Consider the following 72,089-nt stretch of genomic DNA (forward strand, 5'->3'; position numbering starts at 1 on the left):
CCGTCACCCTCTCTCTCTCTTCATTCTCTCACTCGCTTTGTCTTCTCTCGATCACCCGTCTGTTGTGCCTCGTCCATTTCTGTCTCTTAAAAAAGCCTTCGCTTGAACAGACATTCGTGGAAAACTTTAATATTTACAGATGCACGAGAAAAGAGAAATTTCCAGCTTCGGGGGAAGAGAATAAAGATGCCCAGAACCTGACCTTGGTAAGACCCCATTGATTACAAAACAAGACGACTGGGAGAAGACTGGCAACCACGCGATTTAGCCTTCCCTGCATTATATAGGCCATACGTGTACGCTATAAATCAATTTTAAGTCACTCCCTAATAGTCAAGACATCCGTGTTATATTTTATTATACCCATTCCGGGAGTACATAAATTTTATTACTAAGAAAAGTTCACATAACACAAAACTAATCACCAGGTGCCACAAATGTTGACCAGTCAAAAGAAAAAAAAAGTAAAATAAGTGCTATTGTAAACGAACCTTTATCAGCCTAAGTAACTCATAAGTCATTTCCATCGAATGATGTTTTGCACACTAGTGCAAAGGGGAAAAGAAGAAGCTAGCATATAACAAATTCCATTTTGGTTCTGTAGAAAAGCTTGGTCATATATCGGATCTAGAAATAGAAAGCTGCAATAGAAAACCAGCTCAAGAAACATATTAAGGCCAACAAGTCAGACAATCGAGGTGAGCTCTACTGCCAACATGGTGGAGCCAATGAGCAATGTCCAGAACCTTTTATTGCTTGAATGTTATGGTCTACAACAGTAAATAGTGATTTCAAACTAAAAGGGATCACAAGATAACATGGAAAAAAAATAAATATTTTTTCGTCCCTAAAATTTTCACTTCTGATAATAAATATATTACAAGAAGAATTGCTATCGAGTTTCAACGAAATATTCCTTTAAGATTTTAGTGTCACTTGTAACACACTTGGATAATGAGTTACGCCACACATATTCCAAGATGTGTTTCTCAATGGGGATATTGATGAGACAAATGACATGGGCAAGCAAACGAGTTTTGTGATGGGATAGCCAACAAAAGCTCGCCCAAACATTTATCGCCCAAATAATTTCCAAAAATCATACACAATTACTACAACTTATCTGAAGATAAGTAATATTTATTTTATTTATTGAAATTATTTTTGACTAGTTTCTTCCATTTCAATGATTTTCCTCCTAAGAAAATGATCTGAAATGTACAAAATACAAAGTCACCAAAAATATTTATTTACAAATATATTTAAATTGGATTTTGCTCTCTGATTGCATGGTCCTTATGGTTGCAACCCTTGCCCTATTCGAAGGATGGAAACTTTATGGATATTGTTGCATAAATTGAGCGTCAAGACAACTTATGTAACCTAAATTCTAATTGGTCACACTATTAATAAACCATAATGAACAGCTATCAAATTATACCTACATATTAAACTAATTAAAAGCAAACATATAAACACATTCCAGCCAAATCAGATTCTGTAACACTACATAAACCAGCCAAAAAAAATAACATTAAAAAAGTAGACCTAGAATATAGAATATAGTTACCATCTTAGGCAGAGAGATAAATGTGAAATAACATAATCAGAAAATGACAACACAAGTGAAGAAAGACATCAAAAAATAAGCATTTAATATACACACCATTAGTAAATAGTAAGCCTAAAATATAATACAATATAATAGAGGGGTGAAAGAAACGTCAATTTTAAACTAGAAATAAAATAAAACACCATGTTACACCAAAATGGAAACAAGGTAAAACATAGCATAAAAATAATATCATTAATACATTTATATACATTTGAACCTTTCTAAAGAGAGAAGTGTTGAAATAATACAACATAAGCTGAATGAGAACCCATAAACAAATTTTAAGGAGGCGACAAGTACAAAGCATTATAATAAGTCATGATTGAAAAAAACATAACAAATTCTAGCTTTACATAACCAGAAGTATGCAGTAGAAACATGTGGGTTATAAATCCTAATAAATACCATCTTACGAAAAGCTATAAAAATGAAACATCCTAACTGAAAAAATAACACCCTAAGTGCACAAAGATTTTTAAAAAATGCTCACTCAGAATGGACACAGATAGGAAGCAAAATAATTAGAAACAACAAAATAAAACACTTAGCACCATAGCTCAATGATTGCAGAAAGGTCATTTAGAAAGGTAACTTTGAATCTAAAGGTAAATGAAACACCACAACATGGAATCATATAACAAGACAAAACATGAAACCTAAAGAAATGCCTCAATAACATATATAAATTCATTTTTCCAAAAAGCATAATGTTAAAAATAGCTATCATAAGCTGAATGAAAAAAACAAAAACAGAAAATTAACGAAAGGGTAAAAATTACAAAGCACTATTATAAGTCAAGATGGAAAAAACGTAACAAAGCATATATTATATAAAAAGATGCATGCGGTTAAAACTAGTGGAGGAATGTACAATATCACTTTGATTGCATCTTCACTAAACAGTCAATATCTTGTTAAGTAAACCTAGCCATATATGCAATCGACGTATCAGATTAGAGAGATTTTGTTCCACAACATAACAAATCCCATTAACAAAAAGATAAGTATAGGAGATAAAGTCTAAGTGGATACCATCTTGCACAAAGATAAAAATTGAAACAAAATAATAACAAATAACACCAAAAATCCTAAAATTTTTAAAATACCCACTCAAAATGTAGACGAAAAACGTTAACAAAATAGTTAGCAACAGTATAATAGGAACAACAAGGCAAAGGAACTTATGCATTGAAGAAAGTTGACTTTGATAAAAAAAACTAAAATGTAAGTGTTTGTAAAAAGCCAAATTATGTGTACAAAGAAATAAGCTGGTATAATGTTTAAAACAACCGATATAAGCTAAATCGAAAACAAAAAAATTAAAAATAAAAAGAATGCAAAAAATAGAAACAATTATTATTAATAAAAATTAAAGAAAAATGATCAAATTGTTCCGATATGTCAAAAGATATAGGTCATTAAAGCTAGTGCAAGAGGGACATCAAATGTTTATTTGCTTGGTCACTTTGTTTACGTTACCTTCATTGGGAAACCTCATCAAATAAACAAAAGGTATCAGATCACTCCAATTGTGTCACACAGAAAAAACAACCAAAATAAGATAAGTTTGTCAAAACTCGCTTCAGATATAATATCAAACTTGATAATATTGTACACTAAAAAATAAAGATCTACTCGAGGTACACATTAAGAAAGAATTAAAATAATTAGGAACTGTAACGGAAAGACACATGCACCACAATTCAACAGTGCAATACAGTTGATTTTGACAACAAGCCTAGATTGGATCGATATGCAAGAATTTCAACAATATGTTTGCAAGGGATAAGATATTATGTGGCTCTGTAAAATATATCATAAGATATTATGTGGCTCAAGAATATATTGACAATATAAAATATAAAATATAATATTCTGTAATATTTGCACCTTTGACAAGATGAAGCAAAAATATTCTGTAGGATTATGTTAGAGAAGAATCTACTAGAGGATTCCATTAGTGAAGAATTTTTTAGGGGTGCAAGAGAATAAAGTTTCACCGAAAAAATTGTGAGATGATTTTGTGGGTCTCGAAGTGTTTTTCTACATATCTTGTTAGTTTCTAGGAGGATCTTCCTCTTGAATCACCACTTGCTAATATCATTATGCCATCTTGATCACATCTAGAGTGAAGAGAAGCCAAGGGAGAAGGGAGAAAAATTGTGAGCATCTAATTGCATCTTGTCTATCTGGTTGCCCCTGACTTGATATTGTTTTGACCTCTTACCCATCTGTCAAGTTTCGTCAACTAGTAGAACTTAGGGTATTTATGTGTGACTGTTATGTTCATGTTCATACTAACCAAAGTAATAAGTTACCTCTAGATTCTACTATTTGGTTTTTTTCGGTTATTCCATCAACCAAAAGGCTATAAGTGTTGTCATCCTCCTACAAGGAGGATGATGATTTCCAAATATATCACATTCATGAAGCTAAGTTTTCTGAGACAAAGGTAGCTCTCCAAACCTCGTGCCACCTTTTCTTGGAGAAATTCAAGATATAGGACCAATGGTACTTTCTAATCTAATGGAGCCTCTTCTGATTTCTCTATCTGAAAAATTATAGTTCGGGTATCTTCTCAATTAATTCCACCTATGGTACCTTTTGCATCACCCATCTCTTGACCATGAGACTGATACTATTATCCAACAAGCTCCTCGGGTATGGAAAATTCCCTCATTACTGTAACATTGTACCAAGAGGAGCTGACAACTGTCTCAGGAAAAATCTCATGCTAATGAGTCCTCACCCCATAATGCACCTTTTCATACACCAGTATCTACTGATCCAATTCATGAGGAGAAACTCGATTTCCGCTCAGTCATATTTTAACGTAGCAGCATGTGTCAACTATTCATAAAGCATTTTTGATGATCTTCAGAAGGTCAACATTCATAATTAACTTCATAAAACCATGGCTCATCCTTAGAGACTGTGGAAAATGTATGTATAAATGACAGCACTACATGTGAACCAGACAAGGGACTCGACAGGAGTTCCTAAGAGAGAGAAAGCGGGTAGATTTATGTGTCTATGCTGTTAAATACTGTGTTGATGTACAACTCAAAGGATATAAATCTGGACTAGTTGTTCAGGGATATACTCATAATTTGGCATTTATTGTTTAGAGACATTTGCAGAAGTTTAAAGCATGAACATTGTTAGAATTCTGACATCCCTAGAAGCTAACAAATAATGGAACTTATTCCAATTTGATGTAAATGATGAAGCCTAGATGAATCCACCTCCATGATACCCCCTTCTAGTTTCGCTAGTTTTTCACCTCAAGAAAGCAGTATATGGACTCAAACAAACCCCTAGGGCATGGTTTGAACAAGTTACTCGAACTATGAAAGGGTTAAAGTACCAGTGAGTAACTGTGACCAAACTTTCTTGTTCTGGCATATATATCACCTAGGAATATTGTGATGTTAGTAGTGCACATTGATGACATTATCATAACTAGGAAGGAGTCTGGGGGTTACTCTCCTATGAAAAAAATATCTAGTAAAATTTTTCGGGATCTTAACATTCTTTCTTGGCATTGATGTGTGTCATTATCCTGAGATTATTATTCGCTCACATAAGAAATATATTTATAATATTCATAACGATATTGGTCTCCTTATACTGACCAATTAATTTGCCAACACCTTATTGGAAAACTGAATTATTTCTACCATATCTAACCTGGCATTTTTTGTAGTACTAATACCCTTAGTCAATTTACTTAGTGTTCCTAAGCTCTCTCATCAATTAGCTGCACACAGAATTCTCAATTCTCTTAATGAAACTACTGGCCTTAGCCTCATCTTCTGAACGACTAAGCTAACTTCCATGGGAATTTACACTACTGCTGTCTCACATGTTGATTGCAAAATCAAAAGTCATTTTCCCTCTCCAGTGACAAAATGAATTCTGAGCTCTTGTATTATAAATGATTGAGGCTATCTAGATCAAAGGGATCCTTCGCGAAGTAGGTCTTTCACCAGCACCACACATTATCTTTAAATGTATCAATAAACTGGCAACCAATTTGGCACGTGACTCAGTACAACATGATTGGACCTAGCACATTGACATAGATCCTATCTTCATCAAAGAAAAACTGGACTCCATGATCCTGTTTACTGTCTACCTCAATATCGAACTACAGATTACACATATCTTAACAAACTGACTAATAGGAATTAATACCTGACTCTTGTCTCAAGGCTGGGAATGGAAGATCTCCACTCCACTTAAGGGAGGTAGTAGTGCGTAGCCCAAGGCTAATATGCGTGTGAGACACAATTCTTGTGAGTCGTCTGATACATGACCATTGATTCATATGAGACTGTTTCCCTATGGGTCTGTATGTGTATACTTCATATTCCTGTGAATGAAATATGTATTTTTGTCTCAGCCTATTCCTGTCTCCTTTCATATCCAGCTAGGTTTTTTTTTTTCGAGGATTAGGTTTTTTTTTCATCTTTTAGTTAGGGTTTTTCCTTGTTTTTTTCTCATGGGGCCTATATAAAGGACCCCTAGGTTATAGAAAAAATAGATCCATCTTTTTTTAAGATACAAATTTTTGGAAAGAAAAAAAAGAGGTCGGAAGAGACCTTGAAGAGGCACCTCCGCCACCACCGGCCCCCTTCCGGCCGAGCGCACGCGCTCAGCCTGTAGCCGCGCCTGGGCTGCTGTCGCGCCGCACCGCCCGCTACGGCCAAGCCCTGCTGTGCCTGCTCTTGCCACGCCGCGCAGCCCCGTCACGTTGCACAGCCACGCTGCACCGCACAGCCGCACCACGCCGCACGGCCACCACCCCGCCTGCGAGGCCGCCACCGCCTGCGCATCCACCCCAGCCCCGTGCAGTCGCCACTGCTCCCGCGTGGCCGCCACTGCATCCGCATGGCCTGCTGATGCCACGCCCCATATCGTGGCGCCGCGCTCCGCGCTGCGCTCCCCGCCACCGCGCCCCACTCCGCCGCGCCCCGCGCCGCCGTGCCTCGCGCCGTCGCTCTATTTGTGGACACCGCCACCGCGCCCGACCCGAGCCCTTGAGAGCTCAGGCCATGCCGCCGCGCCCCCGGGCTCCGCCGACCAGCCTAGTGGGCCAATCGGTCTATTGGGCCGACTCCACCTGGCCAGGCCCAATGGAGCCAGCCCAAACCGGACACGCGCCCCGAGGCGCCAACTGCTTTAGCCGCGTCCCCAGGCACCGTTTCTCTTGGACGCGGGGCATGCTTCCCGGGGCAGCCACGTCAGCCCTAGCCCTTTAATGGGCCACTCTTATTGGGCCACCACCGGCCCAGTTGGCCTTATGCGGCCTAATACCACAGGCCATGGTCCATGGACTGCAGCCCAAGCCACGGTCGCCCGTGGCCCAAACCGCGGCCCAGCGACGGCCCAGTCCATGGCCCAATCCGTCTGCCACCGCCACAACCACCGCCACTCGCCGTCGCCACTGCCACCGCTCGCCGCCTCCGAACGCCGCCACCATTGCCGCTGCCCGCTGCTGCCTCCGGCCGTCACCCGCCACCGCCTCCGACCGCTGCCCGCCGCCGCCATTCAAGGTCGCCGCCCGCCTCAGTCGTCAAGACTACCTCGCAACCCTCGTCGCCGCCTCCATCAACGACGTCTAGCAAGTCACGGCCGCTTTGCCGCCGCCCACTGTCGCCCTCGGCCGCTACCCGTCGCCGCCTACGGTCGCTGCACGCCGCCACACTGGTCGTCGCCCGCCGCCACCCTCGGCCGCCGCCTGCCAACGCCCTCGGCCCGCTGCCTTTGGCTGCCGTTTGCAGCCCCTCGGACGTCGTCATCGCTGCCCCAAACGCTGCACGCCTCCGCCTTAGGCCGCCATCGCCGCCACCTCGGCCGTAGTGCGCCGCCGCCTCATCATCCAGCCAGTGGATCTGCTCGTCCACCAGTCGTCGGCCTACCAACGCCTTGACGACTATCTCGCGGGGTGCAGGCCCTGTGGAGATAGCGACACCTTCAGCTACATCAAAATTGAGGACCCGCGCAGGACTTATCTTTTTCGGGACACCCCACTTAGAGCAGGACGTGCAGTCCGAGATGATCGTCCGCGAGAAAGACGAATGGATCACGATGCCCCCTAGGACGTCGACGACGTCGTCCAACATCAAAATCTATCAAAGATTTTGACACAATTTACTGATATTAAACTTTGATCAGCATTGGAAGACAACCAAACTCTAATTTCCTCCTTGACACAACATACTGAGACAAAACTTTTTGATAGACATTTCTTAATGAGAATAGGCATGTAAGTCGGATTAGGACGCAATGAGTCGAAGAACCTTAAGTCACACTTTGGACATGGAGGGTTTTATAAATGATATGTAACGTAGATACAAAATGATTAAATCAACCAGCGCTAGTGAGATCATAAATGAATAACGGTAATGGTAAATCACCTGCGCATGCTGTAAACCTTAAGAATTTATATCATAAATGGCCTGTAATGGTATAATGAGTAATAGCCACTCCAAGGGTCGAATGAATTTTACACGAAAACAAACATCAATTAATAACACCAAGTTCAACTACTTTAGATTTACCATAGGACAAAATAAGAATGTCCAACATTGGTTCAGACACCAACAGTAGACTGTTCAAAGAAAGAAAAACCCAAAAAGTTGTATCATCAATGCTCAGCAAGCCAGCTACTTAATTGATCATCAGTTAAATGTGAATTTTGTTTTTGCGTTTTGCCTAAAAAATCTTAGTTACAGACGCGTTGTTCCTAGGGCCTACTCATCATCCATTGCTGCATTTCTCTTGCTCCTGGTCACCTTGTCGGCAGGAGAATGCAGCCTGGGCATAATAGGCATTGGCAGACGTGTCTTCCCATCAAACCCCCTTACACGAAAAAATCCTGGCAGAGATTAATTAAAATCTTCATTTCCAGATCTCTCCTGATGTAAAGATATAGAATAATCTCATATCTACAGCATAGTCAAAGAGACCCACCTCTCCAAAAAAAGTTCAGGATCCTTGAATTGCAAGACCTGGTGAAATATAAAGAAGAGCTACAGAAATAGAAATCTTCTGAGTTTTATTTCCTAGCTATTTCTCTTCCAGGTCTACATTTACCAAACATTACCTCTGAATATGGCCGAAATGGCAGTGCCAAAGTATACGGTTCTTCTTGGTAAGTTCCAGATAAGTTGTTTGCAGACCGCAAGAAGGACAAGACTGGTCCTGTGATCTACAAACACCTACAAGATGAAGTTTTTTTAATTTTATTCATTTTGTACCTCGTTCATTTCTCTGTCAAGGATAAACTTTATGAGTTCTCATATTGCATAGAAAGATTACCTCGTTGACTGGGAAGTAAGTTCCATTAAGCGGAAACCTCCCAACCATTGTCGTTCGACAAGGTATCTGAAAAGAGGGTATAGTAATAACCCACACTAGAAAAACCTCGCTGAATGGAACTCCCTTCACATCAACACTGTAATATTTCTCTATTGTATCTGAACCCAAAAAGTTTCTCCTTGACAGAGAAAAGAACGAGGAAAAAATGAAGGACCCCACTTCCAATGATCTGTAATCCTAAGCAGAAAAAAATTACCAGGAGATTCCTCTCACAGTTTGACTCTGAGATTTCCTCAAACAATTGCATGGAAAACAATATTTCTGGTCACAAAGCTTCTGTCTACTCTGTGGACTGACACAAGATTCTGGAGTCTTTATTAATGGGGAAGTTTCTCCTGCCATTATTCAATAATCTAAATTGAAAAGACCCATTGATACCATTTTACACAGTCAGATTCAAATAACAAGAAAAATAATCCACCTGGGGACCATATTGCAAGAAGATAAGGGCAGGGTTCCAGCGCCTCTCTTTCCTCCAACTGAAAATGTTGAAATCATTAGCTGGACTTAAATACATACCAATAAAGACAGAAACTTTATAACTGGGTCTGCTCTAACGCACGTCTCCCAGCAATGGGTGTGAATCAGGAAGCTCATATTTGCATAAAATTTTCAGAAACAGGTTAATAAGGCTAGTAGACCTTTTTTTTCCAATGTATTTCGGCTCATGTTGAAGTAGTAAAGGCGTACACATGGTGCCGAGGTTGCTGAGGCTCCTACTAACGACCTCGGTATGTCCATCAGTTTGGGGGTGAAAAGCCGTGGAAAATTTGAGCTTCGTCCCCAAAAGATACCAAAGGGTTTTCCAAAAGTAGCTAGTGAATCGGACATCTCTGTCCGACACTATGCTTTTTGGAATTCCACGGAGACGCACTACTTCATTGAAAAATAATTGAGCGACATGAGAAGCATCAGAGGTTTTAAAGGAAGGAATAAAATGAGCTATCTTCGAGAAACAATCCACAACCACCATGATGGAATCATGGCGTTTGTTCGTCCTCGGAAGCGCTAGCACAAAGTCGATGCTCACATCATCCCAAGGTTTTTCAGGGACCGGAAGAGGGGTGTAAAGACTGGTGTTTTGTTTAACCTGCTTGGCAAGGGAACATACACGACATTGGGAGACAATGTTAGCTAGGTCTCGCTTAAGGGATGGCCAAAAGAACCGGTGCTCGACCATAGCGATGGTTTTATCTCTCCCGAAATGACCACCAAGGACTCCGGCATGCGTTTCCCACACAAGAAAATCCCTAAGAGAGGACTGTGGAATGCATAGGCGACGATCATGAAATAAAAACCCATTTTTTAAGATATAATCTTGATTTTCAAGAGTCGGGTAGTTGCCTAAAGTCTGTAAAATGGGAGCGAAATCTGGGCATGCAGGGTATAGATCCTTCATCTGATCAAAGCCAAAACATTCAGCAAGTGGACTCGTCTACTCAAAGCATTGGTGACTCGATTCTCAACTCCCCTCTTATGTTTAAGGACAAAGGTGTAAGATTGAATGAATTCAACCCACTTAATGTGCCTAGAATTTAATTTCTGCTAGGAGTGGAGACTTCATGGTCAGAGTAGAGAACGAATTCCTTAGAGAGTAAATAATGACGCCAATGACGTAAGGATTGGATAATCGCATAAAACTCTTTGTCGTAGGTAGAATACTTAAGTTTAGCGTCGTTCAACTTTTCACTAAAGAAAGCAATGGGGTGATTTTCTTGACTCAGGACTCCTCCAATCCCTAACCCTGAAGCATCACAGGCAACCTCGAATACTTTATCAAAATCAGGTAAACAGAGAATAGGGGCCTTAGTCATTCTAAGTTTGATCTCCTCAAAGGACTTTTGCGCTTCTACCGTCTATTCAAAATGATTTCCCTTGAGGCATTCAATCAAGGGTGCCATGATGGTGCTAAAGTTGGATATGAATCGTCGATAGAAAGTTGCTAGACTGTGAAAACTACGAACATCATGGGTATTTTTAGGCGTTGACCACTGAGTTATGGCATCAATTTTGGCTGGATCAACGGATACGCCTTGGCCAGATAGGATAAAACCTAAGAACGAAACATGACTGACAAGGAAGGAACATTTTTTTGGGTGAGCATACAACTGCTCGGTTTTCAATACTTCACAAACTAAACGCAAGTGACGGAGGTTGTATGGTGTGGTCTTGCTATAAATATGAACGGTCTAAGTATGTGGTTCATCAATCGCTGAAAGGTGCTAGGTGCATTCGATAAACCAAAGGGCATGACTTTCCACTCATATAGTCCGTCTTTGATCTTAAAGGCGGTTTTCCATTCGTCTCCTAGACGGATACGAACTTGGTGATAACCACTCTTAAGACCAATTTTGGAGAAGATTTTAGAACCTGCCATCATATCAAACATGTCGTCGATGTGGGGAATAGGAAACCAATACTTGACCGTAATCTTATTTATAGCTCTACTGTCTATGCACATGTGCCAACTCCCATCCTTTTGGGGGCCCAACAGTGCGGGTACGGCACACAAGCTGAGGCTCTCTTGAATGAGTCCCTTGTCCAAGAGTTCTTGGACTTGACTTTGTAATTCCTTGTACTGTGTGGGGTCTATTTGATAATGAGGGAGGTTGGGTAACGACGACCCTGGAATGAGATCGATAGCGTGCTGAATGTCACGCATCGGAGATAGGTCATCGGGTATATCGTCGGGGAATACGCTTGCAAGTTCCTCGAGTAGCTGAGAAATCTCAAGGGGTGGGGCGGTGGAATCCTCGGAGGAGTGATCAGGGATCAAAGCTAAACACATTGTCATTTCACTATCTAACTCCTTTCAAAATTGTTGACCGCTAAGAATACACAAGCCTAAGGATGGAGATTTCGGTGAGGCTCTCTACTGACTATGAGTGTAAGGATGCCATGTGATCTTCTTGCCCTGATGGATGAAAGAACAGGTATTGCTCTGACCATAGAGGTGTACGTCATTATCATACAACCAAGGGCGGCCGAGGATAATGCTGCCCACCGTCATGGGTAAAACATCACACAATATCTCCTCGTCGTAGGATTGAACCTTCAAAGGGAGACGGCATTGGCTCCTCACAGGAATTGAGGTAGCATCGATCCAAGACACAAAGTATGGGCGAGGATGATCACTCAAAGGTAATCCCAAACGTGATGTCATAACATCGGAGACGACGTTAATACAACTACAACTATCTGTGATCGTCTTACACATCTTATCACCAATTTTAAAATATGTGTAAAATATGGATGTCCTCAATGCAGAATTATCAGTGGAAGGCTGAGTAAGGTTGCAGCGGACAATTCCCCTAACTGACATAGATGGGTCGTGACAAGGAAGAGACGGTGGGCAGTCCGTGATGCCAATGAAACTCACTAATTCGTCATCATGTACAAATTCATTGACAACATAACTCTAAACTCTATACTCCTCCTCATCAATAGGTGGTTCGTCTACGGTGGGGTCGCTATCGAAGGGCTCCTGTACTATGTGTAAGGTTCATGACGGACATTTGGAAGCTCAATGACCACGACCTTGGCATTTAAAACAAGTCAAGCCGGAAGGACCGAGTTGTGCGGAATTGGGTTGAGGAGGGGCTCTAGCGGTGGACTCGAGAGAAGGTGATGTACAAGGATTTGGTGTAGTAGACGACTGAGTCGCAGGGGTTGGACGATGTTCGGTGGGAGTACGAGTGGCGGTAGGAACTGTTGGTGGTGGTGCCGGGAGGGCTAAGGGAGGATTACGCTGGGTCGCATGGTTGGAATAAGAAGGATTAGATAAGTGCAACTGATCGGTGAGAGCAGGGCGATTGTACACGGGAGTATGATATAAATTCTGACAGAGCTCTAGGTCTTCTACAATCTGATAGGCCTGCTCTAGGGTGGCGGCTTTGTGGACTAGCAGTTCCATCTCAAGATAAGGGTTAAGACCGGTTCTAAATCGAGAAATAACGACTCGGGGATTCTCCTCAACTCGACACCTCATATAGAATTCTTCGAATTGGGTAATGTACTCAGAAACCGGACGTCTACCCTGCTGTAGTTTATGCCATTGATCTAGGAGATTGTCTAAGTAAGCTAGTGGAACATATTTCTCACGTAGTTTGTCCTTCATTTGGGGCCAAGTATCTATGGGTGCCTCACGACGGTTATAAATCAAAAATTCGAGAATTTCCCAAAAGATTTTCGCTTGTCCCCCTAATCTCATCTCGGCATATTGGACTTTCTGCCACTCTAACATATTATACCACTTAAAATAACTGTTTAATTTGGACTCCCAATCAAGATACTCCTTAGGGTCCCTAGATCCCCCGTAGTACAAAACATCGACTTTGACGCTACGCTGAATCTGCTGCCATTGGTTCTCGTGATCCGCACGGCGTTGATCACGAGGGGGAACCACATCCTCGGGTGGATAAGGATCGTCCCTGTCCAGATGATTCCCATTCCATCCATGATACCGATTTTCAGGCGGATAAGGATCATTCCGTGGGGGAGGATTCCTATCGCGCTTTGGGATCCTCTCCTCCGGTGGATGGTAATCGTCTCGGGGTAAACAATTTCCATCATGCACTAGGGCTCTATCCACAAGGGGATAGGGATCGTTCCGTGGGGGACGATTCCTATCCTGGCCTGGGGTCCTAGGCTCGAGCGGATAGTAATCATTCCGTGGGAGACGATTACTATCACGGACCGGAGTATGAATCTCAGGAGGAATCTGATCGTCTCTCTCGGGACGATATTGATTTTGGCTCCCGGATCTATCCTCGGGTCGTATAGGATCATCCTGGTCGCAATGACTCCTATCATGAGCTCGAGGTCTGGAGTTAGGCGGATAGTGGCCTTCACGATCCCGGTAATGGCAGTCACGACCTCAATTCTCGAATTGGTAAGTCCGTTCGCTCACCGCATCGATCAAACTGGTTAGACTGTTATCCATATTGGTAATTCATGTATTCACATCATGAAAACCATTCTGGACAGCGTCTAACACACGATCGATGTCCCCTCGAGAGGAGGTTGGTGGGACGGACGAGACGATGGCAACTCATGGACGGGGACGGACACCTCATGACCGTCTTGGGGTTGGTCTGTCATCGGAGTGGAGACTCGTTTGTCTGAACACAAATGCATGCAATGGGACTGACGAATGATGAATGGAGACGTCTACGATGGCAGAAACGACTGGGCTGACAGGTTAGGCTCTAATTCCAATTTGATGTAGGATGACTAAAGAAAAGGGAGACTGAGGAGATGGATGGGATGACGACGGGTAAAGGGTGATAGACGGGTTTGTAGGGAGGGATAAAACAGTCCATAGAAATTCACACGGTCGGATTCAGACTTTAAAACCGATGAAAATCTGGTGGTGCAGCTCAGACCCTTATCGAGGGCGAGAGTATTGTCTTCACCCACCGCGATGATGCCTAAGCACCAAAATCAATATCCGAATTCGCGTCACAAAGAAACACTTGAAAGAGAGAGAGGAGGTGGGAAATCCAAACCAAATCTAATTCTGACAGTAGTGGAAACTTCTCGAGAAAATACTAGACGGAGAACACTTTCGACACCAAAGAGTTCAGGCGTACGTCGGCACCTTAGTACGTGAAGAGGATGCGGGAAATTCTGATCGTGACGAGGCTGGGCGAATCTGGGAGTTGAACGGCCCACTAGACGAGGAAGATTCTAGGCATTCTGGGCGTTGGATGGCCCTGGTAATGAGTAGATGTCGTTGTCGCAGAGTCAAGCGTAGGCGAATACCTGTGCGCGCGAAGCGCGCGTAGGGTGCGCGGAGCACACAGAGCACGCGGAGCAGCACGCGCGGGCGCGGAGCGCGCGAAGCGCCGGCACGTGCGCGGAGGGCGTGCAGTGCACCCGGAGCATGCGTAGCGCATGCGGCTCGAAGCGTCGGATGGTGTCGACGACGACCGGCGTCGGTGGCACAAGCGTGCACGGCGCTGACTGGCAGCCTAGAGCGCTCTGGGCGGCGACCTAGGGCTGCCTTGGGCGGCGGCATGGGGCGGTTTAGGCGGCCAGGTTGCCTCGGCGGCAGCCTGGGGCGGCAGCGGTGGTTTAGGCTGCCTTGGGCGGCGACCTAGGGCTGCCTTGGGCGGCGGCATGGGGCGGTTTAGGCGGCGGCCTGGGCTGCCTTGGGCGGCAGCCTGGGAGGCTGGGGCGGTGGCCTAGGGCTGCCTTGGGCGGCAGCTGGGCGGCTCGGCACTGGGCTGCGTTGGGCGGCAGCCTAGGGCGGCCTGGGAGGCGGCCTTGGGCTGCCTTGGGCGACAGCCTGGGGTGCCCTGGGGCGGCGGCCTAGGACTGTCTTGGGCGACAGCCTGGGGCGGCGGCCTTGGGCTACCAAGGGTCGCAGCCTCGGGTAACCTTGGGCGGCGGCCTTGGGTTTCCTTGGGCGGTAGCCTAGGGCGGCCTGGGCAGCGGCCTAGGGCTGCCAAGGGCGAAGGACAAGAAGGGGAGAGAAAGAGAGAGAAGATGGAAGGGGGGGAACGGAGAGGAGGAGAAGGAAAAGGTCGCTGATGCGAGGCGGCGGCGGCGGCAACGACGGTGGCGGTGCTAGGGTTGGAGAGGGATAGGGAGGCTTGGGGCAGTCCTCCAAGAAGAGTTAAAAAAAACTCAATTCTTGAAATATGACTACCTAAGTATTTCTTGAAAACAATGGCCTTTATATACAGGCCTTGGAGGAAAGAGAAAATGACAAGAAATTAGAGACGAGAAATTAAAGACGTGCTTCATGTCTTTGGCGATGTGTCATGACGCGCGTAGGCACGTGGGCGGGTGGAGACGTGTGTGATGACGGTTGCGGTGTGTTCGTGGAGGAGATGCTGACTTCGGTTGACTTCGCCGTTGTGTCCGTAGCAGAGATGTTGACCTTGGTTGATGGTGGCGGCGCATCCGGTTTCGAAGCATTGGTGTCCACGCCACCAAAAACATTCTTCCATTTAAAGATTATGCTTTGTTATCAAAAGTTATCACAATTTAATGTGACTATGACTTCTAAATCCAAAATTGGAATTATTCAAGCTGACCATACCTGATCTGTCCAGCTTTGCATGTGGACTGGCACGTGCACAGTCTGTAGTGCATCACTACGTACTGGGAAAATGGCTTGAAAGATCAGGTATTTGACTTAGTCCCTTAATGTCGTGAGCCAAATTACACAGACACTCCCTCCCAATAAGCACGCAGCCTCTGGGCAGGGGATGCCACCTAGTTAGGGCCTAACACATAGAGATAGAAGATAGAGAGGAAGAAAGAAACCCATTCAACATTGATCTTACTCGGGTTGTTCTGAGGGAACATCCCTCAACCACTCCAAATCAAGGCTCTCATGCTCCTCCTCCAAGCGCTCCAGAAATCCCTTCAAAGTTTTTTGAAAAAAAAACAAACTCAGAATATTTTCGACTTGGAAAAAAAGAGTGGCATCTTTGGTTTTAGTTCACTTTGATCCATCTAAAAAGAATCATAAAGAAATTTCCAACTCTAAAAAAAGCTCCAATCCTTCTTTTAGCTCAATTTATCCCTTATAAATGAAAAAATCCACAAGAATCACCGACACCAAATAAATGCATTTTTTCCCCTAGCATAGCTTTATCCATTGGAAAAAAACACATAAAATTTCTAACACCAAAAAAGGTTGCAATGTATCTTATCAGATCACCCTTGATCCTTGTAATATTCTTTCTAAACCACCCTAGTCCCTCAAAAAAGAAAATAATTTACAAATAAATATCCAACACATAAAGATACACACGCCTTCTTCCAACATTCCCTTGATCCCAATAAGTTATCCACAGAAAATTTTCTTACCCAAAAAATATATCCTTTCTTTGAAGCTTAACAAGACCCATGAGAGTAAAGAAAAAAATCCACAACATCAAGACAAGGGCTACGTTTCATCGCAGTTCTCTTTCTCTTAGGAATTTCCTTCCTGCTACGAGATAGAATATAGTGCAACTCTGTAGAGGCTGACGAAGCCTATCACCTAGTGGAGCATATGGAGCATCCGAGCGACGAGGTCACCACTCACACTACTCACACCGCTCCTTGAGTCACACCTGCTCAGACTACTACAACCGCGACTGCTCAGGCTTCCCAGAACAATGGGGAGCAAGGAAGCGTCCCCTCCACCTTAGTGGGATCTGCACCACCTGCTCGGGTCATCACGAACGACACCCTGGCCCGTAGCACGACCGACAACCAAGCACCGATCACGTGCTTCAAGTGCCAAGGGAAAGTGCACCACGCTAGCCAGTGTCCATCGTCAGCCCTCCTGATCAATACGAGAGAGACCGAGCAGGATCATATAGGTGAAGTGGAGCCGCTACCCGACAATGATTACCGCGTAGGCGAGGAGAACGTGAACGCGTATGAATCACCCGACCCTCGGGTTGGGTACATTCTGATAATGGATGCCCGTACGACCATAGCACCACTCCACGCCCTAGCGTCTGACAACTCGCTAGCATAGCCGCTGACCGGCCCAACATTAGAGGGACGTCAGTCCCATCCAATGTTACATTGCAGGTTAACTCTACGTCTGTCCCACAGAGGATAGCCCTGTTGGCCAACACGGCTCTTCGAACATCGATCTTCTACACCTTTGTCAAAATCAATGACAAAGGGTGTAAGTTGACCGTGGACAGCGGAAGATGTGTCAACGCCATATCTGACATGGTGGTGGCACGACTAGGGTTGGCGGCCATACCTCATTCGACCCCTTATGACGTGTCATGGATTGACACTTCGTCATTGCCGGTAAAACGACAATGCCACATCTCGTGAAAGATGGGCACGTACAATGAGACCGTCCTTTGTGACGTTCTTCTTATGTAAGTAGCAAGAATCATCTTGGGTCGCCCCTGGATCTATGACCATGACGTCACCATAGTCGGAAGGGTGAACATGTGTTCATTCATGCACCAGGGATGACGAGTCACGTTGTACCCTTACACCACAAAATCGGCAACGAAGAGTGCCCAACCAGAACGATCAGGCTTACGGTTGTCCGCTATCCCGTGCCTCCTCGAGGGGTGGGACGCGATCTCGATGGAACCTCTCCATGCTTAATAAATGCGCTTCTCACTGAGCAGCCCGCAAAATCTGCCTAGAGCAAGGGGATGTCATCCCGCCTAGACCCACTCAGGAGAGTTGGAGTTCCGAGACGACCACTACACTCCTCACCCCAAATGTAGATGGTACAGCGCGACCCACATTTGACGCCCATAGCAGTCCGTCACTTGGTCGACACACTCCTGCGGGATATCATGGTCCACTATCCATTCTTCATCTGAGCACCGTACCTCTCTTACACATGCCTACCCGCTGAACGCAGTAGCACTAGCTGACCGTCCATCCCGCATTGTCACCGCACCCTTCTGACATTTTGACCCCCCATCTCTCGACTCCTTTGATCTTCGTCAGCCTGCTTCTACGCCCAACTGCCAGTCGAGCCACGCCGACTCTCTCTAGCTTCTCTCCACCGCAACCCACACCGACCCGTGGCATCAACAAAGATTCTGCATGACGAACACCTGCCGATGAGGTATCTCATCCTCCTGATCGTTCGTTATATTATTCCTTGCAGCACATTTTTGATTGCCTCCACCGTGCTGGGGCTATATAGGTGAGAGAGGACTGAGAGATAACTACAAAGTTTTAGCATCTTACCGGTACGGGTCGAGCTCGTTCGTTACGTGCAAGCCCATATGGGTTGTTTTTGTTCAGCGTCGTAGACACTATCGCCCCTCCAACGAGTCAAGAGGCCACCGTCAGCGTCACCTGACCACCCCTTCGGAGCTCGGAGTTTGGCACACCTCCTCAAGTCGGGGCCTACAAGTACGACCACATAGGACACATCATATCTGATGGAGGACCATCCAGCAGATGGCGGCTCAGCGACGACGACGCCACCCGAGGATGCTACGATGACGCGCCATCAGCCACGCCGAGGCGCTCGAGTCGACGTCCGTCATCCGGGGTTTAAGTACTCCGGGTAAGCAAGACTTTACCAGTCTATTACTTTCATCATCATGGTGTATTTCTTTCCGACGTATGGCTTGGGCCATTATCGTAGGGCCCGGCCTCGTCTTTGTTTTTTTCTTTTAGAATTGTAGTTGAATTTGTAAGGAGAGACCGAACCACGCTTCATGACGGTTCGATCTCTCCCACGCTCTCTTGGCACCTCCTCCCTATATAAGGAGGGCATGCCCAAGGAACATTTGGAAGTTTTTGAATGAATTGAATTTTTCAAAGAGCTTCCCCTTATCGTAGTCGTAGCGTAGGGGGTGTGGCTGGCCCCAACCACGTCGAGACCACTCCGTGGTTAGAGCTCACGATCCACCCGTCGAGATCACTCCGGACGGGTCGTGCTAATCGTGCCGTCGAGATCACTCTGGTACGTTTAAAGATTCAAGAAGTCGGCATCCCTCGCGCGGACGCAAGCCTGCATCGAGATTACTCTGGAGGCATCTGAACATACGAGACGCCATCGACCTGCGCCGCATTGGGAGATTTGTCTTCATCGAGGAGACTCGCCCGCGACGATCAAGAACCTCTGTCGCCAAGGTTCTTGATTCTCTCCTCCACCTACACCCTTCTCAACTATTCGCCCCGACCATCTTCTACCCCGGCTCCCTGATTCCCCTCATCGTCCTCGCCATTTCTTGATCCCCTTCCCCCCCCCTTCTTCACCTTCGTCGTTCTTGATTCCCTTCATCGTCCTCGCCATTTCTTGATCTTCTTCCATCATTCACCCAACATTTCTTGATCCCTTTTTCCCCCCCTTCACCTTCGTCATTCTTGATCTTATCACCAACCCCATCCCATTTCTTGAACCCCATCCTCGACCCTCCCCTCTTCCCCTTCTTCTTCTTGATTCTTGATCCCCAAACCCCGTTCTGGAACCCCTATGGGTTGTTCTTGATTCTTGCTTCCCGCCTCTCTCTCTCGCCGCATGCCTCAGCGTTGGCCCGCGCCGAGACCAAGCGCTTTGCCGTGTCCACGCCCAGCCCCGCGACTCGCCCGCGCCGCTGCCCGCCCACGCTGTGACCTCGCGTCGCGCCCCAGCCCGCGTCGCGCCCAGCGCCGCGACTCGCCCGCCGCTGCCCGCCCATGCCGCGACCTTGCGCCGCGCCAGCCCGTGTCGCGCCCAGCCTGCTCCGCCCCGCGCCGCGACCTGCCGCGTCGCGCCAAGCGTCGCGCCCAGCCCGCCGCGCCCAGCCTGCCCGCCCGTGCCGCGACTCGCGCCGCGCCCCAGCCCGTGTCGCGCCCCAGCCTGCCCGCCCGCGCGCCGCGACCGCCACGCCCCAGCCCGCCGCGCCCCAGCCGCCCCAGCCCGCGACCACCGCCGCGTCGCGATTCTGCCAGCGCCGTGAACGCGACGCGCCGCGCCGTGATCCGACCGCACGCCGCGACTCGCCAACCCCGCCGTGACCCGATAGTGCGCCGCGACTCGTCACTCCCACGGCTCGTCAACTCGCGCCGCGCCGTGATCCGCCATGGTCCGCCAGTTCTGTCATCACCGTGTCATCGCCGTGACCGCCATTTCGGCTGTGCCTTGACTAGGCCACCATCAGGTTCGCCGTCTCCCCTCCCTCTTATTCCAGTATTATTAATGCTTGCAGTCCCGCCGCCGCTATCGCGCCCCTGCCAAGACCTTCGGATCGAACATCGGAATAGGCGAGCCACCGACGCCGAGAGCAGGATTCTTTGAGGTAAACGGGTTGTCTATGATTGCTTAAATATCGAACTCTCCAGGGCCGTTATCGCCTCCGCCCTAGTCGCCTAGTAGATTCAGCGGTCAACGGGGTCTGATTTCGGATCATTCTACTCCGTGGCACGCCCCAATCTACCGCGCTTACTTGTCCGCTTTTTCTGCTCGCTTATAAACTTCAGTCCCATAAATTTGACAAAGTTATATCATATCATCATTTCACTTGTGACGCGGAAACGCGCGCCGTTCGATCCCGGCCGCCGTCGTTTCGCATCAATATCTATCGTAGTTACATACCCGTTAGGGTTTATCCGTCAGACGACTTCGTGACCACGTCCGACTCCACCACCTTTGTAACCGAGCATCAGCCGGTATACTTATATTCATGACAAACGCCCTAGACAACAACATGATGGACGTCCACTATATTCAGTCCGCTATATACCGGTTGAGGATTGCAAGTTACTTCTAAAAAAAAAGGTACCTGCTATTGGATCAGTACAAAAGACATTGATCGGGCTAGAAGAATGGAAAAAGCAATTTTCTTGATGACGATCAGCATAGCTACAAAAAAGTTGTCCAATACAATAATATTAGAATATTGAACCGACAAAAGTAAATGAAGAGTAATATCTTACACTACTCTTCATCGTCAAAAAAGTCATTCACACTCTCTCCATCACACAGCTGTGCATTCTACGACGCATCAAACACGTGATTACAGCCAAGAGCTCGATGCTTTCAGCAGTACGACGATGCGCCTGCTTGTGACGACTGCACGTCCTGCAGAGAATTAACATTATGCTGGGCCACTAGTCGCACATACTGAGAGAAACTCTTGCACAAGGGTAGAAGGTCGCCGGTAGGTTCATGCGCCTATGCGTGCCCACCATCCGAATGCAGTCTACGTGTAATTTCGCTCTATTGATTTGAGATATGTTTCCAATTCCTCAGCTGGAGTTGGCACTCGTCGTTCCTTCTCCCTAGATGGTGCTACGCCATCGATGAGGTCTGTGAGTCAGTCGTTATCCTCGAGGTCATTACCAATTACATCTTGATCACCATGTAGGGGCATAAGTCGGCGGACAAATGCCAATGCCTCCTGAATGCCACTAGGATCGAGTGATGCTCCCTTGTTGAATGGCTGATGTTATTTTTAAGAATGGCTGATGTTATTGTCTGATGTTATTGTCAAGAATGGCTGATGTTATTATCGCACAATTCTTCAAAATTTATGACATATGTTGTCAAGGACGTCTATCATAAATTTATAATGGACAACTAAGATCTACCTTTTTTTTGAGAAATAAGTTGCAATCCTCTTTGAGTTCTAGACCGGTATATTGATATTCGTATTTTTCAAAAAAAAATTTGTTTATGTTAATGTTTCAATATTTGGGTTCCACTCCCCATAACGGGCCACAAGTCAAACCTATTTAATTTCTTCTGTTTTATATGTTTATATTCACGCTCTCTCTCTTTTTACTCAATGTTCCTCAGACTTTTAGGTCCCTAGCTTCACGGCCATTTGCTAATGCTGCCTTTTGGAAGAGTGCTTCTAGGCATATAGACGTCGAGTGCATGATATTCAGATTGTTTTCTCTCTATATATATGGCTTTCAAAGTGGATACCATTGGAGGGACCAAAACATTTTATGTGACGTGTCACATGCGTTTAAATCATTTTAAAGACCTTTTGCAAAAAATGTCATACATAAAAGTTGTTCATTATTCTTAGGTCGCTTTATCTTCTTGGAAATCGCGAAATCCATACTCGGCTTAACATATTCTTTTATGCACTTGGAAATTAGTCACTCTCACCGTGTGTATATAACTTAATAATAAATGTTTCATACCACATATGTCTATGCATACATATTTATTCTCATGTATTATTATGTACGAAATCTGATCAAGTTGAGCAGCTTACAAAATGGTTTCTCAACGAATGGTAACTTAGTCAGCCATATAGGCTATGTAACTAAACAATGCCTTTAAGTCACTAGTATGTTAGTAGAAAAATTGTTGGAGTAGGGTTTTGATTTAACAGAAAAATAATAAGAAAGAACAAACACTAATAATTGATTATGAAAAAGAGATATTGAAAATTTGAATCAGGAGAATAACACTTTAAGATAGCAAACGACGGACAGCAAATTAATTACATTCACAAAATACAGTCAATAAATTAATCATTAAAATGTATTAAAAGAAACGCCACTAAAATCTTTAATTTTTTTGTCAAGAAATTAATTATTATATTCATAATTTTATGTTAGCAAAAATAATTATTAAATTGTTTTAAAAAACCTCACTAAATCCTTAATTTTTCCGTCAAGAAATTAATTATTTAAATAATTATATTCACAATTTACACCAATAAATTAATTATCAAAAATTATTAAAACAAGAGTCACCAGATCCATAATTTTTTCGTCAATAAATTCTTTATTAAATTAATTATATCCATAATGTTTTGCCAATAATTTAATTATTTTAATGCATTAAATAAACGTCATGGTGGTCATCCGTGACGGCCGTTTCGTCACGTCACGCATCCAGGGCACCCTGTCACCATCACGCCGTTGTCACGACAGCATCGTATCGCCTAACCGTCACCGTCACATCATCTGTCACGTTTCCGCCACGGTGACATGTGATGTGACGGATGACGAGTGCCGTTCCCTGCCTGCACGCTACACGTGGAGGGTTTTGGAACACTGAGTTAATAATAACGAGAATCCAATCCTATTATATGGTATCCGCGTTGCGTCTCAGTTTATTTTGTTTTGCAGGTTTTGGTAAAAATTACCAGAACACTGACATTCTAAATTTTACGTCTACCCTATTTTTAATAATTTTCTTATTAATTATCCCAAATCCATGCTGATATAAAAGACGACTGTCGCAGATTCCAAGGTTTGTTACACCATACTGTCCTTGAAACTGATCTTTCCCGCCAATTCCACGCGTCACTTCCAGAAGAACAAAACCCTCCAACCACTCTCAAACTCTTCCACTTGCGGAGAAATTTCTAGTTAAATTTCTCGTTCTTGGAGCAGCTTCGGGAGTCTAGAATGAAGCCTGACTTGAAACGAAGGTCGTTCGATCCTAAGATGGATCCTTGTTTAAGGTCGCCGAAGATTGTTTATTCGTTTCACTATATTGTTTGTGATCTTTGTTTTTTCCTTACTTTCATGAGATGATTTCACTTCCATAAAGCACAGGAAAACTCAGTTGTGGTTGTGGCCATTTTCCATTCCAATTTGATCAGGCGTTGGACCCTCAGCGGTTCGACGATCAGATGGAAACTCACAGGATCGAATCGAATTCGCAGATTCGAGCGATTTGATGGCGGTCAGATCGAATAGTTCAATCAATCGCATTGGCCAGATCTTGCTCAGATCCCTGGGACGATTTGATCGGGGATAAAACTCAAAGCTTACCAAAGTCACCAGTGGATTCCTAGAACTCGTGATTCTTGTTTTTGCCTCATGATTGTCGATTATTTTTGTTCCCGTTTTATTTTCTTTACTATTTTATTAGACAAGTAGGCCCCTCTTTTCACATCTGAAGGATGATTCTCTTCTGCATTTTAAAGATATCTTTGCATGGTATGCATATTATTCGACCGGTGATTCTGTGCTGTGAAACTTCCTATTTACTTCTTGCGAGTATTGGAAACGAGTGTTGAATTCATTATGTGTTATTTCTATGTACTCAGGCCACAGGATTATATGGACGGCTCTCTTTAGAAGGAGGTTTTTCGTATTGATTCCTTTAAGATGATTTGCTGTGACAAAAAGTGTATCAAAGAAAGCGAAAGACAAGCTTAGGACCCATTTGTAAGACAGCACGGCTGGAAATTCAAAGAACGGAAACTGTTTTATGGTTGGAATATTTGCATGCCAAAGGTTGTTATGAGTCGAAGAGTTTTGAAAAGTGTGCATCCTAATAGCCCTGTTTCCAGCGTGAGGAGATTGCTGTCGACTGGTCTCATGGAAGGGCTGCCCATCACGTGCAGTTTTAATAAGGTGGATAGTTCCCCCTCCCCTCGACTTATCAGTGAATTTTTATTTAACTATTTATGTTCCTCTCTTTCAGGCGGAAACTAACGGCGTTATCAAAGGTCTGGGTTACTTATGTGGCTGCTCTTCTTGTAACTACACGAATGTGAGATCCAAAATTATGTTCACTTTTCTCTGGGGCCGTTTTAAGATAATGGTGGCATGCAAAAAAAACATGATTGAAAGTTGTTCAATTCCATCTTTTTCTGTGTTTCATAATGACTAATTTTTGTTTTCCATGATATGTAGTTCGATTCCCCAGTTTTCTCTTGAATCCATTAGCATTTGGGAAGACCTATCTCTTTTGCTGGGAAAATTTTAATTTTTTTATAAAATGCTTTTACAGCTTCTTACTGCCTCAGAATTTGGAAAGCATTCTGGAGTCACATCAGTAAACCACAACAATTACATATTCTTAAGTAACGGGAAAAGCCTTTTTAAAGTGGTCAAAGAGCTATCGCGATACAATTTAGGGTCATTGGGGAGTGTTATTCAAAAGACTATTGACTGCATTTCTAATTGGGAGTATTACAAGTCATGGAAAGGTGACGTAAATTGCTATATTTGGCAATACTGCTGCATTAAATCTTTCTTTGTTCTTACTCATCATTAATGGTTGTGTCAGAATCTTTTGGGAAAGGTAATAATGGATCAGACAGCAGAAATTGTGCATCGGATAAAATTATGAGTCACAATACTGAGGACTATAAAACCATCAAATCAAGGTAATAAGAGGATGTGTGTGTGTCCCTTAGTTGTGTTCCTCTATATTATTTTGATTGTGAACTTTAAAAGGCTTCTGCATCTGAAGAACCCTTTGTCTTTTGTGCTTTAACATTCTGGATAAAATGTGAAATGATCTCATTCTGGGTCAAAGATGTATTCAGTTTGCGCCATTTATTTCTCACGTTATTTACTGATAATAGTAGCGTTGTAGTTATATGAGCTCTATGCCTAGATTCTTTCGCATTTGTTTTTTCAACACGTGCTATCCATTTTAGAGTGCCTAAACTTTAGTCTTTCTTGTGGAATGTCTTCCATATGCTTACCTGACTCTTTTTGCCCTCTACTGTTGTTACAAGAGCATTAGATGATCACTTTTACCGTTCATATACTTTTAGAAGGATAGATTTTGTGTGATCAATTCCATGGAGCAACAATCTAACGACATTTGTGCAGTGGCACGCCCAGGAAAGTGACAAAAGGCACGATGGAAGTCTTCCGGTATGAAACTTGTTCGAATGTGGATATTAAGTAAGCTTGGGAGAGTAGAGAAAGAGGTTGTGTAAACTAGAGAGTAGTCTTTGATGTGGTTGGAAGGGAAAGAGCAGTGATAAGAATGATGCTCAGGCACTATTGTCAAGGATTGAGGAAATTGAGATGAGCATTGTCGATATGAAGAAGGAACAAAAGATATTACGGGATGAGAAATTGCAAAAATCGGTGAATGAGAATAGAGACATACTGATTCAAATGATGCGGAATATTACCACAAGATTGGATTCACTGCAATAAGAATCATAAAAATTGAGAGAAATTATTCATGCAAATTATGTAATAAGGAAATAGTCTCATTATTGCCATGCATTAATAAAAACTAGTCCTATTGTTAAAAAAAAGGTGAATTATAATTTCCCCAATTCAATATAGAACCTTTGAATTTTTACATTTACCTTACATTTTAATAACTTGCATTAACAATACATTTAAAATATCTTCTCCTCTCTGAAAAATAATATTAGTGCCCACGTGAAGACAGCTCAAAACATTTTAAAAAAACTTTGACAAGTGAAAATAGAGAATCGGCAGCCTGAAAGGTGTAAGCAGATATATCCTACATATTATAGGGCATGTAGAATCTTTCAGAAGATATTGTGTGGATCTAGAAAATCCTGACTATATAAATAGAAGATTTGTAGCTCTAACAAGTTGAAGCAAAGATATTGTGCAGATTGTGACAAACGAATAATCTATTTGAGGATTAAAAAAGCGACGAGTCTCTTAGAGGATTCTGTCATACAAGAATCTTTTTTAGAGGACTATATGAGAGAAGAATCCATAAGAGGATTCTATTAGAGAAAATATGTCAGAAGGTTTTTGTGGGGCTCTAAGTACTTTTATGCAGATCATGTCAGCTTCTAAAATGATCTACTTCAGATGGTTAATGATGCATGCATTGTCGCTTATTTTCTAGAGAATCTTTTAAAAGCTATACTTCTTTGGCTTCAATTTGTTGTTGTTTTATACGTAATATCTCTTTGGGTATGTAGACCATAACCAATGATCTTTTCCCAAAAAGCTTTTTGCGTCATTTCATGTTAGCCGCCTCTTGATATTTCTCATAACTTCCAGGAAGTGTGTCATGCTAGATGATGGAAATATATGTGGCTGGAAAGCCAGGCACACATTCCATATCTCGCTCCATGTTCATTAATAGAATATATTCATTATAGACCATACGTGATGCTTATAATGAAGTTCATGAATGCATGATTAGTCGTATTGAATTATGATGAGATCATAATACAGAGATCACTAGTCTTTAAGCATGTGTTCTAAATATTACTGTATAAATCTATATGACATTAATAAATCATTATGATGATCTCATTAATAAATTTATAAGGCCAATAAAGGTTATTGGGCCGCTAAAGTTGTTAACTAGACTGATACATGGCATTGAAGGTCACACACATGGTGTTTTGGAATTCAAAAGAGATACCTAAGTTTGGCGGTTTTGATAAAAAAATACCCGCTTAGGGTAAATAAAGGAAGGCTCTAAATGAAATTCAGCCAGGGCATAATTTTTAAGTGATGCCCCTTCTTCTCCTTTTCCTACCATGGTACCTCTCTATTCTTGATGTGATCAGGATAGCGTACCAACAACGATGGAGGTTGAACGTAGCTACCCAAGGTGAAGGAGAAGATTTGACATGCGTGGACTGCATGTATACATTTCGAGGATGTACACATGAGGAGCTTAACTCATCTTTCTTGGGGATCCAAGAAATCAGAGATGTGAGTTGTGCACAGGTTCTTCCTTTCATGTTTTGTCAATGCCGTTATGATTCATTAGTCTTCCACTGTTGATCCTTTTGAGCTGTTTTGACATTCAGGCCTCCAAAATTCAACACTTGGTGCTATAGGCAGACTTGATAAAGTCAGAAATGTTACTTGCTGCTAATTCTTTTGCCTTTTACAAAAGTAATCGAAGCAGGTTCGGAGCTACAAGAAAGAAAATGGGGACTATTGTTTTTGAGCGACTTAACATGGAATGTAAGCAAACTCAGATTGTGACAGCGTTAGACCCCACTGCTCTGGCTAGTCTCCAAAATGACACAAAATCAAAATTTTCCTGGGTGCTATTCCCAACTTTCGTTTGCCCATCTGTCAGAAGGTTATGGATTGAGATAAACTTCGCAATACTGTTAGATCCCATCCATCATATCCAAAATCAAACATACCATTATAAAAAAATTTGTGCTTCTCTAGTGTGGCATTTAATGTCATGTGTATTCCATTGTGATAGACGCTCTAAGGGGATAAACCTATGGTTCATTTTGTCTTCATGTATTTGCATATTTTCAGTTAGCTGTGAACAAAGGTATTAATTGGGCAACAACATCCACCAAGATAATGTGAAATTCTTGAACAACTATACCAGAGAGTTTTGCCTCATCCTCACCAATACAATACTAATTTTTGCTCAGTCTCTCTAGTGTCATCCTAGTTATTTAAGTATTTATTATACGTATTTACGACACATGAGTGATGCTATCATACTTAAGTTTTAGTTATAATTTACATGATTTTAAATATGAATTATGAGAGATCAATGAAAAAATTTTAACATGACATAATTCATCAAGTAGTAATCTTTCTCCTCATTATGGTATCAGAATGATAAAATGATCACACATAGGCTCGTCAAAATGTTGGCGATTCAATGTGTCACGGATTATATAGATACATCTATAACGGCTGGAAAATTAAACATTTCAACAGAACCCACTTGAGGAATTGAGGAATGGTTGATTATATTAGTGAGAAAAAATTCCTTCATTGGTTTATTTATTGCTCCAAATAGAATTATAAGTTAAGTGTGAAATGGTGATTCATGTCACGGTCATATTGCTGGTATTTACACCTAAGGTGCCGAAGATACTGGTTTGGACTAATATTTGCAAACTCCTTATCACCAGTTTCTTAGTGTTAGCTTATAGATTGAAGTGAGATTCAAGAAATTTATTATGTAATCTAGATGAGAAGATGCAACACGAATATGAGATGATTTATAAGGTTAAACTAATTCTATACAATGAATAATATTTTTGATGAAATAGTTTACAAATTTTGTCCATGTGAATACCAATATGATTATATACCTAACTGTCATTCACAATGATTAAGGGCACATTTATAAAGATCATCTGAAGTCTTGAGAAACAGATCTCATCTTCTTGACAGTCATTATTCTAATTATGACATATGAGTCCCTAATATTAATATATGAGAGAGTCTTATATTGTAAAATTAATTGTTTTAAGGCAATTTAATGTTCAAGATGGGATCGTTCACACATTATAAGAAATGGTAACCTGAGAAAATGAAATCAATTTGAATTTTTCAAAACAATGAAATAACAAACGATAGTCTTTAATCAAGGGTAATATTTCAAACTAACTAGATTTATAAAATTCAAGTATGATAATGTGTGCAAACTAACATTTATAGGGAGCTGAATCAGTCAAACTATATCCGTTTACACAATGAAAAAGTGAAAAATGAGAGGAAAAACTATGAGAAACCAGATAAATTTGATTAAACAATACTACACAAACATATTATTCCGACTGAATTGAACCAGAAAAATTTGTAATAAAATCATGAGAAACAATGCTGAGAATATGAAATCAGATGAGTGTGTTGACCAAGTCCAATCACTAATGTTTTGCATTGTAATTTTACTATTTTATATTTTATGAAAGTGCTTTGCTTGTAATTTTTAAAGTTTTTTTCAAGATAAATATCAATAGACAAGTCAAACTGTTAACTTTGACGAACCATTTCCTTTTATGTGAATTGATAGAGAAAATAAGAATATAATTTTAGAATGACCACAATGTTAAAAATATAAAAAATATAATAGTATTATAAAAATATCAAACTTGGGAAACGAAATAAATTTATTAAAAATTTATAAAGCCAATTCTCAGAAGAAAAGGGATGTGTCAATTCCAGTCTATGTAATTATTGAGAATCTAATTACTTTTAAAAATGGTTAAATAAGGTAAGGTGTAAATTTTAGGAAGAAAGGTATACAATGAATAAGAAATCACACAAGTTAGAGCTCGAAATATCGATATATGACTGGAAAGAGTTAACACCCAAAAATAATGTCTCGAATGATGTGGCACCCAAACAATGAGTTAAAAAATCAAATATTAACAGAAAAATTTCGTATTTTATATTTATGGATGTTGGACTCGAATTCAAATATTACAACACAAAAATTAAGATCTTTGCTTTAGAAGGGGGGCAATCATGATTTTGAGTTTAATCTATGTTAGTTAGTAATACTTAAATTGTGTATAAATAAGTATTACAAGCAAAAATACATTACAACCCGACTTCATTGAATATTTGTTTTGCAATGATATTAGAAAGTGTGCTGACTCGTCCATTTTCTTCTTCAATAATATTCTGGCTTTCCAATGAATATTCACTATATTTTCTTGATCTTTTATTTCCAAGTTCTGAGGAAATTACTTGAAATGCAAAGAAAAAACACACTCCCCATTGATTTCCACCCTTGACTATCACTCTGCTTTCCAGAAAAGTGATTTCAGGCAATGAGAATGCAGGAATACCATTGCAATCCACCAAAGAAGTCTCAGGAAATTCTCATATCAGTCAGCATGGAATTTGATGCTCTCCTTGCCTACCAACGAGCAGTTTGTCATTTGGTAATGCATCTTCCCACCAAAACTGAAATTCTTCTGAAGCATTAATGGAGAAAGATCCTCCTCTGCGTGACATTTGTCCTTCGATCCTTTTGTTCCAAGGGGGTGAAAGTCCCTTGTTCTTGAGGAAGGGGGATGGAACGAAAGAGTGAGTGAGGAGAGCTAAAGACTAACCTGAAGGAGGATTCTGCTTGAAGAGGAAAGTTTGAAGCCAACCGTGACCATCCAATATAGCACTGAAATCTGGTAAGTTAGCATATCAAGTATATAACAGTATGAATTATAAAGATAAGGATATACTAAATAAGAATTGTATCAAATAATTATGTTCAAGACATTTCATTGAAAATTTGGCAATTATCTCATATTGAAACTACTGTTCCTTATCTTTGTGTACATATTTAATTCAATAACACCTTTAAAAAGTATCCAAAATTTTTTATCCAAGGACCAACCTTTTCTGGCCTTGTTAGCAGCTCATTTTGCCAATGTTTAGTTTCTAAATAAATTATGCAATCGGCTGTCATAAAAAAATCTAGGTAAACATGCTCTCTGATTCAGGCATTTCCATAGGCAACTGGAATGTCCTTTTGGTCATCTTTGTTTTTTTTACTTTATTTTCTGTCTCATGAAAACTTCTCCTCCTGCTAATAAGCGCCGTATCTTCTAGCGATCCATCTATAAATATTCTCCAACTCTTTTTATCTAGAATTATAATCATAATAATAAAAATTAATCCCTTACTAGTTATTATCTGACTATCTCTTATCCCTTTCTTAATAGTGTTTACTTTATCGATAAGAAACCCGTGGTCAAATTAGTTCCATATAGCTTCTAACACAGAAGTGGATTCAAGAGCTTTGAGCTCAACCTGTACCAAAAGAAATAATGCCTGGATGAGGAAGATATGTGGGATTTATCATTGCACTTAGAGGGCATCATATATATCCAATCCGATATTTCTCAAACAATGGGGCGATCAGACTAAAGGCTGCCAAAAGATGGATCAAATGATTCTAACAACCAGGCTTCTATGAAGAATCATCTTCCACCCAGCTATCCATTGAGGAGTTGGAAGGAGGTGGAGGTGCATCTGAGAAGCATGGCAGCTTCCGTTGTCCTATCAATAAAGTTTTTCTGTATTCCACACCTAGAAATTACAGACTTCTCAGTTTGTCTGTGTCAATAGGTTTTGGAAGCTCAGTGACATTTCGGCATAATTTATTGCTGAGATAACATATACAAGAGGCATCTTCAAAACATTGGGCATGGCTAGTAAAAATTTCAGAACAGACAATAATAGAACAAGTACTGTTCATACAAGGGTTTTGTGTTCAATTGGGAAGATCAGGCCGTTATCCCCAGAGTAATTTTTCTCCGCTAAGCTACGACCCTCCCTGATGCAGGATGGCTAGGACGAATGCGGGTTGTTGATGTCGGTGGATGACTGTTGAATAGTCCTTGAGTTGACTGTTGACTTTCCTTGAGTCAGCCGTTGACTGGTTCCATCAGTGTGACAAGAGAGAGGCTACCTGGATGTGACAGAGAGCGCAGTAAAGAGAAGGAAAATGTGACAGAGAGCGAGAGAGATATATGGTGAGAGAGGATGGGGTAGAGAGGGAGTGTAGAAGAGAGAAAGAGAGAGAGAGAGATACAGATGAGATTGAGATTGTAGGAGTTTTTGTCCCCTTTTTCTCCCCTTTTTTTCTTCTTTCCTATTTCTATTCATTTATCTATTTCTTATTTTCTAGCTAAAATTCTGCATGAATAGAGGTTTCCAAGTTCTTTAATGTTATTTTTCATGCGACGTCTAAAGTGTGAATAGTAAGGCACCATTTTCCAGGTTTATGGGTGGAACAAGGTGTGTTATTCGCAGACTGTTTTTGACACCATTGTATGTTTGAGATGAACTGAAACGCGGCAGCAGGGACAACACGAAAGAAAATGTATGTTAAAGCTTGAGGGGAGTGAACTTATTTTTCACCCTGGGGGTGATAAAAGTTCAGATACAGCATTTCCAACTTCATCATTAAACATAGTACATGTTAAAGCAACCTTCCACAATTAGACATCCTTAAAGGCTATACTATGAGTTCTCAGACTGTTTTCCACAATTAGACAGAAGAATGTTATTGTGTTTCCTTTGTACTCCTGAGTTGCAAGGGACTTCTTGTTACGAAAAAGCACTTTATATGACTTCTTTGTTATATTCTATGGTAAGATATCTATGTACCATTTGTCATGGATATATGGACAAAATCACGATTCACATACAAGGACAAATAACATGTAAAAAACCTCTTCTTTGGTTGTCCAGAATCCCCTGCTCTGCCTCCTCCAAAAGGGACTGCAACCTGTTTATTTGGCGTCCAACAACCAAAAAAAAGTGTTAATTGTGGAAAGAAGGATGTTCATAAAATTGGATTTTGGAGGAGGATGAAAGAAAGGAATTGCCTTCTGAGTTCTTCCTTGAGCTGCAGATTCTCCATGGCAACTTGAGTTACTTCAGGGTTGCATTCACCTATGTTATGAAGACGATCAATCTCTTTCTTAAGTTCTTCGTTCTCATGCAGAAGCTTGTTGTTCCCTTCTTCTTCTAATCGGAGTCGTACTTTGAGACCCTTTACCCCGTCCATTACTTGATTGGCCTGTCTCATCATTACCAAGCAAAGCATGGGGAAAATTAAAATTAAAAAAACATAACCATTGACTTAAGAACGACGACCACAGATAACGAAAAGTGTTAGATCATGGAAGATATGTGTTAGGATTTAAGCTAACCAATGGGCCCGAGGCCTTTGTGTAAAATGTAATAGATTAACTCTAGGATTATGAATAAAAGACTAACCTAAAATGAAGGGCCCATTAAGGGCCCACTAATTATCCACTAAGGGCCCATTAAGGGCCCATTAGTGGGAGGTCCGAGTAAGGCCAATATTAGGCCCTTTATGAGCCTAATATTTACTGGGTCTGAGATATCTCAGGCCCAGGCTCCAACGGTCAGAAATTCTGTCCGTTGGACAGCTATCTCCTTCAACGGTCATATTTTTCGAAAATATGACCGTTAAGGGGATTCTCTCTCTCTAGTTTAAAGGTATAAAGGGGCCTGTTGAAGAAAATAATAGATGATGTTTTTTGCCCCAATTTCCTGGCTGTGTCACTCTCTCCCCTCTCTTTTCTCTTCATTACTGACAAAAAGAAATACAGTATAAACCTATATCAGATGGTACAAGTAATAAAAGACAAGCTATTAACTGGACATAACAAAGGAAAACATAAATGCCAGATGCCCCACTCCGTTAGCTCAGTAGTTACTAGCTACATTCTTACCAGTTGTTCATCAGTCTCTTTCTTCACTGTCATTGTCCTCGGGGACATTTCCCAATCCTTATCTCTTTGAAAGGCTGTTTCCAACTCTTTTCCCTGACGACGAGAAACCAAGCAACGACTCGTGTCAGAAATTTGTTGATTAAAACAAGAGAAAAAAAACATGCCTTGGTAGCTTCTCTATCCACTGCCAATGAGCTAGACGATCCACGACAGTTTTCCCAGTTGAAAGATCCAGGAGATCCTGAAACACATGAAACCCCATCCTCGCTCGCAGATTTTCAGAAATTTCGCTCCGCCTACTAAACTTCTCAATCTAATGACCTCTTGCTGCATAAAACATAAAATATCTCAACATTCGTTAAGAAAGAAGCAGCATTAATTCAAATCAGTGCATCAAAACGGTTGAGAAAATGTGCATTGAAAAGATGAAGAACAACATAAAATGACGCATAGAATATTATCAAGGCAGGGGATCAGATACAACCTTGAGCTGCTGAATCTGCAAACTCATGGTGAGGACGTCGCCTGAAGCTTCTTCATTGATAATGACCTAAAATTTTATGAATTGAAAGTGTAAATTAAGTGATGAATTCAATTACAAATCCATTGGGTCCCCACGTTATTTCTAATAAACTTGGCGCGCTGAGCAAATTTCAGTGTGCTCAGAGTTTCCAACGCACAACTGTAAAGGACAACAAAATAGTTAACGTCCATACCCAAACATTTCAACCAATGAAAGTCGTAGAAAATATTTATAAGAAGAAGGCAGAAAACCAAGTTGAAGGGCTTATGGTCGCAATAATAGTGGTCTTAGAATTCCCCCCAAGAGAGTCCTGAAAAAAGAAACAGTATATTAGGAGAAGTAACCTATTGTCATTATTGTTTTACAACTCATGTGAACTATCCAGCCAGGGTTAAAGGAAGAAAATCAATAAGTCAAATTTTGAGACAGCTAATCAGCAGAAATCCCGGCAGCCGTCTCAAGGCCACACTGATGAGCATCAGATAGCAAAGAAGAGATGCATAAAATGATACCTTGATGTTGCAATCCACTAGGAAGAATATTAAAACAAAATGATATGATTCCAGGCCGCTGTTATGCCAATCGCAGGCCCGGTATGACATCCAAACCCTTTTATCCACCCAAATAGGCCCAAACCAAATGGGCCTCCTCCCGTAAATCTATACGAGGAAGGAAGATTACCAGAGCAGAGAAGAACTTTACCGTGAGTTCCCCCTTTCAATGACTCATTTCCTTATTCCTCCCTATTTCCCTCGCCTACATTCCCCGCTTGACCCTTGCCGATTGCAGTCATCCAGCAGAATAGTGACATCCTCCATCGGGGAGCGTGGGAGCTATTCCGAAGAAGTTCATCGACCTTGGATCTCTCTCGCTCTCTTTTTCTACATTTCTTCCTACATCTCCCTCTGCTCTTCCTTGTGATGAACTCCTGAATTTGCATTGAATTGTGGTTGCATTTCAAATCAAGAATTGTAACAGGAAATTTAAGATCTGACGTGTTCAAGACTCACAGATATGTTATAAGGCATATCACAAAGAGAGATAATAATGATACTGATGATTTCTCATTCAGATAACGAGGGGCAATGAGAATTATCTTAAAAAATATAATTTGAAAAAATCTCTACACACTCTAAGATTCACAAAAAAATTGAAGGTTCTAAAGAATAAAGGGAAGCATTTGAGTCAATATTTAACAAATTCATGAATCTTGTTGTTCGAGTCTAATAATCATCCATCTCCAGTAACAAAAAACAATAAAAGGAATATTGAGGATAGCCAAGAATTAGAAAAAAAAAATAAAGCTACCTGAAGAAGAAACGTTAGCTTTGAATCTCGATATGGAATGTGCAAAGACTTATTGTTGGATAGGTTGGCAAGGTTCATAATCACATGCCTGAGGGGCATGAAAAATGTAAGTCTCAAGAATTTTAAACCCATTGCAAAATATTAGTCTGACATGCTATGAGATGTGATTAGATCCACGTACCCCAAAGTGGAAAGTGACTTATTTATGTTGGTCGCCTCTTTAAGACGCTCTCTCTCAGCACCTGAGCTCTTCTGCCTGAGATTTATCATTTCCCATTTCCCATTAGAGAATGAAATACATGTGCCATGGCTTTGCTTTCCAAGTTTCTAATCATATTTACAATTATAAAGAGTTACAAACAGAGAATTATTGGATTTTCTCATGATTTGGCAGGTTGAATGCATCCTGGTGATGTTCTCTTCTACGCAAATTGAAGACAAGAAGAAAGAACAATTCTTGATACTCAAACAAAGAGATTACAAGGGGTTTTATAGGGAGCCCTAATGGGCTAATAATAGAAAGGGCCCTTAATGGGCTAATAATAGAAAAGAGCTAATAATAGAAAGAAGAAAAGAAAAAGGAAAGGAGACAATAATGTCAACACAAATCATGGGGATTGTTCTTGGATTATGCGAGCTGAGATGTTCTCCGTCCCAATGCAATTATTACAGGAATGGAAGTGCATAGAAAACATGAGACTTTTCTAGAAGAATTCAAAGAAAACGAAGAAAATATTAGCTATTAGGATAATAACCAATTTGTCATCAAACTTTTCATCAAAACAACAGCAACAGTTCTTACCTTTCAGACCCTGCTAAGTCGACAAGATTGAGCCGAGAGAATCTGCGATGAGTTATTCCTTGCGACTCCCACTGTAAACAAAATGATCATAGAAACGTATAATAAACAAACGGCCTCGATGCAGAAGATTTCCATCATTTTTCAATCTATTCCTCGATTTAATCTGTCAAAGCCTTGATCATAGGAAACAAATCAAGTTTTTACAAGTGAAAATGACGGCACCAACCTTGCTCTCGATGACACATGTAAAAACACTGTGCGATCGACTACTTGCTCTATTCATGTCCGTTGAGGCCACCTTTCTATTTTCCGCACCCTATGAAAACAATGCCAAAAAAAAAGAAAAAGATACAAGAGGAAATGTAGAAATACTGTACCGATCCATATAATTAAAAAACTCCAAAAAAATAAGATTGTATCACAGACAAAAACACATCAAAATAACCCAACAAATAAGTGTCTGACCGTGAAAAAAGAAGCCATAATTGTTCAACGGAGAAAAGGCCAGCATGAGGGAAAACTTTAAAACAGAAACTCCTCTTAAGTAAATAAACTTTCCACGTCAAATATCAAATATCAAGATCATTTGCACTTCTGAAGCAGAAATATAAAATCAGAATGAAAAACAAATGGATTCTAAGATAATGCAGACAAATTTTATGGCATATAAGTCCGAAAATTTAGATCTCAACCAACATTAAACTTAACGACCTTTTTTCAGTATTCCAATATAAGGAACTCTAATTTTACTTCAATGCCTTTAATAAATGCATGACAATTGAAAATTCATTTAAGAATCTGAGATGCACTATTTCAGGACTTTACCCATAGTTGCATTAAAAGACTCTATGAGAAAGTAGCGTATTAGATGAGCTACCTGGAGAAGATGTTGAATAACATCTCTTGCACATGTGACTTCGAATTCTGAGAGATTCTCCACATAAATACCTTTCACAAGTCTTCCCGAATCTGTGGTCAGAAAGCATTGATTCAGATGACACGAAGAAGCTTCGTGAGAGTAAAAAGGAGATTCACAAACTTAAGCGGAAATCAGAGAGGATCTAATTTTATTATAACATGTTCCACAATAAATTACTATTAAAATAAGGTGTTTTAAAGAAAGTAGACGAGATTGAAAATTTGTCAAAGTGCTCTCTAGAATACCTGTAGGCTTGAGGATGACGGATCTAAAAGATCAAAAATCTGGTCATTGTATATTTCAAACGATGAACATTTGCATGTAAATGAAGCTGCCCTTCTCTTCGAACTTCCTTCTCCTAAAAGGCATTAGAAATGAATGAGTTAAACTATGCAAGTCAGAAATAGAGATAAAGAAGTGAAAGCAGATTAAAAGTGTTACATGTATGTACAGTCAAATACATAATAAAAAATGCATCAGATACCAAGAATATTGGTGATTTGAACAAAATAAGTTAACATTTCAAAAGACAAAAAATTATCCTGGGTAACGATAGAAGGCTACGATAACTTGCCGTTTGGATTTTTGAAAATAAGTATTCAAAAACACGAGGTGTCATTCCACAGTTAACATTATGCATTGTAGTGCCTCCTTCCATCTCCCCAGCATTGTATGTGTCTTCCCGCTCCCAGTCTGACAAATAGTTTATTAATTTTGTATCACGGTAAAGGAGAAATTCCATAGAATCTATTCCAAATATGCATGGCATCAAGTACTACAAATCAAAGCTTCAATAAAACACGATTTATGTTTGAAAAACTTGTACAGTGAGAATAATTTATGAAGAAGTCAATTTTGAGGGTTTCTGTTAGAAGAAGCCCGACTTATATAAAGTAGATGCTCGGAGAATAGGACCTAAGGCTATTCCCCATATTTTGAGAAAGTGAAAACAAGATGAAAATATTAAAGCCGGTGTCAAGAATTGACCTGTCCGTAAGCAAACATGCAACAATTGTAGCCAGAAATGCAGTTATCAACCACGGGTACCCCTGCAACGTTGAATAGTGTTTCCTGTGAGGAGGAAGAAGTCGCTAGTTATAGAGAAGTTGAGGAAAATTAAGACTAACGCATAGACAGCCACAAGAGCCGGAATACCTGGCTTACGGCTTCATCAGCCACATGATCAAATGTGAAATGCGATTTTGGTGGACCAATCCAAGTGATAGATTCACTTGTTTCTTGTCTGACGCACCGTTTACCTCCCTGGAGTGATATCTCTGCGCGGTTTAGAGGACAGAGTCTGATGATAACCTAAATGCGACAAGTGATAGAACGTTCATCAATCCCTTTGCTCGCAATAGAGCTTAAGAACGTGAAAAAACAATGAAACTTTCGTAGCTTATTCTCATGTCATCATTGGCAGATCTTGAGTTAACCATGGCAAAAATATTGACGATCATACAGTAATTGATCAACTGACCTGGACATTGTTATTCTTCCTGAAGGATTCATCTCGTCCTGCTCAAAGGTCTTGACAAACTGGCTTTCCGGATCTCTTGCCTCGTGGCTCTCACGAAGATGGCGTCGTGATCGAACCTTTAGATCCTTGATCCTTCCTGTACGTCCCTTTGACGGCGTCCCCCGGATTAGCGACATGGCCACAGCCGTTGTAATTAATTTACCTACAACCAAATAAAATTGATAAAATATAGAACTTACTCAAATGTATATTTGGAGTAAGGTCGTCCACAGGACTGGCCTTTAGGTATGTGTTCAATAATTGAGTTGTAATCTATTGAGATAGAGTAATAATACTAAAGATAATAAGAATAAGAAGAGATAATTAATAAGAAAGTAGATATAAAATAATAGGATGAAAAGAGATGTAGAGAAGAGAGAATATCTGAGATTATATGTATATATATGTACTAGAGATACTAAGAATAATAAAGAATTGAAGAGGTTAGATATTATATTTAAGATGATAGTAATATATTAAGGGAACAAATATAGAGTACTTAATATCTGTAATTAGTAAAAGAATGGAAAAGAATAATTGAGGAAGGAGTTAGATAGAAAGAACTAGTAATATCTAATTATAGTGTACTAAGTAAGTATAATCATAGAGAGAGTATTAAGTAATTATTTAACTATAATATAGTAAGTAACTATAAGTATAGAGAAATATTAAGGAGTAAAGAGAGAGTAATAGAAATTAATAAGTATTTATATTAATATAAAAGGGTAGAATATTCCTTAGAATTAGTATAGGTATTTTTATATATATATTCTTATATATAGTTTATATAATCGATTTCTATAATTAATAGGTCGATTTAGTTGAACACCCGAGATGTGTTCGACTAAATGCCGGATAGGAGGTCGAGAGTAAGAGGGAGATGTCTATTATTTATATTTTATACGCTTTCTGTATTTTTATATATAAGTCGTATGCAAGGAAAGCGGGTACTTGTGTCGAACGACCGTTGGGAGTTGGACAGAATGCTCGAGAGAAGGCGGAATAGGGGAGAGGAATGTGCTTTTAAAATTTACGAGATTCGTAAATTTAGTACTATATAAAAAGAATAATGTTCATCGAACACACGAGGTGTTCGACGAAATGTTCAAAAGAAAACACGCTACGGATTTTTGATAAAAAACTCCAGCAATATCCAGATTAAACTTGAAATAATCAAATTAACAAAATTAAAACTGTTTCTCATCCAGATTAGGCGAAAGAAACTTACCAACTATCCTTGAATCGAAGTAAGGTCCTCGCCGATCGCCGCCGCCTAACTTCGGTATGCGGTTCCCCCTTGCTTCTCTACGACGCTGGCACGAGTCTTCTTCTTCTTCTTCTTCGGCCTTCTATGGCGCCTTCTTCGTATTGCTCCGGCAGGCTGAGAAGCTCCGTCGAAAGATCTCGGTCGAAAGGATAAATCAAATTGGGGCATTCGGCCCCTTTTAACGGCCTGGGAGGGATCCCAGAGGCCGTCCGATGGACAGGGGACGGCCCTGGTGGCCCTCCCGGGGCCGTTGGATCGCCGCTGGTGCCGCCTCGCCGGCCGAAAACGGCCTCCGGCAGGCCGTGTCGACGGCCAGGGCGAAATTGGACGGAAATGCCCTGGCCGTCCGCTCTTTCTTTCTTTCTTTCGATCAACGGCTGCGATCGTGTTTAAATCTGAATATATATCAAAGTGAATCGCAAACCAACCGTTCCCCACCCGGCGGTCGAGTCGAGTCGATCGATCGTCGTTTATCTGCTCCGTCGATTCATACCTGCCGTCGGGCGATCTATGTATGGCGGGAAGTTTCCGCTATTCCATATAAATTAGAGGCCCGTTAATAAAAAGTATGTTTTATTTTGAAATTCTTATTGGCATCTCAACGATAGGCAGCCCCTGCCGGGCAAACATACAAGACTGTTAAGCCGTCACCGTGACGGGGACGTGACAGAACGAGGATGCATGGACGCGTGACGGGTACGTGGCGGATTTTTTTGAAAATACTCGCATGGGTGACGTGACGGTGACGTGATGAACATTTTATCACATCTCCGTCCGTCACGGGGTCATCATCCGTCCCGTCACATCACGGGCGCCACGTCCCGAACGTGCCGTTCCTAATCAGGACTTGTATGGTGTGCGGTAAGTTTAAATTTATTTTTGTGCTCAAGTTAATTAATTACGACAAAGGAATGAAGTGATGTTGAGTTAAAATCACTACTCATTCTGTTTATTCTGACTTTGAATTGGGTCGGATGACGGTTTTCACACTATGATTTGAAAAGCCTAAATGTCTTTTTTCTTATTTTTTAGCAAAAAGTGTGGATAATTTTTTATGTAACGTTGTTCTTGTTCAATGTTCAAAAGAAAAAATAATTATTATTTTTTATGTGATATAGAAAAGCTGGTGAATACCATTTGAAGACTGGGAGATCTTATTGAAATAGGAAGTTACCAGGCTGATTAATCAGCCTCTTACTTATATGTCTGCTTCTCTTGTTTCCATCCACACGTCTCTCATTTCTATCTCCTCTTCCCTCCGCCCTCCTAGCGATAACCATAGTGTCCAGCCATTATTCCCAAAGAGATGGCTTCCATTTAACAAACTGAAAAATATAACTGCTTTATAATTTCATACCATTCAATAAAATTTGCCCCCTTCAATGACGAGTGGGTCCAATTCTACTAATCAGTTATGTAACTGCAACAAAGAGAGAAATGATTTATGAAATAAAAAATGATGATAAAGCATACTAATGGTCTAGAGTTAACAAATTCAAAAACTTGGCACGCCAGTTTATATAAGAGTTAAACCTGAGGCATCTTCTCTTAGTAAATTTAATATCCTGATGAATCCCCTAACACCTCAACATATAGATCATAATAATTTTATTTACAGGAATGAAATGAGGCAACATTTGGTTATGATGATTAACTAGAAAATTATCTTAATATCATATTTTGGAAAATTACTTATATAGTACATAAAAATATGAGGGTATAGTGAAATATGAGCATATATATCAGAGGAAATATTTTCTTTTAAAAATTATCTTATTATCATATTTTGGAAAAGTACTTATATATGAGAGAGGAATTTTATATGCGTTTTGCACCAATCAACCTACACAGACGCACCACCAATCAACCTACAAATTGAGAGGGAATATAAGAGAGGAATTTTATATGCGTTTTGCACCAATCAACCTACACAGACGCACCACCAATCAACCTACAAACTGAGAGGGAAATAGGGAAGAAAAGGGTGACGAAAAGCAAAAGCAGAATATAAATTGAGAGGATCAGTAGGAGGGAAACAATACACTGAGAAGAGTAGAAGGAAATGACAAGAAATGAGAAATAAAGTAACAACAAAAAAATATGCCAAATTATGGAAAATAATTGTAAGAGATGAAGAAGATATGAGAACAGTAGAAGAGTGATCGATAAAGAAATTAAGAATCAGATAAATGAATAAATTAAGAGATCAAGAAATCAAAAATAAAAAGTAAACAAGAAAAGAACTGATAATAGCAAGAAATAGTAATGAGATTTGTATAGAAAACTAGGAACATGAGAAGAAAATATAACTGGAAGAAGAGGATTGGAGGAGAAGAGGGATAGAGAAGAGGACAGGAGGAATATAACATATTAAGAAATGGAGTGCTAATCTAATGGAGAAGAATATGAAAAAAAAATTGTAGAAGGGAAGAAATTTCATTTCGAATGGCATGTGATAGTAGGAAGATAAAATGATAAGAAGATAAGTTAAATAAATGATAGGGAGAGAAGAGAAAGAAGACAAATTAAGAACTAAACAAATGAAGAAATAAATAAAGAGGAGCAGATGACAGAAAATTGGAAATATACAGACGGGGGATGGTATGGAACAGGGAAATAAATACTGTATAAAATGAATAAAATATATGAAAAAACCATATGGAAGCACTAAATACATGAAGAAGAGAAAACATGCAAAAGTATGAAGTAACAAAGAAGAAACATGGAGAAGTACCGACAGAAATAGGGAGAAGGAGCAGTTAAAAACATGAGAAAATAGGAACAGAAGAGGAAAAAATAAGGACAGATGACAAAGAGAAGAAATAAAGGATTGAATACAAGAAGAAGTGAAAAAATAAATAATAACGAAATGAAGAAAAAATGTGTAAAACACAGACATAGATAGGAAGAGAAGAAACAAAAACATAAGAAGAAGAGAAAAAATAAGTGAATATTCAGAAAATGGAGAAGATAAGAAATAATAAATTGAATAAAAAATAGTAAGAAAATAAAGAAAACCCTAGAATTGTAGACTAATATAGGAAGTTGATAAGAGCAAAAATGGGATGTCAATGTCATCATTACTACTTTTACTTCTATCAAATAAAATTTATGAGTTTGTAGTCTTTCTCAAATGTTCATAGCAACGAGTAAGGCCGTCTCCGCAGGTATTGGTTCATAGAGTTAGATTTAACTAGTAAATTAGGATATAGAGGTAAGCAGTTTTTAGAATGATGATGCTAATAATGAGTCTTTTTTATTTTCAATATTTGAAATATAGATAGGAGAATGTGGATTGATTCTCTGAAGATAGTTGAGCAGAATATTAAGGAGAACTTTATGAGTGAAAATAAGCAAGACATGTCTGAAATCAACATGCCACTTAGTGATTATAACCAACTTCGGCGGCCCAATTTATACTAAGTGGGTATTTTTCATAAAAACCCCCAAAACTTAACTATATCTTCCGACGTCCAAAAGACAATTTACCTCGTCAGGTGGATCTTCTTCCTCTTGGCGGTGCTGGACTTCGGCCATTGAGAGTCGTGAAATTGGGATCACAGGAATTCCGGCGGCAGAGGGGGCCAGATAAGAAGAAGATAGAAGGGACGAGGGAGGGGAATCATCAAACCCTCCCTTGCCCCTTTTGGTGACTTCCTTCCCCGGGCAGCTTCATCGGCTCCTCTCCTCCCCCCCTTTGTTGATTTCTCTCGATGGAGGGGGGGTGAGACCAAGAATGATAAAGCACTTTCTTCTTAATTCCTGGTCTACCTCTTAGGGCGCCCCCCTCTTCCCTTATAAAGGGGGAGGAAATGGGGCCTTAAGTGGGTCAACAAAAGGGGGGGGGGGGAAGTATGGTCCATTAGGGAGGGGCCCTTATATAATGGGCTCCCCCAATACAAAATAAAGAAAATGAAAACATAAGAAGAAACAAAGGGGAAATGAGGGAGGAGTCTGAATTGCTAAGGACCCACCTCCCACATGACAGCACAGACACATGGCGTAGACGGGACGCGTCGCAGTGCGATGAAAACAGAATGACGAGAATGTGAAAACACAAAACACGACCAAAATGATGCGAATGAAAATGCGATAATAGCATATTTTCACCCGGTTGTGGATGACGGTGGCAGGCAGCACGGATGACGTCGTCAATGATCCTTGATGGCGTGTGCCATCAGTTCGTCGTCAGCATCTTCGTCGATGCTAAGGCTGGTGCGGGGAGAAATGGTGGAGGAGTGCTGAGGATGAGCCCGGGTAGCTCAACAGGCAGCAAAGTCACGACGCTGGAGGGGATCGTTGGAGGTCTGAGGTGAAGAGGAGAAATATGCGTCAACATGAAGAATTGAGTGGCCTCCTCAGTGCCTAACAAAAATCTACCTTCAACATTATTGCTGCCTCCCCCCGACAATGCCGCCATCACCCGACAATGCTGCCATCCATGCCTGCGACCAGGTTGCATCTGTTGTCGACATTGCCGCCACCCTTGATGCCACGACCCTACGCTGAGTTTACGCGTCGACCACAACCACACCGACGAACGCCCGCTCAGCGTTGCATTAATCAACCTACACAGACGCACCACCAAGCTTCGGTCATACTAAGCTTGGTGGTGCGTTTGTGTAGGTTGATTGGTGCAAATTGAGAGGGAATATGAGAAAGTGTTGGTAGTTGAAATGACTAGAGAAGGGAAGAGGAATTTTATATACGTTTTCTACAAAGAAAATTTACTTAAAAGTTTATCTGACTCTCAAAAGTTGTATATTAAATTTAAATATAAATTAGTGAATTTTGGTTATTTTTATAGATTTTTTAGGAGTCGATAGATGATAGAAAATTCCGAGTCACTGCTTGAAAAATATATTAACATGAAGATATAAGATAAAGATTTGTACCCCACGATGTGAGGACCCTGGCATCTCTTGTGCTGTCGTGTGGCATCATCTCCACCATTTAAGCTTATTGAAAACAATGGACGGCTGAGATTTCTATCTTTCATATGATTCGAGCATAATGATACTTCAGAATTTTTTTATCGAATGAGCATGTAGTCATGTTTCTTTGGTCAAGAATAAGGTGATTGCATTGTTGACTTGTGACACTCGTCCTGGTGCAATAACCTCACCAATCCATAAAGAGAAGAAAAATCATTGCCAACACCCCAACAATGAGTACCTCCTTCATAAAAATGACGTCCTCATAGATGACAATCATCTGCGCGCATGACGTTCACCGCCCCTTTTGACAATGACGGCCATTCCCATCATTTTGAGTATCAAGATTGAGCCTGAAAATATAAAACCAAAGTGCTAACCTTGGCATGATTTTTGATTAATGATATATTTATGAACTTTAGTATGACTGACCAAAAACATGAATGAAATAGAATGACTGCTTGAAACTTTTACCAAAATCTGATGTAGGGATAAAAGATATTGCCTATTGTAATGGACAAAGTTTATGATGGAGAGGACGCCAACGCATCGACATTGGACGCGTCTCCACCGTCAACCGAAGTCAACGCCGCCGCTACAGACATGCCGCCGCCCTCATCGGACGAAGTCAACACTCTGACATCACGCACGTCTCCACACACGCACGCCCCTTCACGCATCATGATACGTCGCCAACGACAGATCAACAACTGTCCCTTGACGTGACACGAAGCATGTCTGATGGGGGACCATCCACAATATGCCACAACCAGTCGACACCAGCCTCGCCGAGCTGCTCGCGCCGATGCTCGCCAACCGGGGTTTAAGTACCCCGCGTAAGCATCCCTATCTTACTTGCTTTTGTTTCTGTTTTTTTTGTATTTCTGGATTTCATGGGCTGGGCCGGTGTTGGGCCTCATCCTCGTCTTTTTACTTTTAATTTTCAGTTTTATTTTCAATTGTAAGGAGAGGTCGAACCACGTCTCGTGACGGTTCGTCCTCCCCCCAACGTTCACTTGGCACCTATCCTCACTATATAAGGGGATAGCATGCCCAAGTGACATTTTGAGTCATTTGTTGAAAAAGAAAATCCAACTTGTGTCTCCGCTATCGTAGAGAGTAGAGAGTAGAGAGGTCCGGCTAGCCTCGCCCACGTCGAGACCACTCCGTGGTTAGAGCCCTCGTCGTCATGTCGAGATCACTCCGTGATGACGTGTTCAAGCGTTCCGTCGAGATTACTCCGGGACGAGTAAAGAATCCAAGAAGTCGTCACCGCTTGGAGCTGAAGAAGCCTTCGTCGAGATCACTCCAAGGGTGCCCGAGGCCGCAGGTTCGTCGCCGACGTTCGCCTTCCACGGGATTCTCAAGATCCCACCCAAGGTTCCCAAGAACATCCAAGAAACCATCAACTTGAAGGTTTCTTGGGGCGGTTCCAGCTCAAGAAGCCATTTTTGGGCTCAAGATCCGCTCCGCCGCCACCGTCTCTGCCACCGTTGCCCTCCATTGTCACCGACCTCGGCTCCTGCCAGCGCCCGTGCGCCCGCGCGCCCTCACGAGTCCGTGCGCCGCTCGTGCCTCCCCACCGCCAGGGCCCGCGCGACGCTCGTGCCCGCACGCCGCCCGCCGCGCCCCGCACTGCGTGCTGCACATGCTCGCGCGCTTCACACCGCGTGCCCCGTGCCCGCGCCACCGTGCTTTCGCGCGCGTGCCGCCGTGCGCCGCCACGCCGCGGCGCTGTCGCGCGCGCGCGCCGCGCCACGCACTGCTCAAGCTCAAGCGCGCCGCGCTTGCGCGCACGCGTTCGCACCTCGCCCGCTCGCACGCCATCCGCCCGCTGGCGCCAGGTCCCCCCGCCTCGCCATGCCACGGCGCTGGCCACACCCACGCGCCGTGCGCCCGCCAGCATCCGTGTGCCTGCCCGCACCTACGCATCCATCCATGCCCGCACATCGAGCAGCCGCCCGTTCCCGCCATCCGTTGCCGGTCCAAGCTTCGTCATCGATTTGGGACGCGACTTGTGCTGTGGACTATCGACCGATCAGGTACCCACTTGTCTCTCCTCCATCAATATCCAGTATTATTACCTGTTCTAGTCTCGTCGCCCGCTATCTCGTCCTCTGCCAATTCGTATCTTCTCATTGATAGGATAGCCACCTTCGTCGAGAGGTAGGATCTTCTTTGTGGTAAAGGGTTAATTACCGACTTAGACGACGAACTTTTTTCGGGTCGTCAAGCGCCCCTCTCATCTTAGACGTCTAGCGGGTCAACAGGGTCATTGGGAGTTTGGTCTAGGATCAATATCTTCCCATTGATTGACGAGGATCTTCTTCCCCATGTGTACACGACCGATTCATTGCTCATTCAACGATTTCATTTATCGGCATCCATCCATATAACTCACGAACCTACTCATCGATTTCTGTGGCGTAATACGAGCCGACCGATCCTGGCAGGTCGTATTACATCAATGTCTTTCGTCTTTAATTTCTCGTCTTTAATTTTTCATCGTTAAGTTGTATTTTCTCTTTCCTCCAAGGCCTATATGCATAGGCCATTGTCTCAAGAAACAGTTAGGCAGTCATTATTCAAGAATCGAGTTTGTTTTAACTCTTCTTGGAGGACTGCCCAGCCTCCCCTATCCTTCCTCTAACCCTATCACCGCCGCCGCCGCCTTGCGTCGCCGGCCTTCCTCCTCTCCGTTCCTCTCTATCTGCTCTCCATCCCTTACCTTCTCTCTTTCTCCCTCACCTCTCTTCTCTCCTCCCTTCCACTCTCCCCTTCTCTTCTTTGCCTTGGCCTCCCACGGCAACCACCCTTGGCGCCCAGGGCTGCCACCCCGAGCCGCCCAAGGCTGCCGCTCCAGGCCGCCCAGGGCAAACCGCCCCAGGTTGCCCAAGGCTGCTGCCCCAGGGCATCCCGCCCCAGGCCGCCGAGAGCTGCCGCCCAGGCCACCCAGGGCAGCCAACCTAGGCCGCCCCAGGGCTGCCGCCCAGGCTGCCCCAGGGCTGCCGCCCTAGGCCGCCCAAGGCAGCCTGCCCTAGGCCGCCCAAGGCAGCCACCCAAGGCCGCCCAGGGCAGCCCGCCGTAGGCCGCCCAAGGCACCACCCCAGGCCGCCCAGGGCAGCCCGCCCTAGGCTGCCCAAGGCGCCACCCTAGGCTGCCCACCCTAGGCCACCCAAGGCACCACCCAGGCCACCCAGGGCAGCCGCCCAAGGCCGCCCAAGGCAGCCACCCCAAGCCGCCCAGGGCAGCCCGCCTAAGGCCGCCCAAGGCGCCACCCCAGGCCGCCCAGGGCAGCCCGCCATAGGCCGCCCAAAGCGCCACCCAAGGCCGCCCAGGGCAGCCCGCCCTAGGCCGCCCAAGGTGCCACCCCAGGCCGCCTAGGGCAGCCCGCCCTAGGCTGCCCAAAGCGCCACCCCAGGCCGTCCAGGGCTGCCCGCCCTAGGCCACCCAAGGCCGCCGCCTAGGCCGTCCAGGGCTGCCGCCCAAGGGGGCCCAAGGCAGCCACCCCAGACCGCCCAAGACTGGTGCCCGCGCCCGCTTGCTCTGTCCGCGCCTGCTTTTCCGTCTCACTCTCCACCAGGGCCGCACAATGCCCGAAACGCCCAGACTTCTCGTCCCGTCGGCCATTCAACGCCCGGATTCATCCAATCTCGTCACGATCAGAATTCCTCGCAGCCTCTTCATGCACTACGGTGCCGAGGTACGCCTGAACTCTTTGGTGTCGACGTGTTCTTTGTCCAGTATTCTGCGAGAAGTTTCCACCACCATCAGATTTGATTTGATTTAGATTTTCCTACAATTATCTTCGAGAGTTTCTTTTGTGAAGTGAATTCGGGTATTGATTTTGGTGCTTCGACATCGCTGCGGTGGGTGAAGACAGTACTCCCGCCCTCGACGAGGATCGGAGCTGTACCACCAGTATTTCATCAGTTTTAAACTCCGAATTCGACCGTGTGGATTTCTGTGGTCTGTTTTATCCCTCCCTACAAACCCGTCTAGCACCCTTTACCCGTTGTTGCCATTTCCCTCCCCTCAGTTGCCCTTCTCATTAGCTGTCCTGCATCAGTTTCAGATCTCATTCCAATTTTTTATTAAATTTTTTGAATTTAATTTTGAATTTTTGCTTCATTCCTTGCTATCCCTGCTTTTCTCCCTCCATTTCTATCTCAAATTTTCTCCGCTTCTCTATATATCACTCCCTTTCACACACAAAGTCTCCCACTCTCTCTCCTTTCCTATATTTCCCACCCACAAACTCTCCCCCTCTCTCTCTACCACTCCTCTCTATTTTCCTTTCTCTCCTGCACATTCTTTCCTCTTCTCTTTGTGCTACTCTCTCACACCCACACTCACGGTTGCCAGCTCTCTGTGCCCTTCACGCACTCTTGCCCTCTCTCCCTACTTATCAATCTCTCTCTCCTTGTACAAGTATTTGACCATCTGGTATTGGTACAATATCCAATATCCAGATGAAATGGAGATTATTTTCGAGATGGGATAGTCTGCAGATATCAATTATTTTCCAGGGGTTAAGACGTGGCAAATGACAAAACCAAAGCTCGGATTCTGGTATCCAAAATACCATACAGCAATGTAAAGCATTTTTGATATAATTTAAAACTCTGGGTACCTATTGCCCCTTTTTCAAAAGAGTAAAGTATGAAACAATAGACAATGTTTTAAGAAGGAATATACTTAAAAAATGAAACAACAGAGAGAGAGAGATCTTGGGATGTTGATAATTTTATGTCTCTCTCTGTATTTCATCCATTCCTTAATCTCTATTCCATCATCAAGTCAACGTTTTGGTCACAGACAACTGACAAAACAGACACAAAGAGAGGGTGGGATTTAGAGAGAAAAAACTTAGTGAGAGGAGAGAGCTGGACAGCAGAACAGGTTGACACAAAGACGTATATAGTTAGATAAAAAGATAGATATAAAGAGATAGAGAGTGCCAGGGAAAGAGAGGAGACAGAACGGCAACAAGAGAGAGAGAAAGCTCGTGGCAGAGGAGAGATCTTGAGACATGTAGCAAATGAGTGAGAAAGAGAAAGTAAGAGAGGGAGGGAGAGAGGAGAAAGAGAGAAATAGGGTGAGGGAGAGAGGACATGAATATAGTTGTAGAAATACCATGATAAAACAAATATCCAATTCAAAAATCCTTCATGGTTGACTACAAGAAGATGCACCCTTATCTACTACCATATTCTACTAAAATGATGAAAAAAACAGTAAAATACTGGATGAAACTTCCAGAAATAATTATACAAGAACAAAAAGTTTGAGTTTTGATATCCATCCTAAACATCATTTACTTTATTTCCATGCCCAATGGCAAACTAGAAAAGTGCATAATGGACCAAAACAATTAACTTTAAAAATATATTATCGCTTGGAGGGAATGCAATTCGGTAAAAATGAAAAGAGATATGGACATGCACAAATAGCGATAAATTGATGACTATCAGTCATTTTGTGCTGTCCAAATACATCTGTTATGACATTAATTAATCAAGATGAAAGAATGATGATTATCTAATAGAAAAAGCCACAACAAATCTGACGGAATTATCTGCTTTTCCAGAAAATGCATGTCCACATAAATCTTTAAATTTTTTAATACAAATCAAGTCTATTTTTTGTGTGTTATTTATACAAAGATATCCAAGGAGCAGTGCAATGATGGGTGAGTTATGTCAGGATCATACTTTGGTGAGTACTTATGCTTAAATGTGCACCTTGAATATTTATGTCCATACAACATTTTAGAACATTGAGACATGGGTTTGAATAATAGTATCAACTTCTGGCCACATGATGAGGATGATTTATATCATAATTATTTGTGAGGTAACACTTATTCTATATAATGAATAATATTTTAAAAAATAGTTATAAATATGTCTAACTGTCATTCAGAATGATTCACAATACATTTATACAGATAACCCGAAGTCTTGAGAAACCAATGTCATCTTCTTGATAGCCTTTATTTTATTTAGGACCTATTGGTCCCTAAAATTTACATTTCAAATATTCTTATGTTTGACATGGAAACTATTCTCTGAAGGTGATTCAATTTTTGAGATGGGATCGTATTTTGGTGAGTACTTATGCTTAAATGTGCACCTCAAATATTTATGTTCATTCAACATTGTAGAACATTGCGGCATGGGTTTGAATAATAGTATTAACTCCTGGCCATATGATGATGATGCTTAATATGATAATGATTTGTGAGGTAAAAGTAATTCTATATAATGAATAATATTTAAAGAAACAGTTATCAATATATCTAGCTGATGTAACACATAATCGCGGGGATCGAGCGGCACATGTTACAACACAAGGAATGAGAAATTATGCACAAGTTGGTATGGATGTGTTTTAAGAAAAATAACTCTAAACGAGTGTCTAAGGCAAAGGTAAACACAGAAAAGTACGATTCACTAAATCTCCGAGAAAGAAAATGGTCACAATTAAATTCTCAATGACCCGTGAAATTGTCTAGACAACTATGATACAAGGAGCTTGACAGCCCAGTAGTGTCCACAAATCTCGTTATCAAGCGATCAGTCCTCTACCACAAGAAAATATACTAACACTCAACGACAGTGGCTATTCCACGTAGATTACGCTAATATCGGCAGAGAAACAGATAGTGGAAGACGACACTGAAGAAAGTAACAATACTGGCTAGGAAGGGGAGACGAGGCGAACCTGGCAAAGGTGTACGCTACTCTCATGCACAGATTGGTGGAGGCGCGACACCAGGTGATGGCGTGGCTGCTAGGCAGCGCGTCAGATGAATGTGGCTCAGACGAATAGGAATCAGCGCTGACAACATGGTGTAATGCAGAAAGGGGCGTCATCTTCAAGGACGATCGCAAGAATGGGATTTCTTGATGAAATCAACTTATTGATAAACTCTAGGAACCTGGTAACTGATGAGAGACGTCGTCGGCAGTGCTTTGTTCCACGGAGTGATCTCGACGTGGGAGACAGGGAGCGAGGTGAGGAATCCATGATCTCGCTCCGTTGTAGATGTACAACTGTACTACATTCTCTAAAGGAAAAGCTATCCTAAGAAGGAAGAACTTTCAATTTTCAAAATGACAGCCTAACGCGTCCTTGGACATACCATCCCTTTATATGGGGAGGGAGGATGCCCAAGTGGCCGATAATGGGAGAAAACCATCGCGAGACGATATTCCCCTTAAACGTTCATTAAAAAAGACGAAATAAAACAACGGACAAGGCCCAAAAACATAATGGCCCAATCCGAATCGTTCGAGGAAAATTAAAGTATAAAGAGATAATGTGCGACACTTACGGATAAGAATTAGGCCGGATACTTGAAGCTGGAATTTTGAACGTCAGCTAGAGCAGCGCGACACAGTTGGACTTGTCCCGTGTCGATGCAGTGGCGATGGTCCCCTATCACTAACTGTCATTCAGAATGATTCACGACACATCTATGCAAATGACCCTAAGTCTTGAGAAACCGATGACATCTTCTTGATAGCCATTGTTTTTCTAGGACCTATCGGTCCCTAAAATCTATAGATCAAAGAGTCTTATGGTCGACATAAAAACTATTCTCTGAAGGTGATTCAACAATTGAGACAGGATCGTTCGACCTTAGTATATCAAAATAAAAGAAAATAAAATCAAGTTGATTTTTCAAAATATTTCATTCCCAATGAAGTGACAAAAAAATATAATATTAATCAAAGATAATATTTCAAACACTGTAGATTTATACAATTTAAGTACGATAATGAGTCTAAAAAAAACAAGGGCTAACATTTTTAGTGGCTTGACTCAGTCAGACTGTATCAAATAAGACAATGAAGAAGAAAAAACTGAGAGAAAAAATTATAAGAAACCAGATAAATTTGGATTATATATTATTACATAAAGATATTTATCAGAGAAAGAGCGAGTCGCCGCCGAGCGACAAGGACGACCCATCACGTTCTGGGTGGAAATGGCGCAGAAGTTAAGGAGCAAGTACGTACCTCGGCAGTACCAGATGTCCCTCTTTCTCTCGTGGCTCGACCTCAAGTAGGGTCGACTCGCGGTGACAGAGTACATCAAAGCCATCAAGGAATGTCGGATGCGCTGCCACTTCGTGGAGGACCCACGGATCATCATTGGACTTTTCGCCCATGGCCTCAGACCTGCCTTGTGCAGTAAGGTCCTCGAGTGCCAACCGACCAAAGTCGACGAGGCTTACCACTTAGTGGAGCATATGGACCCTCCCGTCGATGACACCCCGGCACCTAGCGCGAACACCGCGTCCCAGAACCCATCCATCCGGACCATTCCCACTCGTACTACACCACCCGCGACTACACGGGTTACTCCGACCACTGGGGGGCAAGGAACCGCCCCCATCACCTCCGTGGGGTCCACCCCACTAGCTCGGGCCGCCACTAGCGATTTACCGGTCTGGAGCACCGCCGTTAGCCAAGCACACGTGACGTGCTACAAGTGCTAAGGAAGAGGACAACGGGCCAATCAATTCCCTTCTTCAGCACTTTTGATCAACGCCGGAGATGTCGAACATGATCACATTGATGGAGCGGACACACCGCAGGAGGATCACTACCATGGAGACGCGGAGTACGCCCTTGAGTATGAGGAGCCCGATGGTCAGGTTGGGTATATACAGATTATCGAGGCACGAGAGACCCCCTTTGTGGCACCCCGTGTGTCCAACCGGCTGTTGGCCAACATCCCCGTCAATACATCCGGCACCAGCAGAGCGCGACCATCGCCGCGGGTTACCAATCCCGCTTGGACTCCTACGGCTGCACCACAGCCGGTACCGTTCGTTGATGCGGCCCTCCGCACCTCGATCTTCTATACGTATATCAAGAAGATCGTGGACAGTGGGAGTTGCATCAACGCCATCTCCGACACAATGGTCACGAGACTAGGGTTGGTTGCGATCGAGCACCCCACTCCCTACGACGTCTCGTGGAACGATGCTTCTTCACTACCAATGAAGCATCAATGCCGCGTTCCGTTGAAGGTGAGTGCCTACGCTGAGGACGTCCTCTACGATGTACTCCCCATGAAAGTGGGGAGCATCATCCTAGGCCGTCCTTGGTTGTATGACAACGATGTCACCTTAGCCGGGCGTGCGAACACCTGTTCGTTCCTGTACCAGGGACGATGGGTTACATGACACCCATAGGCCATGAAGCCGGCGAGCAAGCCGGCCGCGACCAAACCCGTAGGGTTAATGGTCATCAGAGGGCCCTTGTTCACCCGTGACCTGGGTCGTGAGGGTGATGACACACTCTTGTGTCTCACCTTCACCCTCGACGTCCCCGCTGACCCTCTAGTTACACCTCATTCACCAGAGGTCGAGGCTCTCATATCGGAGTTTGGAGATGTCTTCTCGGATGAGCAACCTAGTGGATTGCCCCCGATGCGGAACATACAGCATGCAATTGACCTAGTCCCCGGCGTGTCACTACCGAACCTACTACATTACCGCATGGAGCCGCTGAAGTACGAGGAGTTACTACGGCAGGTCAGGGAGCTCTTAGAGAAGGACCTTATTCAGGAGAGCCTTAGCCCATGTGCGGTTACGACACTCTTAGCTCCGAAGAAGGAAACCACGTGGCGTATGTGCTGCGATAGTCGTGCCATCAACAATATAACAGTCAAGTACCGTTTTCCCATTCCCCGAGTCCAAGACTTATTCGACCTGATGGCAGGATCTACTATCTTCTCCAAGATAGATTTGAGGAGCGGATACCATCAGGTTTGGATTCGTCCTGGCGAGAAATGGAAGACAGTCTTTAAGATAAAGGACGGGTTATACAAGTGGAGTGTAATGCCATTCGGCCTCTCCAACGCGCCTTGTACTTTCCAGCGCCTCATGAATGAGGTACTACGTGCGTTCATAGGGAAATTCATAGTCGTCAACTTTGAAGACATCCTCATCTACAGTCGATCGAAAGACAAACACCTCAACCACCTTCGGCAGGTTTGCACTGTCTTCAGGAAATTCTCAGCACCTCGAGCACCTCAAGCACTATCTCTATCTCTATCTCTAACTCTAGCTCTATCTCTACCTTCATCTCTATATCCATCTCTATCTCTATCGCTATCTTTATCTCTATCCCTATCCCTATCCCTATCTCTATCTCTATCTCTATCTCTATCTCTATCTCTATATCTATTTCTATCTTTATCTCTAACTTTATCTCTATCTTTATCTTTATCTCTTTCTCTATATCTATCTCTATGTCGATCTTTATCTCTATCTGTACCTCTATTACTATTTCTATCTCTATCTCTCTCTCTATCTCTATCTCTATCTCTCTCTCTATCTCATTCTCTATTTTAGTCTCTATCTCCATTTCTATCTCTATCTCTATATTTATCTCTAACTCTACATATATCTCTATCTGTATCTCTCGCTCTAGCTCTATCTCTATCTTCAACTCTATCCCTATCTCTAGCTTTATCTCTATCTGTATCTCTATCTATATCTCTATCTCTATCTCTATCTCTATATCTATCTCTATCTCTATCTCTATCTCTATCTCTACCTCTATCTCTATTGCTATATCTATCTCTATCTCTAGGTCTATCTCTATCTTTATCTCTACCTACATCTCTATCTCTCTCTCTCTATCTCTGTCATTATCTCTATCTCTATATCTATCTCTATATGTATGTCAATCTCTATTTCTATCTCTTTCTCTATATCTATATCTATCTCTATCCCAATCTCTATCTCTATCTATATTTGTATCTCTATTTCTATCTCTATCTCTATCTCCATCTCTATCTTTGTCTCTATCTCCATCTCCATATCTATATCTATCTCTATCTCTATCTCTATCTCTATCTGTATGTCTATGTCTATCTCTATTTCTATCTCTATCCCTATCTCTATGTCTGTCTTTATCTCTATCTTTATCTCTATCTCTATCTCTATCTCTATCTCTATCTCTATCTCTATCTCTATCTCTATCTCTATCTCTATCTCTATCTCTATCTCTATCTCTATCTCTATCTCTATCTCTATCTCTATCTCTACCTCTATCTATATCTCTATCTCCATCTCTATTTCTATCTCTATCTCTATCTCTATCTCTATCTCTATCTCTATCTCTATCTATATCTGTATCTCTATCTCTATCTCTATCTCTATCTCGATCTCTATCATAATATCTATTTTTCTCGCTATCTCTATATCTAATATTATTTTATCTATATTTCTCTCTATATCTCTATTTTTATCGCTATTTCTAAATCTAATTCTATTTTTATCTCTACCTCTATCTTCTTATTTATGTCTATCTCATTGTATTTTTATCTCTATCTCTATCTCTATCTCTATTCTATTTGTATCTTTATCTCAATCTCTATCTCCATGTCTACCTCTATCACTATCTCTATCTCTATCTATTTAGATATCTCTATCTCTATCTTTATCACTATCTCTATCTTTATCTCTATATCTATCTCTGTCTCTATCTCTATCTCAATCCCAATCTCTATCTTTATCTCAGTCTGTATTTCTATCTCTATACATGTTTCTATCTCTACCTCTATCTCTACATCTTTCTATATCTTTTCTCTATTTTTTTTGCTATCTCTATCCCTATCTCTATCTCTTTCTATATCTCTATCTCGATATCTATCTCTATCTTTATCTCTATCTCCATCTGTTTCTTTATCTCGATTTCGATCTGTATCTCAGCCACTATCTATATCTCTATATCTATCGCTACCTCTATCTCTATGTCTATCTCTATATCTATCTCCATCTCTACATCTATCTCTACCTTTATCACTATCTCTATCTCTTTCTTTATCTCTATCTGTATCTTTGTATCGATCTCTACCTTTATCCCTATCTCTATCTCTATCGCTATCTTTATCTTTATCTTTATATTTATCTCTATGTCGATCTCTATCTCCATCTGTATGTCTATTTATATTTCTATCTCTATCTCTATATCTATCTCTATATCTATCTTTATCTCTATCTCTATCTCTATCTCTATGTGTATTTCAATCTCTATCGCTATTTTTATCTCTATTGCTATCTCTATCTCTAACTCTATCTATATCTCTATCTCTATCTCTAGGTCTAGCTCTATCTTTATCTTCATCTCTATCCCTATCTCTAGCTTTATCTCTATCTCTATCTCTATCTCTATTTCTTTCACGATCTCTTTCACCATCTCCATGTCTATCTGGATCTCTATATCTCTTTTTTTACCTCTATTTCTATTTTTATCTCTATCGCTATCTCTATCTCTATCTCTATCTCTATCTCTATCTCTATCTCTATCTCTATCTCTATCTCTATCTCTATCTCTATCTCTATCTCTATCTCTAGCTCTATCTCCTTCTCTGATGTGACACGACTGCCGGGATCGAGCGGCTCACGAAAACACCAAGGGAGTGGAGGGCAGAGCGACGGCACGCAGCACGGGACGAGGGCTTCGGTGAATCGGTGGGCCCGGCTTCCGGTTGCAAAATGGTTGATGACGATGATGATGTCAACACATTTCCGGAGTGATCTCGACGAAGAAGTGAGATGACGTCGACACCCTCAAGCTGCAAATCTTGGATCTCTAAGAAGCACCCTCGGAGTGATCTCAACGAGGAGGCGGTGATGATTCCGAAGAGTTGGTCAGCTTGAATCTTTAAGAATGGCCTCGGAGTGATCTCGACGAGGTCGCGAGGTGGGTCTCACGGAGTGATCTCGACGTGAAAATGCATAGTGATGACTCACGGAGTAATCTCGACATGAGGAAGCTAGAACTATCTACGAAGGCAGCAGCAGAAGGCGGCTGCATGTATATCCGATAGGAGGGGGCCTCAGAGGATAGCTACACGGCCGTAACTAGAGGATCCTAACTAGGTAGGCTTGTGACTTGGGAGGTTCTAGCTAACTACGAATGGTGGGTAACGGACGAGGGTATCGGCGGCGGGTCGTCAACAAGTCCTCGGAGTGATCTCGACGAAGAAATGCTGACGACGTCAACCATTGGGAACTGAAAGTCTGGATTCTCCTAACTTCGTCCCGGAGTGATCTCGACGGGGCGAATGAAGATAACTGGAGGGTTTCGAGCGGGTCGTGGCGCTAAGTAGGCAGAGGAGACCGGGGGCGGCCAAGGCAACGGAGGGACCTGAGCTAGCAAGGATGACTCAAGGCGGCTAACGGGGTCGGCAATTGACGGCGGGGTGAGGTCGACGACCAGGCCGGGCGAGGTGGCCAGGGAGCCGTGGCGGCCATGGAGGCTATCGGGGCCTTGGAGGCCGGGAAGGCCGCCGGGGCCTTAGCGGCCGAGGAGGCCGTTGGAGTCTTGGCGGCCGCGGCGGCCGTCGAGGTCTTGGTGGCAGAGGAGGCCGTCGGGGCCCTGGCGGCCGCAGAGACCATGGGGGCCTTGGCGGCTGACGCGGCCGTCGGGGCCTTGGCGGCCGCGGAGGTTGTCGGGGCCTTGGCGGCCGCGGAGGTCGTCGAGGCGGCATTGGCAGCCGTGATGCCTGAGGACGCCGTGAAGACCATGGAGCTAGCTGTGGCGGCCATGGATGCGGTTTTCTCTGGAGGTGGATGCGCTGGCGGAGACGGCGGCGGCGCTCCGGCGAGGAGAAAGGAGCAAGAAACCTTAACGAACAATTCTTGATGGCATTTTCGTAATTTTTCTGAACTTCCCAAAAATCACAAGAAATTCTAAAATACTCCTAAAATGCCTAACTACTCAAGGGGGCTACATTGGGAAAATCCTTTTCGATTTCACCCACTTTATTATAAAGGGCAAACTTCCTTTTCTAGGGAATAATTATGCCCATATCTGTTAGGGGAGATACAAACAAACAAAACAAAACAACCAACAAACAACAGAAAAATATATTTTCCTTGAGGCATCATGGTCCCCCATCATTCTCTATCTCTAGTTTAATCTCTATCGCTATCGCTATCTCTATATCTATCGCTATCTCTATTTCTATCTCTATCTCTATATCTATCTCTATCTCTATCTCTATCTCTATATCTATCTCTATCTCTATCTCTATCTCTATCTCTATCTCTATCTCTACCTCTATCTCTACCTCTATCTCTATCTCGCTCTCCATCTCTATCTGAATCTCTATCTCTATAGTTATCTCTATATCTATCTCTATCTCTATTATTGCTGTTTTATCGCTATCTCTATCTCTATCCCTGTCTCTATCTCTATTTATATGCATATTTCTATCTCTATCACTATCTTTCTTTCTATTTTTATCTGTATATATATCTCCATTTATATCTCTATCTCGATCTCTATCGATATCTCTATCTCGATCTCTATCTCTATCTAGATCTTTATCTCTATCTCTGACTTTATCTCTATCCACATCTTTATATATATCTCTGTCTCTATCACAATCTCTACTTCTATCTCTTATCTAACTCTATCTGTATCTCAAACCCTATCTACATTTCTTTGTATTTATCTATATCCATATATATTTACCTTAATCTCTATCTTTATCTCTATCTCTATCTCTGTCTCCATCTCTACTTCTATCTCTATGTCTATCTCTATCTCTATCGCTATCTCTATCTCTATCTCTATCTCTATCTCTATCTCTATCTCTATCGCTATCTCTATCTCTTTCTCTATGTCTATCTCTATTTCTATCTGCATCTCTATCCCTATATCTATTTACATCTGTATCTATATATCTATTTCTATCCATATCTCTATCTCTACTTCTATCTCAATCTATATCTCTATCTAGATCTTTATCTGTATCTCTTTCTCTATCTCTATCTAGATCTCTATCTCTATTTCTATTTCTATCTGTATTTGTATCTCTATCTGATGGAGGACCATCCAGAGGACGACACCACGGAGACGACGAAGCCATTCGAGGATGACGCGACGACACGCCAGCAGCGACGTCAAGCAGGCCGCGCCGATGCTCGTCACCCGGGGTTCATATACCCCGCGTAAGAATTCCTATATTTATTTCCATTGCATGTCTGTTTGTATTTTTGAATTAGTGGACTGGGCCATTGTTGTTAGGCCTCGTCCTCATCATTTCCTTTTATTTTCATATTTGTATTTGAATTTGTAAGGAGAGGCCGAACCACGTCTTGCAACGGTTCGTCCTCTCCCGCGTTCTCTTGGCACCCATTCTCCCTATATAAGGGGATGGAATGCCCAAGGAACACTTGGAAGCCTTTGCTGAAAGTTGATTCACAAATCGTTTCCCCCCTATCATAGTTGTAGTGTAGGGGGTTTGGCTAGCCCCATCCCACGTCGAGATCACTCCGTGGGTAGAGCCCGCGTCTCTCCGTCGAGGTCACTCCGGGGAAACATGTTGAATCGTGCCGTCGAGATCACTCCGACACGAGTTAAAGATTCTTCAAGAAGTTGCCGCCGTCACTAGACGAGAAGGCCTGCGTCGAGATCACTCCGGGGGTTCTTGGAGGCTTTACGACGACTACACTGCGCTGATTTGGGATACCCGCTTCACCAAGGAAGCTCGCCCAAAATCGATCAAGAAACCACGTCAAGACAGGTTCTTGATCTCGGATTTTCACTCCTCCACCCATTCCACCCCCTCCTTGATCTTCCCCTACCTCCATCCACGTTCATGACCCATCCCTCCACCATTCTTGAATTTTCTCCCCGTTTCTTGAGCCCTTCCACCATCCTGTTTCTTGAATTTCTTGCCCCACGACCCTTCGTTTTCCCTGCCCCTCCACCCTTGCACCCACCTCTTTTCCCCTTCGTTCTTGGTCCCTACCCCTTCCTTCCACATTTCTTGATCCCCTCTCCTTGCCCTTCCTGGTTCACCGCCCGAATCCTCCCATTCCCGATCAAGCCCACGCCCCCTCCTTCCCTTTCTTCAATCTCCGCCTGTCCTACCCGATTCTTGAAACGCCGATCGCGCTCCTCTTACGATCTACCGCCTTCCCTGCCGACGGCGCCTCCGCACGGGCGCCGAAGACAAAGGACACCCTCGCGCGCTTACTCCACGCCGCCCATGGTCCGCACGGGTGGTTGTTCTCAGCCTTCCGCTCGCGCCAGCCGACTTCCCGCCGCCACCGTCCGCTGGGTGGCCCGCTTCTCTGCCCTTCCCTCATCCGCGCGCCAAGGCCTGAGACTGAACGCCCGCCTCACCAGTCTCGATGTGTGCGGTGCGTCTTCCAGTCCGTTCGCGGAGCGTTCTGGCTGGCCATGCTGTGCACGCTTGCCACACCATCGACGGCCTCGCACACCCCCAGTGCAACATCGACCCTTTGCCAAAAGTCGCCCCACGCTCGTCGGCTACGCCACTGGGAGTCATCGTCGTCCGGGGTGCCGTCTCCTACGATTCGTCCGCGCCTACGTCACCAATCAGATTAAGAATTAACGCCGTGGACTAAGCGATCCTAAGGTCAGTCTCGGTCTCCCCTCCTTCCCAGTATTATTACGTCTTCCAGTCTCGTCCTCTGCTATCGCGTCCTCTGCCACAATTTTCATTATAAAATCACGGATAGGATAGCCACTATTGTCGAGAGTAGGGCTTCTTGTGGTAAACGGACTGTCATACGATTAGACGCCGAACACTCTAGGGCCGTTAGACGCCCCTCACCTAGTAGACGTCTAGTAGGTCCAACGGGTCATTGGGAGTCTGATCTTAGGATCATTCCTCTTCGTTGACCGGTGCGGCCGACGTCGTTATCCGACAAGCCCTTATCTGCTCATTCGCGTTTTCTCGTTATCTGACTTGCACCGCATATCACTAGCATCACACTTCCTGTGACGTAATACGGGCCGATCGATCCCGGCCGACTCCGTATTACATCATATTGGTATCAGAGCCGGTCGTGTTAGCTCTCGCTTAACACGGTCGGTCAGATCTTTTAGAAATTTTATTGAAATTGTGCACGTCATATCTTGAAATTCATCTGCATAGGGCACGTCATCTCATTGCATCCCATCCATCACGTGCATACCCTTAGAATACTTCTAGGTTGTGGATGGTTGACCATAGGCTGGTTCGTACGCGAGCCCAATGTTGGGATACCGACTATGTCGAATGGGATGATGATCGTGACCACGATCTCGTCATAGGGGAGCCTCTTCTAGAGGACCCCATAGGCGAACAACCACCGCACGAACCGGTGGATCCCGAGGAGGTGCATCTACCTCCTCCACCGGCTAGGGAACACGCTACTCGGGTCCCGAGGTCTTCAGCTGAACCGGCACACGCGGCGCCTCGAGCTTCCGAAGACCGGAGATCTTCAACCGCCGTCCCTACTCGTAGGGCACCGGTCGATGAAGCCTGTGATGAGCCCTCGGCTCGAGATGTTTCCCGACGACCGGGGAAGGCCCCCATGCCGAAGTACCTTGCCCCGGAATACCGACCCCGAGACCCCGAGGTTCTACCTCCTCGATACCCACGAGCTGACGAATGGGAGCACGACCGTGAAGACCGCCGACGATCCCCACCCCGGGAGTATCTCCGCGATGATCGACGAGGGCTCCCGCCACGGGATTACGGCCGCGAAGGCAGACGGAGGTCCCCACCACGGGAAGATCGACCAGCACCCCGCTATTATGGCGACCGTTCCTACCGTCCGGAGAGGAACCACTATCACACCGAGCTTAGGGACTCGCGGCATCACGATTACCCGGAGGATGGGGTGCTCAACCCCAACCGTATTCCGGTGCGTGATGCCCCACACTATTCATCACGACCGGGTAGCCCACAGTTGCCGCCAGTAGCACATCGGCCGAATGTCATCACCTATGGTGACAGCTCCGCGTATCCTCCCCATTACAGAGCTGCCCCCGTCCCCGCACCGGATCCCTACGAGGAGGCCCCACCACCGCCCTGAGCACCATCGAGACATACGCCGGATTACGATCGCGTGCCACGTCAGGGTCATTATCCTGACGACGATCAGCGGTACCCGAGACACCCTGATCATCCTCCCCACCGGGAGGATGCTTGCCCACCGCAGCATAGGTCACCCCCGAGATGGCCTTATCCTGACGATTACCCAGAGGGACGACCCTACTACCATCCGGCGCCTCGTCACGAAGACTACTAGGAGGAACGCCCTGATTATGATCATCACCGAGGTGCACCTCGCCGCCCTCCTGCTCGTCGACACGACGACGAACACGAACAACGGCGAGAGGCACACCGTGCAATGATCCAAAAGAGCGTACGATTGGAGGTACCGATCTTCGAAGGGTCCCGGAATCCTAAGGGCTACACAGATTGGGAGTCGGACCTGGAAAGCTATTTCTAGTGGTACCGTATGGACGATGATCTCTGCGTTGAATACGCCGAAGCATGGCTTGGAGGACAGACGAAGATTTTCTGGAAAAATGAAAAGGAAGCCGCGCGACAAAGGAGAGATCCCCCTTTCACTTGGGCTGAGATGTCACGGAAGTTAACGGACAAGTATGTCCCGAAGCTTTATATGACGCATCTCATGCTCAGCTGGATGGATCTAAAGCAAGGGAAGCGCAAAGTCTCGGAGTACATCGTAGATTTTGAGGAGCACCGAATGCGATGTAAGTTTGTGGACAGTCCACAAATTCAGATCGCATTCTTTATTCATGGGCTAGGCCAGGACCTAGGAGCTCGAGTACTCGAGCAGAACCCTTCCACCGTCGACCTCCCATACAGTCTCGTTGAAAGCAACGAGTTCAGTCATGAGAGCGTCGCGACCACTACCTCGCCAGCCCCTCGATATCAATATCTCAATCGCTATCTCTAACGCGAACTCTATCTCTATCTGTATCTTTATCTCTATCTCCATCTCAATCTTTATCTATATCACTACCTCAATCTCTATTTATATTTTTATTTCTATTTGTATCTCTATCGCTATCTCTATCTCTATCTCTATCTCTATCTCTATCTCTATCTCTATCTCTATCTCTCTCTCTAGCTCTATCTCTATCTCTATCTCTATCTCTATCTCTATCTCTATCTCTATCTCTATCTCTATCTCTATCTCTATCTCTATCTCTATCTCTATCTCGATCTCTATGTCTATCTCTATCTCTATCTCTATCTCTATCTCTATCTCTATCGCTATCTCTATCTCTATCTCTATCTCTATCTCTATCTCTGTCTCTATCTCTATCTCTATCTCTATCTCTATCTCTATCTCTATCTCTATCTCTATCTCTATCTCTATCTCCATCTGTATCGCTATCTTCATCCCTATCTCTATCTCTATCTCTATCTTTATCTCTATTTTTATCTCTATATCTATCTTTATATATGCCTGTATCCTTATCTGTATCTGTATCTCTATCTTTATCTCTATCTCTATCTCTATATCTTAGTTGTGGATGGTTGACCATAGGATGGTTCAGACGCGGAGCCCAATGTCGGATACCGACTATGTCGAACGGGACGATGATCGTGGACTACTTATCTCGGCCATAGGGAGTTTCTCTCTAGAGGATCCCAGGCGAACAACCACCGCATCGAACCGGTGGATCCCGAGGAGGTGCACCACCTCCAATCGCCAGGGCGAACACGCTTACTCGGGTCCCGGAGAGGTCTTTCACCTGAACCGCACACGCCGGGCGCTCGAAGCCTCCGAAGACCGGAGATCTTCAACCGCCATCCCTACTCGGGCACCGGCCGTATTAGCGCCCGTGATGAGCCCTCGGCTCGAGATGCTTTCTCGAATGACCGGGAAGGCCTCACGCCGGCACTCCTGGCCCCGAATACCGGACTCCGAGACCCCGAGGTTCTACCTCCCCGATACCCACAAGCTGACGCATCGGGAGCACGATCAGCACCGCCGGCTAATCCACCCCGAGAGTATATCTCCGCGATGATCGACAGGGCTCCTACGCCACGGGATTACGGCCGCTGGCAGACGGGAGGTCTCCCGCCACGGAAGCATCGGCACTCAGCACCTCAAGCATTACAGGGCGTACCGCTCCTACCGTCCCGAGAGGAAACCACGTTACACCGGAAGCTTAGGGACTCGCGTATCAATTACTCATTCGAGGATGTGGTGCTTCAACCCCGAACCGTATTCGTGCGCGTGATGCCCCACACTATTCATCATGACCGGTAGCCCAAGGGGCTAAGCCGCCAGTAGCACACATCGGCCGGATGTCATCACTCTATGGTGATACCACAGTATCCTCCCCCACATGCAGCGCTGCCCTCGCTCTCGCACCGGGATTCCCTACGAGGAGGCTCACCACGCTCGAAAGCACCATCGAGACATACACGCCGATTACGCATCGCGCGCTACTGCCAGTGGTCATTATTCCACGATTTATCAATGCGGTACCGAGATGACCCATCATCCTCTTAATCGGAGGATGCTTACCGCACCGCAAAGCATAGGTCACTCCCCGCGATGGCCTTATCTCTGACGACACCCGGAGGGATCGACTCCTACCGTCCGGGCGCCGTCACGAGGGGACTACGCGAGGAACGCCTTCTGATTATGATCATCAACCGCAGGTGCACCCGCCTCCTTCTGGCCGACACGATTAATGCATTTAACACTCAACAACGGCGAGAGGCAGACCGCGTGCAATGATCCAAAAGAGCATGCTACGATCGAGGTACCGATCTTCGGCTGGTCCCGGAACCTATGGCGGGCTACAGATTGGGAGTCGGACTGGAAAGCTATTTCTAGTGGTACCCGTATGGACGGCGATCTCTGCATTGAATACGCCCAAGGCATGGCTTGGAGGATAGACGAAGATTTTCTGGAAAATGAAAAGGAAGTCAGCATCTACAAGGAGAGATCCCCTTTCACTGGGCTGAGATGTCACGTGAAGTTAACGGACAAGTATGTCCCGGAAGCTTTATATGACGATCTCATGCTCAGCTGGATGGATCTAAAGTAAGGAAGTTAAAGAGTCTCGTAGAGTACATCGTAGATTTTTGAGGAGGCACGCACGCGAATGCGGCGTAAGTTTGTGGACAGTCCACACCAGATCGCATTCTTTATTCATGGGCTAGCCAGATTCCTAGGAGCTCGAAAGTACTGCAGAACCCCTTCCACCGCCGACCACAGATACAGTCTCGTTGGAAAGGGCAACGAAGTCTAGTCATGAGAGCGCCGCGTACCACTACCTCGCCAGCCCTCGATATCAATATCTCAATCGCTATCTCTAACGCTGAACTCTATCTCTATCTGTATCTTTATCTATATCTCCATCTCAATCTTTATCAATATCACTACCTCAATCTCTATTTATATTTTTATTTGTATCTCTATCGCTATTTCTATCTCTATCTCTATCTCTATCTCTATCTTTATCTCCTATCTCTATCTCTATCTCTATCTCTCTCTCTAGCCTCTATCTCTCATTCCCAGTATCTCTATCTCTATTTCTATCTCTATCTCTATCACTATCTCTATCACTATCTCTCTATCTCTATCTCTATCTCTGTCTCTATCTCTATCTCTATCTCTATCTCTATCTCTATCTCTCTATCTCTATCTCTATCTCTATCTCTATCTCTATCTCTATCTCTATCTCTATCTCTCTATCTCTATCTCTATCTCTATCTCTATAACTATCTCTATCTCTATCTCTATCTCTCTGTCTCTATCTCTATCTCTATCTCTATCTCTACCTCTATCTCTATTCCATCTCTGTATTATTTGTATTTTTATTACATCTCATTCTAAGTCCCTATCTCTATCTCTATATCAATATTCCTCCATCACTATCTTTATCCATATCCCTATCTCCATCTCTGGTATTATTTGTATTTTTATTGCGATCTCTATCTCTATCCCTATCTCTATCTCTATATCAATATCTATCTCTATCTCTATCTCTAGGTCTATTTCTATTGATATCTGTACCTATATCTCTATCTTTATCTCTCTCTCTCTCTCTATCGCTATCTCAATCTCTGTTTGTATCTCTTTCTCTATCTCTATCTGTATCTCTATCTCTATTTCTATCGATATATGTATCTCTATTTCCACTTCTATCTCTATCTCTATCTCTATCTGTATGTCTATCTCTATCTCTATCGATATTTTTATCTCTATGGCTGTCTCTATCTCTATCTATATCTTTATCTGCACCTCTATCTCTATGTGTATCTCTATCTCTTGCTCTATCTTTATTTGTATCTTTATCGTTATCTCTGTTTATATCCCTATTTGTATCTATATCTGTATCTGTATCTCTATCTCTATATTTATTTATATCTCTATCACTATCGCTATCTCTATCTCTATATCTATCACTATCGTTGGCTCTATCTCTATCTCTATATCTATCACTATCGTTGGCTCTATCTCTATCATTATGTCTATCAATATTTCTATCTCTATCTCTATCCTTATCTCTATATCTATTTCTATCTCTATATCTATCTCTATCCATATCTCTATCTTCATCTCCATCTCTATCTCTATCTCTATCTATATCTCTATCTCTATAGATATCTGTATCCCTATTTCTATTTCTATATCTATCTCTATTGTTATCTCTATGTCTATCTCTATCTCTATCTCTATCTATATCAGTATCTTCATCCCTATCTCTATCTCTATCTCTATCTTTATCTCTATTTTTATCTCAATATCTATCTTTATCTATGTCTGTATCCTTATCTGTATATGTATCTGTATCTCTATCTTTATCTCTATCTCTATCTTTATCTCTATCTCTATCTCTATCTCTATCTCTATCTCTATCTCTGTCTCTATCTCTATCTCTATTTCTATATGTATCTCTATCTCTATGTCTATCTCTATCTTTATCTCTATCGCTATCTTTGTCTGTATCTTTATCTCTGTTTGTATCCCTATCTGTATCTATATCTCTATCTCTATCTCTATTTCTATATCTATCTCTATCTCCATCTCTATCTCTATCTCGATCTCTCTCTATTTCTATCTTTATTTGTATCTCTATCCGTATCTCTATCTTTATCTCTATCTCTATCTCTTTCGCTACGTTTACCTCTATCCCTATCGCTATGTCTATCGCTATCTCTTTCTCTATTTATATCTCTATCTCAATTTCGATCTCTATCTTCATCTCTATCTCTATTTCTATCTCTATCTCTATCTCAATATCTATCTCTAGTTCTATCTCTATCTCTATCCGATGTAGGACAACTAATGAAAAGGGCAAATGAGGGGATGGATACGACAATGATTGTTGAAGGGTGCCTGATGGTTTTGAATGGGAAGGAAAAAACAGACTAAAGAAATCGACACGGACGAATTCAGAGTTTAAAACCGATGCAATACTGGTGGTGCAGCTCCGATCCTTGTCGATGCTGAAGCTCTAATCCTCGAGGGCGGGAGTACTATCTTCACCCACCGCAACGACGCCGAAGCACCAAAATCAATACCCGAATTCACGTCACGATAGAAACAATCGAAGATAATTTAGGAAAATCTAAATCAAAACAAATCTGACGGGGGTGGAGACTTCTCGTAGAATACTAGACGGAGAACGCTTAGACACCAAAGATTTCAGGCGTACCTCGGCAACGCAGCACGTGAAGAGGATATGGGAAATCCTGACAGAGGCAAGACTGGGCGGTTCCGGGCGTTGAGCGTTCCACTGGACGATGGGATCTGGGCGTTCTGGTCCCTGAACGGCCCTGTGGAGAGTGAGACGGACGAGTGCAGACACGGGAAAGGCGGGGCAAGAGGCCAAGCTGGGTGGCTTGGCGGCCTTTGGGTGACCCTAGGCGAGCAGCTTGGGGTGGCCCTAAAGCGGCCCTGGCCAGGCAGCCTAGGATGGCCTGGGGTAGCCTTGGCAGCCCTAGTTGGGGCGGCCTGGGTGGCGTTTGGGCGACCCCAAACGGGCAGCGTGAGGGCGGCCTTGGGCTGCCCTGGCAGGTCAGCAGGCGGCCTTGGGTGGCCCTTGACGGGCAGTCAGGGCGCCTTCGCGCCTTAGATAGGCGGCCTGGGTGGCTCGGGACGCCTTGGCAGCCTTGGTCAGGCGGTCTTGGCAGCCCTGGTCAGGGTGGCCTATGCGGCCTTTGGGCAGCGAGGCAGCGGCCGTGGACGGCTGGGGACAACCTAGGCAGCATCGGGGTGGTCTTGGCAGCCCTGATCAGTGGCGGCCTTTTGACGGCCCTGAGCGCGGGCAGCACAGGGGCGGCCTTGGGCGGCCCTGGTAGGTGGCCTTGACGGCCTTGGGCAACCCTTGGCTGACAGCCTGGCAGCCCTTGAGCAGCCTTAGGCGGCCTGGCGGGCAGCCTGGGTGGCCTGAGGTGGCCTCCTAGGGCAACCCTAGGCAGCCTGGGAGGGTGATGGAGAGAGGGAGGGAGAGAGGAGAGGGAGAGAGAGAGAGAGGGAGAGAGAGGGGGAGAGGGAGAGAGAGAGAGAGAGAGAGAGAGAGAGAGAGAGAGAGAGAGAGAGAGAGAGAGAGAGAGAGAGAGAGAGAGAGAGAGAGAGAGAGAGAGAGAGAGAGAGAGAGAGAGAGAGAGAGAGAGAGAGAGAGAGAGAGAGAGAAAGAGAAGAGAGGAAGATGGAACAAGGGGTGGAAGGTTACATGGGCGCGCTGTAGTGACAGTGATAGGCCTGAGAGGATAGGGAGGCTTGGGCAGTCCTCCAATAAGAGTTAACAATAAATTCAATTCCTGAATAATGACTACCTAACTGTTTCTTGCAACAATGGCCTATACATATAGGCCTCAGAGGAAAGAGAAAACACAGCTTACTGACGAGAAATTAAAGACAAGGGGTGTGCTTTGTGTCAAGCCAAGTGGCAGTTGTTGATCTGTCGTTGGGGACGTGTCATGAGGCGCAAAAAAACGTGCGTGCATGGAGACGTGAGCAGCAGAGATGGTTGCGGCGAGCCCACCGTGGAGGCGTTGACGTGGGTTGACTCTGGCGGTGTATCCGTAGCCAAGACGTTGACATCGGTTGATCTTGGTGGCTCGTCTAGTATCGATGCATTGGCGTCCACGCCACCACTATCTCTATCTCTATCTCCATCTCTATCTCTAGCTCTATCTCTATCTCTATCTCTATCTCTATCTCTATCTCTATCTCTATCTCTATCTCTATCTCTATCTCTATCTCTATCTCTATCTCTATCTCTATCTCTATCTCTATCTCTATCTCTATCTCTTTCTCTATGTCTATCTCTATCTCTATCTCTATCTCTATCTCTATTTCTATTTCTATCTCTATCTCTATATCTATCTCTATCTGTATCTCTATCTCTATCTCTATCTCTATCTCTATCTCTATCTCTATCTCTATCTCTATCTCTATCTCTATCTCTATCTCTATCTCTATCTCTATCTCTATCTCTTTCGCTATCTCTATCTGTATCTCTATCTCTATCTCTATCTCTATCTCTATCTCTATCTCTATCTCTATCTCTATCTCTATATCTATCTCTTTCTCTATCGCTATGTCTATCTCTATCTCTTTATCTATCTCTATGAGATGGCGCTACTCGATCCGAGACCAAAGGATCACCACTCAAGGAGTCGGCATCGTTATCCATGCCACCGCCGATTCGCGCCCAGCCCGCACGGCAAGCCAAATTGACAACGTGCATGCCCGGGTTCCAATATCCCCCATAATGACGTGCTTTCTTTGTTCATGTTTACAGTTTTTGTTTTATATATTTACATCTCCTTTTGTATTCCTTTTTCTTCGTAATTGCGTTGTAGGGAGGGGAAGTTCCCATACGAGGATACCTTCCCCTCCCATTATCTGGTCCAACCTTCTTCCCCCCCCCTCTTATTTTTGTCTTGTAGCTTAAAGGGGACCTATCCACCTCTCTCCCATAATGGGAATGGGTGGGCGCACTCCAAACTTACTTTTGAATTTTGTTGATGAACTATAATGTCCAGAAGTCGAAGAGCCTTTTGCTGAGAAAGGAGGAAGAAGAACGAAAAAGAAGGAAGAAGGAGGAAGAAGAGGAAGGGGGAGAAGAGGAGGAAGAGCTGCCGCCGCCACCGCCCACTATCACGATCACTGCTGCTGTAGTTGTCCACCTTCACGAACCCCACCACCAACGTGAACTCTGCCGCCATCATCTCGAACTCCAGCGCCGCCATCACGAGCTCCGCCACCGACGCAAGCTCCGCTGTCATCGTCGTGATTCCCGCCGCTGTGTTGCAAGCCCCGCTGCCACCTCTGCTTTTGAAGGCGCCTCCGCCGCAATGCCTGCGCTCAACACTGCCACCAGTCGCGTTCGCAGCAATCGCAACCGCGCCATCTGCACTCACGCCTCCCCGGTGTGCCGCGGCGCACGCGCACGCCCACACGCGCGTCGCCACCCGCGCGCCCACCCGTGTCATCGCACAGTGCGCCCATGCGTGCGACCGCCCTGCGACGCCACGACTCATACCCCTGCGTCTATGCCATCGTGCCTGGCATCACCGCTCCCACATTGCCTCGCTCTGCGCCATCGCCTCCCGCACCCTTGCACCCCGCAGCGTCGCTCACTCGTATCACCGCGTTTGAGACACTGAGTTCGCGCTGCCGCGTTGCACTGCCACGACCATCACCCACCATGCTCGCCATCTCGCCACTGGCTCCAGCCCTGATCCTCGAACTGCTGCTGCCCTCCGATATAGCCCTTAAGTGTGCTACCAAAATAGCTGTCGCGGACGAACGAGGTACCCTACCCTGCTCTTTTGTCTCTTATGTTTTTCAGTATACTTTTGAATTGCATCCACCGCGCTCGGGTTAGGTGTAGGTGAGAGGGACAGATTGAGAAAAGGACGAAGAATTACT

At 43.6% G+C, this 72,089-nt stretch overlaps 2 protein-coding genes across 11 annotated transcripts; one reads left to right on the forward strand and one right to left on the reverse strand.

Annotated features, from left to right (window-relative positions):
- The first annotated feature begins 23,682 nt into the window (after nucleotides 1–23,682).
- On the forward strand, nucleotides 23,683–26,324 carry LOC144714408 (uncharacterized). 3 transcript variants are annotated; one of them, XM_078589143.1, is made up of 7 exons: nucleotides 23,683–23,862; nucleotides 24,454–24,620; nucleotides 24,700–24,763; nucleotides 24,834–24,902; nucleotides 25,143–25,341; nucleotides 25,422–25,521; nucleotides 25,976–26,324. In XM_078589143.1, the coding sequence occupies exons 3-7, from the start codon at nucleotides 24,728–24,730 to the stop codon at nucleotides 26,052–26,054; spliced, it is 483 nt and encodes a 160-aa protein (XP_078445269.1). In that variant the 5' UTR covers nucleotides 23,683–23,862; nucleotides 24,454–24,620; nucleotides 24,700–24,727; the 3' UTR covers nucleotides 26,055–26,324. The 3 variants fall into 3 exon arrangements, with proteins under 3 accessions (XP_078445269.1, XP_078445266.1, XP_078445268.1); XM_078589140.1 differs by having other exon boundaries at nucleotides 24,454–24,763; XM_078589142.1 differs by having other exon boundaries at nucleotides 23,683–23,829; nucleotides 24,454–24,763.
- A 5,706-nt stretch (nucleotides 26,325–32,030) lies between these two features.
- LOC144714489 (kinesin-like protein KIN-12G) lies at nucleotides 32,031–39,206 on the reverse strand. Of its 8 annotated transcripts, none has more exons than XM_078589244.1 (18): nucleotides 39,122–39,206; nucleotides 38,797–38,952; nucleotides 38,629–38,712; nucleotides 38,216–38,334; nucleotides 37,887–37,999; nucleotides 37,600–37,691; nucleotides 36,949–37,038; nucleotides 36,723–36,793; nucleotides 36,102–36,176; nucleotides 35,921–36,008; nucleotides 34,864–34,922; nucleotides 34,708–34,771; nucleotides 34,574–34,639; nucleotides 34,254–34,416; nucleotides 34,090–34,182; nucleotides 33,214–33,280; nucleotides 33,058–33,113; nucleotides 32,031–32,291 (listed from the first exon to the last, which is right to left on the reverse strand). In XM_078589244.1, the coding sequence occupies exons 7-14, from the start codon at nucleotides 37,003–37,005 to the stop codon at nucleotides 34,285–34,287; spliced, it is 612 nt and encodes a 203-aa protein (XP_078445370.1). In that variant the 5' UTR covers nucleotides 37,006–37,038; nucleotides 37,600–37,691; nucleotides 37,887–37,999; nucleotides 38,216–38,334; nucleotides 38,629–38,712; nucleotides 38,797–38,952; nucleotides 39,122–39,206; the 3' UTR covers nucleotides 32,031–32,291; nucleotides 33,058–33,113; nucleotides 33,214–33,280; nucleotides 34,090–34,182; nucleotides 34,254–34,284. The 8 variants fall into 8 exon arrangements, with proteins under 8 accessions (XP_078445370.1, XP_078445367.1, XP_078445364.1 ...); XM_078589241.1 differs by having other exon boundaries at nucleotides 32,031–32,287; nucleotides 33,214–33,407; XM_078589238.1 differs by having other exon boundaries at nucleotides 33,214–33,407.
- Nucleotides 39,207–72,089: the final 32,883 nt, after the last annotated feature.

This window comes from Wolffia australiana, chromosome 17, assembly GCF_029677425.1.
Source record: "Wolffia australiana isolate 7733 chromosome 17, ASM2967742v1".
Taxonomy (NCBI): domain Eukaryota; kingdom Viridiplantae; phylum Streptophyta; class Magnoliopsida; order Alismatales; family Araceae; genus Wolffia; species Wolffia australiana.

Coding starts and splice junctions, on each gene's coding strand:
- LOC144714408 (XM_078589140.1), top strand. CDS start 24,635: ATGCCAAAGGTTGTTATGAGTCGAAGAGTTTTGAAAAGTGTGCATCCT. Junction 24,764..24,833: donor TCACGTGCAGTTTTAATAAG/GTGGATAGTTCC, acceptor CCTCTCTTTCAG/GCGGAAACTAACGGCGTTAT. Junction 24,903..25,142: donor CTTCTTGTAACTACACGAAT/GTGAGATCCAAA, acceptor ATGCTTTTACAG/CTTCTTACTGCCTCAGAATT.
- LOC144714489 (XM_078589244.1), bottom strand. CDS start 37,005: ATGAATAGAGCAAGTAGTCGATCGCACAGTGTTTTTACATGTGTCATC. Junction 36,794..36,948: donor CATGTGTCATCGAGAGCAAG/GTTGGTGCCGTC, acceptor TTTTGTTTACAG/TGGGAGTCGCAAGGAATAAC. Junction 36,009..36,101: donor AAGTCACTTTCCACTTTGGG/GTACGTGGATCT, acceptor CATGCCCCTCAG/GCATGTGATTATGAACCTTG.